The sequence below is a fragment of the Corvus kubaryi genome, unplaced genomic scaffold (assembly GCF_017639235.1).
Source record: "Corvus kubaryi isolate FWS band 111438036 unplaced genomic scaffold, C.kubaryi_AGA036_p1.0 138, whole genome shotgun sequence".
NCBI lineage: Eukaryota > Metazoa > Chordata > Aves > Passeriformes > Corvidae > Corvus > Corvus kubaryi.
The window spans coordinates 16,958,396-17,013,967 of record NW_024580672.1 but is presented as its reverse complement, the minus strand read 5'-3'; the positions used below and the strand labels follow the sequence as shown (position 1 = coordinate 17,013,967).

At 41.2% G+C, this 55,572-nt stretch overlaps 1 protein-coding gene across 2 annotated transcripts; it reads left to right on the top strand.

Annotated features, from left to right (window-relative positions):
* Positions 1–1,728: 1,728 nt before the first annotated feature.
* Positions 1,729–54,846, top strand: HSPA12A (heat shock protein family A (Hsp70) member 12A). Of its 2 annotated transcripts, none has more exons than XM_042019413.1 (12): positions 1,729–1,847; positions 15,594–15,679; positions 17,581–17,708; positions 24,016–24,202; positions 25,056–25,160; positions 26,986–27,102; positions 42,102–42,273; positions 45,267–45,353; positions 45,873–45,977; positions 46,396–46,654; positions 48,297–48,400; positions 49,672–54,846. In XM_042019413.1, the coding sequence occupies exons 1-12, from the start codon at positions 1,820–1,822 to the stop codon at positions 50,304–50,306; spliced, it is 2,013 nt and encodes a 670-aa protein (XP_041875347.1). In that variant the 5' UTR covers positions 1,729–1,819; the 3' UTR covers positions 50,307–54,846. The 2 variants fall into 2 exon arrangements, with proteins under 2 accessions (XP_041875347.1, XP_041875348.1); XM_042019414.1 differs by lacking the exon at positions 1,729–1,847 and adding an exon at positions 13,670–13,784.
* The last annotated feature ends 726 nt before the right edge of the window (positions 54,847–55,572 follow it).

Genomic DNA, 55,572 nt, shown 5'->3' with positions numbered 1-55,572 from the left:
TCTTGCTTGCTTCTTTTCTTTTCCTCTGCCTTTGTTAATTACCTCAATACATGTTTAAAGCCTACCATTAATTGCTATTGAAGTGCATTTAATCTGAAGCAAAAGTTTCTGCTATTTAAGTCTCGTCAGGAAACCAAGTATTAGAGTTGTTTGGTTTCTTATTTCTGAGGCTGTTTAATGACAGCATAAATATTCAGCCTGACTCTGAATAGGTAATTAAAGCTGACTCTTGGCCAGATGTTCCCCTTTGTTGCCTGGTGTGGAGCTGAGGGAAGAGCAGGAAGTGGCAATTCCAGTGCCCGTTGTCACACTGCACGCTGTCCTTGGCTTTGGAAATTGTATGAGGGTTCCCCATGTCACTGCGTGTCCCCAAGAACAGAAGGTTACACTGATGTCAGTATTGGAATGAGCTGCTCTCCCACCATGCCAGCGTGCTCCTTCCCTCTCTCCTCCTCAACAGTTTAGAAAATCCCTTTGTGCAGCTGATTTTGGGAGGCAGGACAAATGAGTTCTGCATTTTCCCTGAATGAGACAGTGGATTTCACGATGAGATAGTCTTTAAGTGTGTACAGGGTGGGTGAAGGCTTTTTAGATGAGTCAGGTGTGCAGATGTGAAGATATTTACTGCTTTAACTTTTGTGCCACACCTCCTGTCCTCAGAGGCAATAAAGCTTACAGGGAACAGAGCAAATGCCGTGAGGGCAAGGAACCAGGGAAAAAATAGAGGGAGGGGCTGAGTAAGCACCTGCAGTGCCGGGGGCTTTGCTTCAAAATTCCCTGTTCCTCAGGGGTTTCACAGGGATCCCACCTTGTGGGAGCAACAGCTTTGGTGAGGGGACTTGGGAGAACTTTGGGTGGATTTTACACTGTCAGTGACCTCCTGAGCCCAGGAGTCAGCAAGGAACCAAGGCTGTGCTTGGTGAATGCCCGTATTTATTTCACGTGAAATGCTGGCACTGCTTTCAAAATGTGAATTGCTGCTGAGGCTGGCAAGTAAGGGAGAATTACACCATGAAGTATGGGTGGACAAAAGGAAAAGCCTTTTCTGGCTCCAGGATTGTTCATGGGAGGATAGCAGCCTTATTTTTATTATCTTGTGGTTGTAGTAGCTTCTTACTTCGTTTGGAAAACTCTCAAACTTCATCCTTAATCAAGTGACAGTAGGGGTTTCTCTCTCCCAGGTCCTGGAGACAAGTAGCTAAAAATAATTGGAAATGAGAAGTTCCGGCCTGATAGCACTGCAGAACCATGTGAGAGAGTTCACTCCGAACACAATTAAAAAGAATCCCATGCCGTACAAGTCACCCTGTAACACATCGTGTCGGGAGACCCGTTCATGATTTCTGACTGACTGTCCGGGTTAGCTGTACCTACACTCCCCTGACAAGCTGGGGAACAGCCTTCCCACGACTCCGTCTCCCGCAAGACTCCAGCACCCCTTCGGGGCGCACGGGGCTGAGGCGGGGTGTCACAGAGGGGTCTCTTTCCACGGCTGTCACCGCGCAGGGGTTTCCGCTTCAGCGGCCGTGAAATCCGCATCTGGGGCCGGGCCGCCCCTCGCAGGCGGCCCCCCCCGCCGCGCCCGCCGGTGCCTTGTGCGGCTGCGGGAGCGGGCGGGGAGGGGCGGCGCAGCCCCGCAGCCGGCGCGGGAAGCCCGTCAGCGCCGGCCCGGGCGCGCAGCCTCTTCCCCTCGGCTCCGCACCGGCCGCAGGAAGGCGCAGCGGGGCGGGGACGAGAGGAAGCAGCGGAGCCTCCCCCGGGGTGGGCAGCGCAGCTCCGCCGCCGGCCCGTGCCCCGGCGAGCGCGGCGGGACCGGGCCATGTCGGAGGCGGAGAGCGGTGCCGCAGGTGAGGGGGGCCCCGCCGCAATGCAGGAGGAGCGCGGCGGGCGCGGCACGGCCCGGCGGGGCGGCCGCGGCTTATGGGGGGAAACGGAGGGAGCCCCGTCTGGAGCAGGGGGAGGCGGGAGGCGGCAGACAGTGTCCCGGCTGTGGGCACGCAGGCGGGGCAGGGCACGGCCGCCGGCCCCGCCGTGCCCCGGCTCGGGGGATGCCCCGCGGGCAGGGCCAGCTGCGGCGGCGGGAGGCGGCGGCTCGGTGCGGAGCGCACCCCGCGGATCCGCCGCACCGAGCCGCGGCTCCTCCACCACGTGCGGTCCCCGGGGAGCCGGTGCCGCACCGCGGGGGGACCCAGGTGACAAAACAATGCGGCGGCACCGCCGGGCGGGGGCGAGGCGGGGCGGGCGCCCTGCCCGGAGCCGGGGCGCTGCGGCGGGCGCGGCATCCCGGCCGGACGGGCCTTTGTGGCTCCGTCCTCCCCGCGGGTCGGGGTCTCTCCCTTTCCCAGCAGCGGCCAGAAGGAGGAGGGGGAGGGCTCGGACTGAAGCTCAGACGCTGGTGCTGACATAGAGGCAGCACCCCTGTATAGCGAGAAGCCTGGTGCACTGGAAAAGAAAGACCTGACAGCCGGGTGGGAGCGCCTGAGCATCCTGGCACAGCCTCAGGGACCAGGGAGCTCCCAGCGAGGTGTAGGGGTGGGGGAAACCCCCAGCGGTGCCGTTTTACCAAGTTAACGGGGCCGCATGTCTCCGATTTTACAAACTTGACTCGAGCTGAGCTGAATCTTGTTTTGCCTGAAACAAGGATGCTGTGGGTTTGATCCGTTTGGGGTTACACTGTGCCTGATAAGAATAACACAGCCTTTGCAGGTCGGGGTGGTCTCTCCTTGTGTGGGAACGGAGCTGGGGGAGGGAACAGGGTTCCTAGGATACAAATGATATGGGTGAATAACCCTAAGGGAAATGCAGACTCAGCCTGATTTCATTCGATCTCTCCATGCCTTCTTCCTCACTGTATGCTGCAAAGGCTTTGAGGAAACTGTAATGTTGAACCAGAGGTGCTGGCAGAAATGCATGGGCAAACCTAAAAGGTTAAGTTTGATTATAGTAGGATTTGGGGAACATTTTGAGTGAGATAGCTTAATTTCAGTGTAAGTGGAATAAAAGAGTCATAAAATATCCATTTAAAAAACCCAAACCAGAAAATAATACTTAGAAACTAGTTGAATCTTCAAGATGCTCTACTGGGTTCTTCTCCCTCCCCATCATCTAAATGTTCCCTCAGTGCTTCCTAAATGAAGTCTCTAATGTCTGTTTTGTTTGAAGTAACCTGTAACAATTTTCTAGCATGCAGCTGACAAAGGGAAGAATAGATCGACAGATTAATTTGTCTTTCAGATGACAGGGTATCACGTTTTGTTTTCTGCCAAGTTGCAAGGTTGGTGCAATGCAATACTGAAATGAAGTAACTTGTGACTAGGAGAATCTGTGCTGGAGGGATTTGGTTAGAAGACAGAAGACCAGGTAGTAAAGCAGTGATTTGTGATGCCAGAAATCTTCATGTTCTTTCCATGCACTGGAATGCTGAGGCTGTCAGAGAAAAAAAAGGCTTCAGGGATAAACTGTGATTTAGTGTGTGTTGTATTGACAATATTGAAGCTGCAGCCACTTCTTGCAGCGCAGTACAATGCGTAAAAGAAATGTCTGTATGTAAAATAGCTGAGTGCTGTATGCAGTGCCTGCCCATCATCTTTATGGCTTCACTTAGCACAGCACTGCGGTATATGCAGCTTGGTTAGTGAAATTGTTCATACCCAGGAGCTATTGCATGTAAAGCTTCTAATTATACTGGTTTTTGGCATTTTTAAAACCATTGGCTCATAATTGGGTAATGCTGGTTGAGCTGACAAGTTTTCCTTCATGATACTGTCACCCTGCAAGCTTTCAGTCTGAGTGTTCAGTTCATTCCCATGGGGACAGCAGTTGGTGTTCAACAGAGCTCTGTACCTGCAAAGTCTCCCCAAAGCTTCAGTCAGCTGTAGAGAGGCCCCCAGAGGTCTGTCAAGTCCAGAGACATTTTTAGCTGATGCATTTGTGGTGTAAAAGGGGATTTATCCTGGTCCACAGGGTGTGACCAGGGTTTCTCTCCAATGCAGCTGTCACCAGGAGCTGGAAGAGGATGCTGCAGCCTGGATGTCAGCTCAAGTTAAAGCAGCCTCTGGGAGTCCAGTTCTGTGCAGCAAGACCAGAATGCTGCCTCAGCTATAAAAGACCTGATCCCTTCATGAACATGTCAGGGTTTAGGGCATGTTTTGCTTTTTAACTGTGTCACTGGTGGTTGGGGTTATATGGGACTTGACTGGTGTCTCATCTTGTGCTCTTTTCTGATGAATGCTTCTTTGTTGGTTGAGTTGATGTGACCTGCCATGCCAAACTTCTCCCACTTTAGTGGCAATGCTGTTGAAATTTTTTAGGCCCCTTCTGGACATCATATCTGCTGTTGCAATTAAGTCTGGATTTCTTTTCTTTTTTTCCTTTTAAAGTTACAGATCTGGTCAAATATTTAAAAATTTCCAGTTACTTATTCTTCTAAGCTGTTCCAGGGGATGTATTCCTTTTTTCTCTCCTCTACTATGATTTCACTAATTCTCTCTATAAATGCACAAAGCAACTATCCCTTTCTTAAAAAAATCTAAAGAATATACTTTTTACTTTAAAACACCAATATTAAAAGATCCCATTGTGTCAGTTTTCTGTACCTGAATTGGTTCTGCCTTTTGACGATGTGTCAGATGGGATTTCACAAGTATTTGACTTCAAAGAACACACCATTTATGGTTTAGAAACTTCTCCCTGTGGCTGTTTTAGTCTGTAGATATTGTGGAGAAGGAAATTGGCTTTTTGGATATTTAATAAAGCTGTACTGGCTCCCAATAAAGGATAATGGAAGATATAAAAGGAATAAAAAACAATGCACGCAAACAATGCTACTTTCGATTAGGAGAATGAGAACAGTCATGACCTTAATTTGGTATGAAGCCACATGACTTTTTTGGGGAGTTTGCATCTGTTTGTTTTTTTTTTTTTTTATTTTCCCTAAGTGAACTAGTTGTTGATATTTTCCATATGCAGCTTTAGCGGAATCTTTGTCTATCCATAGATGACTTTGGTTCTTACATAATTACTCAGCTTCTGTATGGCACTTGTCATGTTTCTATTAAACAGCCTAGCTGCGTGGCAGCAGGGATGGGTGAAGCTCCAGGTTGCATCAGGCTTGTGTTTCTGCAGTGGTGAGAGAGGTGCCAGGAGGACTTGGAGTCTGTTTCAGGGATGAGCTCTGAAGTCCATCAGCCGTGGCTGTAAATGGTACACTTGCTTCACAGATGTTCCACTGCAGAGTGTGCAGCTGTTTGGAGCTGTAAGGTCACTGATGTTGGTGTTGTGCTGAGGAATGCTGCAGCCAAGGCTGAGCCTCGGTGCTCAGAAAGGCCTGTGACAGACCTGCAGGCTTCATCTTCCTCACCCTGACACGTGTCCTGGCTCCCGGCTCATTACATCGAATCTGCCTTTTCTCAGTGACCAGGCACATTTTTGATATTGAAAGAACATTCCATTGCTCTCATTATTAAAAATGTGTCAGCTCTGGCCCATGTGCTGTGCTATTGAGAATCAGAGTGATAAGCATTTAAAATAAACAAATGCAAGTTTAAAATTTTGCCATAACTGCGATTAAAAGAGTGACTTTGCAGTGTTTTAAAATTAGGATGGCAGTGGTGATCTGTGTCAGTAATCATTATTAAAACAGGAAATTCCTTCAAAGGCTGTCTCAGAGGGATCTGAGAAACATTTTCATGTAAATGAAGAGGAAAATGCAGTTGATTCTAAGAAGTAAGCAAATAAATAAACAAAACTACTCAGAATATGAAGGCCAGAAAGACTAGAAAGCCTTTGTTCTTCACTCAGGACCGCACCAGAGTGTGTCAAGGACATCAGAGAAAGCTTTGTGAGCTGTGTTGGTGCTCCCCGGCCCCGGCTCCCTGCTCTCCACTCCCACGTGAGTCACTGGGTGCTCCCTGGCCCAAATCGGGAGCTCTGTTGTTAGAGATTTGCAGGCTCTGGGCACATGGATCAGTTCTAAAGGCACCTAAATTTGCAAGAATGGGAGACCTGGAGAGGATTTTGCTTTTAACTGTTTCTTCTGTCAGTAGTGTCTCAGTCAGCGCTCTCAGACTGTGCTCTGCAGATGCAGTTTCGGAGGAATACTGAGATAGATTTCTAGTAATCATTACCATTTGGAGTCCAGAAAAGCGTGGATCTGGATGTAGTTCAATAATAGCAATTCCATGTCATCTGAGGGAGTTAATGCACATCCTCTCTGTGAAGGATATCAGTTCCTTTTCCAGGAGCCTGCCCAACCTGTACTAGTTTTCTTGGGGAAGGAAGCAGAGAGAAATTATTTTCCCTATGCTACTTCCTTCTCTCAGAGGGAATAATCTGGGAACACTGCTTCAGTTTATCCATTTCTGAATACATCCTTAGTTCTCAGTGCTGTTCAGGACCAGTCTTTAGGATTGAAGCAGTTTCTCTCAAAGGGAATTTTACAGTCCTGAGTACTCCACGTCCACCTGTCCCTACGAGATTCTGTGCATTTGTATCCATGCTTTCTTTTTTTCCTGTTCCCTGGGAGGTTGGAAGAGTGAATATTTAGGTGTCTCTTTCCTCATTACAGGGATTGGGATAATTTTCTCTCTCAAATAACAGCATTAAAATAACCATTCTTCAGTGCATCCTTGCCTCCTCCTTTTGTCATTGTTTGGGAAACGTGATCATTTGGTGGATTTCATCATTATTTGAGGGCTTTTGATGCCTTCTCCATGGTTAAAGATCAAAATACCTGTGGTTAGACTGGGCTGACTGGCAGCTAGTCCCATTCCCTGCTGCCAAACACATCCAACAAATTTAACATCTATTTCTCAAGTTTCCATGGATACCTGAGTAGAGCACTCGCAGTAATCAGAATGGCAGGGCATGCCATTTACAAAAGCTTTCAGTATTGTCACTATGGAAGTGCTGCATTCAAAAATCAACCTTTTGTAGGAGCTCTCTTGCTTACTCAGCTACGCTCCTGTTATGATTTTAGCCACAGGAACTCCTCTGAAGGTTGTGCCAGGGGCTTGTCACCGTGACGGTGTAACTTTGCAGTTGGTTTTCTGGCTGGTCACTGGTCTCTGTGGATGCACAGTCATGGCACTTGAGCATAACCCTAGTGGGTGTTAGTATAAAAACCTCTGGAAATGGATTTTGGTTGGTGACTGCATGATTTTGTGATCTACTCTACAAATACTAATCAGATACTTTATTCTTCTCTCATAAGGTATTTTTTCTTTGAGCTATCCTTTAAGCCTGATAACTTAGTGTTTTCAAGACCATCAAATAAAAAGAAATAAAAAACTGGCTTTTGATATAGCAGTGAAATGTTGCTCAGAAGATAAATCAATAGCCATAGACTATGGATTCATAGATAACTTTGCTAATGACTTGTCAAACATGACCAATTTTTTCAGTTTTGTCAGTTACCATTCTTTTATTCTTCCATTTCTGAACAAAATTGGGTTTAACAGCCTTGAAGAATATGCAGGGATTTATATACAGCATCCCTCATGCTGACTACTGTAAGTAATGGCTATTTGAGTTTGGCTTTTCTTTTTGGCCTGCCCCCTGCTCATCCTTTTTTTTTTTTTCCTGTGAATTGATGAGAGTGGTTGCTTTTCTCTTGTCAAGACTCTGTAAATGTGTGAATCATGTTAAGCCTTCCAGAAGATTGTCAAAATGAAGACAAATAAATTCAATTTTTTTTTCCAATTCATGTTTTAAGAAAAAGGTGTCACTACATTCATCCAGCTTGATGCATTGCAAGGTATTGTTTGAATCTAGGAATGCTTGAAAACTAAATTACCTTTTTTTTGCTTTAAAAGTAAACAAATGCTCCCCAAAATATTCTTACTCCTGTGTGCTGGATGCACAGTCTGAAAAGCTGAACAGTGATTCTTGTTCAGTTCTTGACTAATATTCCTTTGAAAGGTAAATCAAGGATTGCATTCTTTTCAGGATACAATGGCATTTTGAGATGGTTCTTAAATAGAAACTCATAGACAACAAGGTGTTTATAATTGTAATATTTTGATCCTGCTTTATAAAGAGAAAAAAAAAGAACCAGTCCAGTTTGAGCTGGGAAATGGTGTTTTTCTCAGAGAAAGTGATTAACATCACAGATGTTCTGTTTTATGAGTATGGTCCTGGGAATTAGAGCATGACTCTTACTAGTGCCATTCCTGACAACCTTGCAGTGAGCCAAGCATACTGAGGAGGTAGATGAGGACGGACATGATGATGAAGGAGAAGCAGCAGGAAGCCTTTTCTAGGAAGGTGTGTTTTCACAGAACCTAAGTTCTGTACATCTTGTGTTTTGTTTTCTGTTCCTTACGTGTTCCTGGAAGCAGCAAGGGAGGAAATGAGAGATACAGGAAGACAGTGCTTGCTCAGAGGCAAATAGTGCCAGGAAGCCTGAAGGAAGCAAGTTCAAAGAAGAGCTTGTTGAAGGAAGAGAAGTTTAGTTAGTGTGCAGTGAAGGTGTCTGTCACAGAACTGTATCTGTGGAAATTTTAGGAAGATCACAGAGCATTGCCTTTTGCTGCTCTGAGCTGCCAAACCTTTATCACAGCTTGCAAGCCTGCCTTTTGCAACAGGTAAACCAGGGTCAGTGTTGTCTCTCCTGGCAGTGGTGCGTGGCTATGGAAGAGCTGGAACCTGGGAAGAGAGGCATAACTGCAAAGCAGTGCTGGTGAGTTCCCCTAACCCCAGGCTCTGGGGTGTGAGCTGGTTTTGAGCATGTTGGAATCGCATCAGGACTGGGGGAGATTAGGGAGCTGACCATTCACAGAGACTGGAAAACTCTCAGGTCATTCAAGGTGGAGCTGGATTTGGGACCTTACCATGTAGAAAGGGTTTGAGTTTAAAGCAGCTTAAAGGCAGACTTAGCTGTTGGTGAGGAGCTGCTGGGGCATTACAGACCCAGTGTGCAGGGAAGTGTGATCACTCTGCTTTAGTCCATCTTACCAAGCATTAGTGAGGTCACATCAAATGTAGATAAAGTAGTTTAGCCTATCTCCTGTCAAATAGAGGAGAAGTGAACACAACCCATGTGGCATTTTCAGGAGGTTATTGCGAGTTCTTGCGTGTTTCTTTCATCTCAAATTTAGCTCACAGTAAATAGGTGGTGTCTTCTGGTCTCCCGTCGCTGGTAAGGTGCAGGAAAATGAATATTGTCCACAGAGTGAGTGATGGGATGAAACTGGGGGTTTTTTTTGATACTCTTAACAGTAATGGTAAAATATTGAAATGAACTTAGAAAGCACTGATAGTATAGTGAAAATGTAATTCCTCTAGTCAAAATATCATCATGATAGGAGACTGTAAAAGCATAAATGGAAAAGGTCAAAGTTGTAATGAAAAAGCATGTCTTATTTTTAGAATTCTATCCAAAGTATTGGGAGATTTTTTTTTTTTTTCCTTACGAAATCACTGTGCTCTAATTGGTGTCGGTGCAATGAATACCAGATCTTTGGGGGACCAGATATTATGAAAGGGTATCAGGAAACTTGGATTTGTATCAGAGATCAGCTATGGCTGTATTCATGGAGGAGAACTGTATTGCAGTCTTCAGCAAACCAGCTGGATGCCTACTGGCATTTTAAAACAAAGAACTCTAATTCCATTGACGGTCATAACAGTGGTGCCATTGGTTTCAGTAGAAACAGAAGGCTCTTACTTCTGATATGAAATATGGGATCTTTTTATTATGCATAAGAATATTTTAAGTGGATGATTTTTTTTTGGTATTTGCTTCTCTCCATCTTTTTTTGTTGTTCTGTAATTATTTTGAAAGGCCATCTTTGTATTTACAGTAAAATGCTCTAGGTTGTCGTGTTTCGTTTGGAAGCTCTGACGTTTTGTGCTTAGTGCAAAGGCAAATCTCAGCAACTGGAAAAGCTGAATAAGGTTTTTTTCATCAGTGCAGCAGTTGCCAGCTAATAGCAATATGGTAAACCCTTCTTTTCCTGCTGTGCAAACATCATTACCAAGGTTTGCTTGTGTCAAAGTTATTTTGATGCTCAAAAAGTTATAACATTTTTTGAATGAAAAATAATGGGTTTAATTCCATTCTTTTTTTGCCTGATGGCTACTCTGTACCCATGTCTGATTCAGAGCATCCTTTTTTTTCTTTTTCTTTTCCTAAATTTTGAATCCAGAGGTAGTGCCTGAATAGGAAATAAAGAATTTGGCTAAGGTTTTGGTATTACCAGCAACCTGACCAAGAGCAGAGCAGTGTATACGCACATAGCAGCAGTCACCTTTACCACATGCTGGATGGCTGGAAATTCTAGAAAAATGGCCATCAGATATGTGCAAGTGTTTGATTTGTGAAGTGTTCAGTGTGTTCATGGTGAATTCCGTTAACATGGATTTATTGAAGCCACAAAGATCAGCTGCAATAGTGACATTTGTAGTAGGTCTAATGCATCCCAGCTTCCCCTGTGCACCTGGTTCGTCAGCCTACAAAGAGCTGAGAGCTTGGATGATTTGGCATTTGGAACAGTGAATATGCATTATACAAATCAAAAGGAGTTATTGCAGCTTTCCTTTTGAGCCGGGGTGGTGTCCTGCAGCCATTCTCAGGTGAGTTTGGGAGAGCCTGGAAAAGGCTGTGCTGGGACCCATTGGGGTCTTTATTGTGAAAGCACTTATTGAAATACTGGAACTGTGATCTGAAATGGGGAATAGTATTGATCCTGTTGTTGATTCAGAAAATTGTGGGAAGAGTTTGTGTTGGGTTTGTGGCCACTCTGTCAGGATAGAGATAGAAATTAACTTGTGTTGATTGGGATATAATATATGCACTGGTGTTCGGGCATGTTCTTACAGAGAGGTGATATCATGGTGATGCTGCTTTGCTTATTGTTTGGTTTGTGAAAAATTCTAGGAGATCCAGTCACATGGGAGTGAGGTCTGAGAAGGTTCAGAAAGTACAACTTCTCTGGCCAAGCCTTTGTTTTTGTAGGCATCACTCTAAAGCCGTGCAGAATGTGCCTGAAAAGGTTTCTGATGGCAGACTTGGGGCTTGAATCCTTATTTCTTTTTTTTTAAAAGTTGTTTCTTTTCCATACACTGAACTGGTGACATGAGGCACATTCAGAATTGTTCCCCTTTCCGTAGTGCGACAGCATTTCTGGGCTTTATGCTGCAGAGCCCCATACCCTGATTCCCAGGTTCCTGCTTTTACTTGTCCAGTTAAATTCTACCTGGAGACAAAGCCCACTTCAGGTTATCCATTGTTCATGGCACTTGGGTTGCAGGGGACATTCTGTTAGCCAGAATCCACTGCTCTGGCACCTGCTTCGCTGGGGAAATGAACAAGTTCCGTAATATGTGAAGCAGAAAATTTTGCTGATGCCTTGTGTAGCTGAATTATATATAGTTGAAATATTTAATAGAAAAGATTTTGTGGGGCTGCTGAATTTTTTTGTTGAGTACCACCTTAGTGACTTGTGCATGGGAGGTTCAGCAGTCACCCTTCTTTAAGGTGCTGGTTTGAAACGGATTATCTGGAACTGTAGTGGTCCATGTCTGGCTTTTCTAGTAGTTCCCTAAAGTTCATTTATCCAGTCCTGAGTAGGAATATGTGGCAGGGGCTCTCAAATATTCAGAACATACTGATAGCCTTCCAGCTGCCATTAACTGATCTTTCTAATTAAATAATGAGCTTGGTCCTGCTCTCCAGATCTATCAGAAAATCAGATTCAGCTGAACACGCAATCAGTGAAATACTCACTCTGCATCAGCAAAGTTTTTATAAATGTTCTGGACTTTGCTTTTAGTCTGCATTCTGTGACACTTAAAGGTTAACTTCATTGCATTTTGTTCAATTCTACAACGTGGCTGATCATTTACTGAAAAACAGAAAAAGCTAAACGGATTAGGCATTGCCAGAAACCACAGAAAATAAACCCTTGCATCTGTTTAGATGAAAAGAAGGAATAATTTAAATTAAATCTGCTAAACCAGCAATTGGAGCTAATGTGATAATGGACATGATTTCATTATTAATACAATATCTTCTGATCTCATAATTTCACCAATTCTGTAATTGTTTGGGAATCTGCAAATTGGGGCCCTTTGAATTGTTAAAACAACCTTTCAAAGTCTGAAAATGGGAGCCTTCTGTGTTTTCCCTTCAGCTTGTGATCACCTTAAAAATGTACAAGGTGTTCAATTGCTTAGGTTAGGACTAAAGTCAGAAATTGTAACGTGTTCAAATTTAGTCTATACACATTTATTGAAATTACCCAAGCTGTATTCCAGGTTAATATGAATATCATAAGTAAATGTAATAAATTTTATTCAAGAAGTTTGTATCATATTTAGGAAAAGATTACTTTAAATACTGGTTTGTTTGAGGACTTATTTTAATTTGGATTCTAAATCAGATTCCTCCATTTAATTTGATGTATAAATTGGCAAGAGTTAAATGTTTATTTAATGCATACTGTTTAGCTGTGTTTGTGTCATAGCATGCAGTTTTACAGAGATAGAGATCCTTAGTAATCATGGAGATAAAGTTGGAACTTGAGCTATGTGGAACATTAGTTGATTATGGTTTTTTGTTACAGAAGCCACAATAAGTCATTCTAAGTCATTCTGCTTTTAAAAACTGTTCCAAATGCCCTGATCCTATCCAGGACAGTCCAGGCATCCTTTTTCATTTTCATGATTGCAAATCAGGTTCTTTGCAATCCTTTTCCCATTCTCTGGCTCAGAACAGATGCTTTTATTTCTGTCAGATCAACCAATCATGGTGCTTTAGAGATAAGGGATTTTTAAATATCCTGGAATATCTATGCATTTACTGCTCTTCAGAACACAGCTGTAAAAATTGTGACACATGCACATTTTTTTCACCAAGGAAGCACTAACTCAACAAAATATGAAAGCTTCCACATGGGCAAATATATTTTAACACCTTGCAGTTCAAATGGGGTGGGCAGTACAAGTATCCTAACTTCATTTGCTTTTGACAATCATTTCACTGCCTGTTGAGAAGTCTTGGCATTAGATCCAGGCAGGATGCACTGTAGAATTATTTTATTTAGCTGGGTATTTGCAGGAACAGCAGTGAATACAAGGCAGCATGGTCATGGGTTTGGAAGGGTCCTTTTTATTAATTAATTTGGATCAATTCTTGGTAGGACACCACCCAAGTTAGTGGTTTCATTGGGTGGATATGAATATTGCACTGGATATTAAATCACTGCTCTCTGAAATATAAAAACGTGTATCCTGTCACACAGGATTTTCTGAGTTGCACATAGAGATATAAATAACTTCTCAAGGCTGATAGCTGAAGATGGGTTGGAAAATGCATCTTAGAAACACAGAATAGTTTGGGGGATTGGAAAGGACCTTAAAGATCATCTCATTCCAACCCCCTGCCATGGGCAGGGACACCTTCCTCTAGACCAGGTTGCTCCAAGCCCCGTCCAGCCTGGCTGTGAGCACTTGCAGGGATGGGGCAGCCACAGTTTCTCTGGACAGCCTGTGCTGGTGCATCTCCACTGTGACAGTAAAGAATTTCTTCCTGATGTCTAATGGAAATCTACCCTTTTTCATTTTAAAGCCCTTACCCTTTGTTCTGTCATTACATGCCCTTGTAAAATGTCCCTCTCTGACTCTTTTGTAGGCCCCTTTTAGGTACTGGAAGGTGCTCTAAGGTCTCTCTGGAGCCTTCTCTCCCAGCCTGTTTCCATAGCAGAGGTGCTCCAGCCCTCTGATCATCTCTGTGGCCTCCTCTGGATCTGCTCCAGCACAACTCTGAAACATGAGTGCCGAAACAGGTAACCAAAAGAATTAGTGGCAAAGTGAAACACTGAAAACACACAGACAGTGATTTGATGTCTACATTTTTGTGCTTCAAGTCAGCATCCTAAGTGGTGGTAAAGTGCCAGTTTCCAAAGATGCTGAGTCAGTGTTGCAATGCCCTGGTCTGCTCAGGAAGTACTGGTTTGGGTCCAGCCAGGAATGATAGCAGGATGCAAGGAATATATTTTGTTAGTAATTCTCTGGTTTTCTTTCTGTGTCGAAATACTGTTCTTCAATTCTAAAATAAATAGCATGTTGCTGGTGCAAAAATTAAGAGGCAAAAATTGCACAAAGGGGGCTGATAACAGCATCTGTTCCAAAGATATCTTAATGAACCGAGCAGATTCTGTGCTTGTCGCATTTGGCCTGTGACTTTTTGTACTTCACTGCAAGAGGAGTGACTTAATATATTCCTGGAGAACTTGTGTAGAAAATGCAAATGCTGTGCTTCTGCAAATGCTTCTGAAAATCAGGCTGAGCATGCGTGTTATAACTTAAAGAAATAAATGATGTTACAAGAGCAATATTAAGATTTGGAGGAAGATTTTTTTTTTCTTGTGGGAGCATTATCTCCTACTTGCCCACTGCATGGTTTTTGAATCTTCCCTGGGAAACAACACATACTTGATTACCAAGAACAACAGGATTCTTCACTAAGTAATTCTAAGGTCTTGGAGAGCAGCTCTGGTGTCATCTTGGAGTAATGCTGTGAATTGTCAGTCATGTCTAGGAATTACATGCTATGAATAAACGTGTGATGCATCCAAGTAGGTGATAAAAATACATTGAAATGTGTTATTTAGTATTTATTATTATTATTAATCTTCAGAGGCCTATTAGATCATTCTGCTTTACATCTACTTATAGCTTCTATGCTGTAGAAGAGAATTCAGTAAGCTCAGGGCTTAAATTTGGGAGCAGAGGAGTTTGAGCATGGGCAGGGTGTGTGGTACCTTTTGTACATTCCATTGTGATAAACTATTGCATTCTTCATAAGAGTACATGGTATATATGAATCCATCTAAGCCATCAGTGCTTAACTGTTTTAATAAGCCATTTCCTTTTCTATCATCAGCAGTGTAAATAACAGAATGAAAAATAAAAGTAGTGCATTACAGTATTTGTCACTCCTTTGGTCTGTTCCTTTAAATGAAGTTTTAGTATTGTATGCTGGGTAGAAATATTTCTTTGATGACTTGTTAATAATGCTTTCCTTTTTCCCAGCTGGATTCTGTCCTGCAGTAGTATTAACAGCTGCAAGATGTTTCAGTGCAGAGTGTAGTGAAGGATAAAAACAGAGACAGTATTGGGAAAGTTTCAGAATAAAGGCTCAGGATGGACAAATTGCAACTTCTTCTTCCTACTTTGTCCCATTGCTCTCAACTCCTCTTTTTCTTGAAAATGAGTCTGTCTTTTTGGATCTCACAGCTTGTGTTTAGTTTCTACATTCATACATTTAAATCTTAGGCAGTGTGTGGTGCTCAAGCTGCTTGTACCAACTATGATTTTTTAATATATTTAGGAAGACTTTTAAGATGCACATGACAATGTTATAAAATAATGGTAGTTTGTCATGAAGGTCAGACAAACATTTGAAACCGAAACTGCAGTTGTGTCTTAGGATGTTTTAAGGGCAAAACATGTATTTTAGATGGCAGCTGTGGAATTTGCTTCCTGTTTTAGCAGATTTTTTACAACTGGAAAACAGTTTAGCAGTATGCAAAGTAACTGTTGTATCTACTCATTCTGCTTACTGACACTGATGAGTATTTGTTTCTTTTTAGATGCAGTTTCCACATCTGCTTACTCATCACCAGCCAAAAGTTTGGGAGACCCTGGAATAACTCCACTGTCTCCATCACACATTGTGGTAAGAAGTGCACTCTTAACATATTCTGTATGCTGACATTACATTCTTGTGCCTGTTTAGTGGGACATAATTTATTTGGAAAGTTGTCATTTCCTCCATACTGATTACCTTTATGCTATCCATAGTATGAAGTGAGATTTTGGTCACACTGGGGTTGTTGACAGAGCTCTCATTCCTTTTCATTGGGCTCCTAGTTTTGCTGTTTTTCATTGGCTATACTCATAGACTTGCTCCTGCATATTTTTATATCAAACACAGGGACTTGATCCTCAGGGTTCCCAAAATCTGTACTTGTCTTTATCACTGATTTGTTTAGGCAGCCCCTGATAAGTCGTCTTCCTTTCAGAGAAAAAGAAGGATATATATGGTACTCAAAAGTAAAACACAAATTCCTGGAGAAAAAAATCTGCTCTGAGAGAGAGGTAGAAGCTCAAAATAGAACTAACTGGTTTTATTTCTTAAGGAAAATAGCCACTTCTGTGAGCTTTAAGAAGCAAGACAATGTCCCATAGGTAGTGTGTTTTAGTCTCTTGTACATCATGCTGATTTTGTTGATAAACTCCTGTTAAAATTTAACTCCCACCCGTTTTTAAGATCACCAGTATGATATACGTACTGTAACACAGTACATGCAGTGTATTTCATGCTATTGCAAAGCATCGTGTTCAGAACACATTTTTATCCTTGTCAGCCTTCTGCCTTAGCTTTCTGATTCAAGTTCAGAGTTGTGCAGAAACCCATGTTCAGGGTTTCCAGTGCTGTCTCTCATGGTTTTTGCCTTTTATTCCCTTCTTTCTCATATTCTCTTGAAATTCCCTTTTCACTTCTGTCATATCAATGAATCATGTCCTATTTCAATTAGATTTGCTGGTTAAACTCTTTGAGGAAGACATTGTCCTAGTTGATAAAGCTTTATTAGGAGAATCCAAACAAATCTTTCATATTTAAGACCAAAACTTACTGCTCTTGTTTTTCCATTTCAAGTAGCAGGTGTATGGAGTGATCTTGGAAAATGTAGGGATACAACAGAAATGTGCAGGAAGTGGGAGATATGGAATTAACAGAGATGTGTGTGGAATATGGTGGAACACTGCTCATAGAGTGAGACATTTGGCAGTTCCTCTGTGGAAGATAACAACAGTTGCTTCAAAGTGTTTCTGAGAGTACAGGCTGAGCAGCCCTGGTGGATTTAGGGCAACAAGGCTGGTGAAGGGTCTGGAGCATATTGCCCTTGACTGTGCTTTTCAGGGATTGCAGGAATACAGGTAAAAGGCAGGGAGAAGGATTCAAATTCATCATAAGCAGCCAAAAAGCTTCCCACATTCTAGCAGAGGCAGGAGGAAAGAATGCATGTAGTGCTGGCTAAATAGGTGTTACATAAATTCTTCTCTATATCATGGGATACAAAGCTTATTGCTGTATTTTGGGTGGATGGGTTTGTCTCCGTTATTTTTGAATGGCAATAGTATTTCATGTTCAAGGTTATGACATAGTTAAGTTGTAAAATCAGCAAGTAAGTCCCAAATATACCACATTAATAGGCATAAACATATTCTTCAGTTGATCAGTTTAGGAAGAAAAAAAAATAAAAAAACCCCCCACCCCTAAACCCGTAAGTTTTAATAATACAGGATAAGAAGTACTCCAAAAATTAGTATGAAGGAAGCTTTGATTAGAAAATTATGTATAAAAAGCTCTAGCATATATGTTGAGTCATGTATTGAATTTCCAATTCCATTGGAATGTGCAGCTTTCTGGTATCAACTTTGGTCACAAAGGCAAGTTTAAGTCAGTCCTGATTTTCACTGCAGAGATGTGCAGGTCTTGCAGAGCAAAACTTCTGACAGGTTTCAATGATTCTGATCAGTGACCCTGTCTATTTTGCTTGTGCTGTTTAACAGAAGGACTCTGATGCAGACGATGCTGTAGAACAGTTATTTCTTGTTGTTGTGGCTATTGATTTTGGCACAACATCCAGTGGCTACGCCTACAGCTTCACCAAGGAGCCAGAATGTATTCATGTAATGAGGTAAGGTCTGCAATGCAGCATTTAGTTTGTGACTGTGATAACATGGGTTGCCTGCAGTAGCCATCAATATTTTCTACAGGAGCCTGAAGTGTCTGGTTTTGTCTGGCAATACCACAGTGTGCAGATTTCTCGGGGTTGTGACTTTTTGTTGCATCTTACTGTATTCTGATTTGCTTTAGTAGTCAATGGGAGCACATCCCCTCTCACTTTGCTGAGTTTACAAAATGACAGAGTAAAAGGAGGGTTCAGTGAATATCGAGAATTGTTCAGGGAGCAGATTTAATAATTAAGTCAGGATGCCCTTATCTCAGAGACTGATTTTCTAAGGGTCATGGCATCCAGGAGCTGCCCATCCTGTGGAGTCACACCCTATATGGTTGGGTGTACAACACCTAGGTACTTCCACTGGGAGTTCCTTTGGCTGATTCAAGCTTTGTGGCATTAAATTTGAATCAAATCTATGATATTGATCCATTGATACTGCGAAATAAACAATCAAAAGTCATGAATGTGAAAATGAAATTTTGATGTGAAATCTGTCTGTGTTATATGTATGTAAAGGACAGGATTTAGATGCTGTGATGTAGGGGGTTTATTTTTAGATTTCTAGATTAAATCAGCACAATACAAGTCTATGCAATCACAAATGCAAAAACTGTTATGGCAGCTACCTGAAAGGTTTGCCCTACAAACCATTGTTATAGTATGTTATAGTCTTTTTTAAAAAGTTATTTATAACTTAAAACATACACAGTTCTTATTAAAGTATGTTTAAAATTACTATGTTGTAACAAGAGCAAGATATAGATAATTTTAGATATAAACTATGTACATATGAAAAGCTCAGCCATAGAGGTTCAAGGCTGCTGTTACAGAAGTAGGTACTGTGCTGTAATGCTGAGAACAAAAGGTCAAAAAGCCTAATTTGCTGCAGTCCAGTGTGACATCATACTGCATTTTTTCTAAGCAAAGGTGGTAGCTGAATGCAGCTCCCTAAATCTCAGCAGACACTATTGATTGTGCAGTCGGTCTGCATAGCTGGTTTGTGCATGGCTGCAAAGTATTTCAAAGATGTACTGCAGCTGAGGGATTTGAAATACTGTCTAAAGGAGAGTGAATTAGGAATGGTGTTATGCCATCCAGTTGCAAAGATATCTATCATTTGCAGGATGGACAAGTAATGCTTTCGAGGTCTTTTCTGCATTTCAGCCATCTCTTGTTCTCTCAGCAGTACAGGAAGGTGCCCGAGGTTGGAAGTCAAAGGACAGGCTCTGTGTTGCTGTCTCAGACAGCTCTCAGGGTGGGCAAGTTGGAACCCACTTTTATCAATTCCTGTTCTCTTCTGGCAGCAAGCAATTAATTAAAGTTCTTAAAGAAGTTGGATGTAATGAGAGAAAACATCTCTGAAGCTGTATCTGAGCAAGCCTAAATTGTATTTAGAACAACTCTGTGTTGTTCTTTAAACTCTGTGGAGATTTTACTGTGTGAAATCACTGCTGTTTCTAGGGAAGTCCCTGAAGTGCCTTGGACTCAAGTTTTACCTTAGGACCTGGTTTTGCTCTTGGATTCACGTTATAGATTAGATTCTCCTTCCCTGGAGAAATCCCTTCTCCTTACCAGGCTTCCTGCTGTCAGTCACTGGGACATTGAAATCCAGGTGCTTGCAGTATATTCCAAATCTTAATTGAAATTTTGCTGCTTGTGGTTGAAAACACAACGTTTTCTTCCTTGTGCAGTAATGGCAGCATGACTGTGATTTCGGACCTGTGTAGCTATTTTATGAGATCCTGATGTTGAAAGAAATTAAATAAATTACTTCATGTGTTTCCAACAAGAAGGGGGGAACATTTTTATTTTTTGGGTGAGGGGGAGATACATTCATATTTCCAACAGGTATTTCTAACAATGGAATATATCTTAATACCAAGAATTATTTTAATTTTTTTTAAAAGAGGTATTTCTGTCCAGGAGGGATTTTGGCAAGATATAACTGAAATTGACTTACCAAATAATACATGTAATATCTTTAAATATATTTATATATACATACTCATGAAATAAAGAAATTCAATTAAAAGAAGGGTATATTTATTAAGATAAGTCTTCAGTAGTTCAGAAGGTATTAAGGGGCTCAAACTCTGTGTATAATAAGGCTTACATGTAGGATAACTTACAAATATTTCAGCAGAGTAAATGTAGCTTCCCAGCGGCAATCGAGAATGTTTACTTTAAAATAAAGCATACCAGTGATGCATGGTCCTCTCTACTTCCTAACATTTTTTCCACCTTCCCTCCTTAGTGTTGATCCTTTCCAGATACTTAGATTTCTGCCTGCCTTTAACAAAGCTGCTTTTCTCTAAAAGGGTAAGATGGGTTTGTTTAGAAGGTTCTGCTTTGGAAAAGTGAACACATGGGGCTTTAGCACCAGGTTTGAGTGTAGTGCCAGCAGTGCCGTGGTTCTTGTTGTGTAATTAGTAGGCAAACAAAGTCATGTTTTTGACTGTGTGTTTCTTTGCTGTGATGTCCAGTGCTAAAAAAAATGAGTTTATAAGCATTGACTTAACAAAGTTCTTTAAGCATCTATTTATATTTTAATGTATGAGTAGCCTCACTGATCTCAGCATGTTTGGAGTTGGGTGTGGGTTTGTAAATGTTCAGTGAATGACTTCACTTCTATTGCAAAACCTTGGTTACTGTTTTATCAGTTTTAAGTAGTACTGACAACGCTTGATAGGTGCTCCCAGCTTCTGTTAAAGGTAGCTGTGGTTCAGACTCTTTTCTGCAGAGTGAACGTGTTACGAGTGCTGTTTGCACCATAACTTGAGACTGGAGTAAAGGCATCTGAACAGCCTGGCCATGAGCTCAGCACTTCAGTGAGCAGGGCAGTGCCAGAGCCATAAGGCATATTTGCTGCTGTAGAACAAGTGAATGTGTCTCATTTGGAAGAAATATATGAGATATTACACAGTTTTGAAAAACTTCTCTTGATTTATATGCACTTACATGAAGTTACAGATGTTTTGGCTACTGGCTAAATAGCATCCAACTGAATGGGAGTATTTCACAAATGGAGAAGAATAAATGAAAAAATGCATGTGGCTATGAAACAAATTGCAGTCTGTCTTTGGAAGGAGGGAGAATGTTGTCTCTTTTCAGTGCAACTTCAACCTTCAGGTTTTTTCCTTTTCCCTCTCTTCCCTGTCTGATTGTAATTATTGGGAGACACACACTTGCCTTTTTTCTGCATACACACTGCTGGTGGCACTCAGCTGCATTTTGATGACCCCAGTGTTTCATTTCCTTGAATGTGGAGCTGCAGCTCTGGATCAAATTCTCATCACTCTGCACAAGTCACTCTTTGGTCTGTCTTAGCCAGATTGAAGTGCGAGTAAGGGCGTTTCTTTAACCTTTATATAACCTCATGCTCCTTTTCTGACTCTCTTGTCTCTATTTTCACTTCTAGTATACAGTTAGATGCTCTGTGGCTATAAACAGGTCTATGTTGTTTATATCTCTGTTGAGATACTCCACTTTATATCAACCTAGGAACTCATATGTTTTCATTTGAAAGAAGTCTACTTTGGTTCTGTTTGAATAGTTTTTTAACTGTGGTTCTGCTCTGCAAAAATATCCCCTACATTGCATTTCAGAGCAATTCTGGCTTGTATAGGTTTATGCTTTTGGTAGGCATTTCCTTTTTATTTTTATTTTTCCTAACAGCATTATTACCATTATTTTGCCTGTATTGGTACCATGAAAGAAATCTGCAAACGAAGGTGACGCAGTCCTAGCCCTACTGACTAAAATCCTCTCCTAACTGGAGCGAGGCCAGGCTCCACCTGGGAAGCGTGTTGCAGCCAGGAGTTACCATTCCCCTGCTTTTGCATCTGCTTCTCTCTAGAAAAACATCACACGGGAATATTTTTATATCTCTGATTGCAAATGCTAAAGTCATGCTTCCCCTTCTCTTTCCGTACTGTCCTTTCTGTGACTGAACAGTAATGCAAGACGAGGGCTTTAGAACATGCTGAGCAATTACCGTGTCCAGTTTCCATCAGAAACTCATCAGGAAGCGAATATCCAATTCTCCAGGTGGCTTTGAAAATTTCATCCTGTAGCACTGAACATAAATTTGTCTTCATTTAAACTGCACCTTAAGCGTGCTTATTCCAGAAAGAGAAAATGTGCCTGGCCGTAATGAGAAACAAAGAAGCATTGTTATTAGCCACAGCCTATTTATGGCATTTCCCACCAGTGACTCAGAATGAATCATTAATGATTCCAAGCAAAAACGATATCAGTCTGTCTCCTCTCTGCTTGCAGCGGGTGTGTGGGATTTAACAATCTGGTGCAATAGCAGTGTTTTCTGTTCATGAGCTGTGAGATCCCAGCTTCTTCACATTGGAACCATATGTTTGCTGTAACACCTACTCAAAGGTTTTGGAGTTGACCAAGTGCATTTCTAGCAGCAGGTTAGAAGAAATGACCTGGAGCAGAGCCCTTGCCAGCTGATTATAGCTCAGGGGCTGAGCAGCGGAACTAGGCAGGTTTAGGGAAGTTTTTTCAAGTGGATGAATGTGGAAATCATTCCACTCCTCATCATGCTGTTTCTGCTTTCAGGGCAATGGAATTCTCTTCTGCACTGAAGGAAGTTCACACATGTTATTCTCTGCTGCTTGTGCAAAAAAAGAGATTTTGCTCTGTCTGATCCAGTTGAATGCTCTGAGGGGCTCCCAGCACTTCAGAAGATCCCATTCCTTGTTGTTTTGCCAAGTACAAACGCCTTAGATTGCAGTTTTCCATGTCACTTTTCTGCCTTGGTCTGGAGGTCAATTAATTTTCAATGGATTCAACTGTTTCTGAGAGTAAAATGGGAATTATTTTTTCTGCATGCTCTTCCTATGTCCATAAACAGCTACCACAGAGGAAGGCAGCCTTTTTATGCTTCAGAATGAGGGCTTTGGCAGGAGTATATTCTGAAAGTGTGTTTTGCTATCTTTAGAAAAAGCAATCGACATGTAGTTTAATAATGAATGCAGTTGCCTGTGTGATCTTAACTTGGCTCCTGTTTGAGCTATGTTATGATTATGTCTGAGAGCATAAACAGATTTTCCACTGATGCCTTTTTAAGAAAATATTTTCTGGTAAATGTTTGTTTCTCATACAGAAAGTACTTGTATATGGTGGGGGGAGGAACAGTAAAGTCAGTTTCTTCCATTCTGCATTTTTTTTGTGATGGAGAAATGAGGAGACAGGAATGCTCCCAGCTGTTTCTACAACCTTCTACTGTCTGACCTTTTTGTCCTGCCATGCCCCCCTTCTGTTCCTACTGCTGGGTGTTCCCATATTCAATGTTCTTATTTATTTCCTTATTTATTTCCTTATCCGTTCTGTGAAAGCAGCGTTGGGTTACTTTTGCCTTAATACTTGCATGAGTAACCCCCCAAAGATACCTTCACAATCTTGATGAGATAGGATAGTTTTATTCACTATTAGTGACAAATATTTTGGTGCCTTTGATATCCTTTGAGGTCGGGGAAGTCTGCTTCATTTTTGACAGATTAAAACTTGTGTAGAGCATTTTGGGCATTTGAAACACAAAATCCATCAACTTAATATGAGTAGAAAGTGCAATGCAGAGAGCTCAACATCTGCAGGCATGTATGCCTTCAGAGTTTCAGGTTCTAGGAAATGAGGCACATGATCAGATGTGGGTTGAACTGGCTTGTCTTGTTTCAGAGAGTATTCTGGGACAGAAATGGGGATTTAATCAACTTCCCCGTGGTGATGTGCAGATGACTTAAGCAGGTCCCTAATTCAGAATGGGAAAAATATCTCTTGCCAAGTAACCATTCATGAAGCCTGAATCACAATTGGAAAGGCCGTATTTAGAGTTTTATTAGTAGTTTTCTTGGATAATTACTTGATTTGGTTTTTTTTCTCTACAATATTTATTACGTGTGTTGGCTTAGGTAGAAATTTTAAGTACAAAACTGTTTCCTTAATTGTGTATGGCTTACTTCAGGGAATCTGTGTTCTTATCTGAGTGGGATATATCCTTAAGAATTACAAACTAACTGCAAAAATGTACTGAATTACCTGAAATGAAAATTGCAGTCTTTTTTTCTTAGGTGGGAATAAAACCCCTTGATTTTGGTATTATATGGTTTGAAATTACTATCTTTGGAGGGGAAAGCAATCTGTACAATTTGCCAGCACACTTGTTTTTTCTCATGATACACTTGGTTTTTTTCTGCTGCTCTAAAACTGAGCATCACTAACTGGAGCTGTTTCACTCTTTGGCTAGACGATGGGAAGGTGGAGATCCAGGTGTTTCCAATCAGAAGACACCAACCACTATCCTCCTAACACCAGAGAGAAAGTTCCATAGCTTTGGCTATGCAGCAAGAGACTACTACCATGACTTGGATCCCTCTGAATCAAAGCACTGGTTGTATTTTGAAAAGTTCAAGATGAAGCTACATACCAGTGGTGTAAGTAATATCCAAACTGTGTTTGCTGCTCAGGTTGTTTTCCTCTGAACAGTACTAGATTTTTGCCTGAAAATTGTCAACTAGAAGTGAAGCATTTCTAAGTTTAGAGAGTAGATGGAATAAATTGAACTCTTCAGTTAGCATTATGATTCATATTGTTTCTCACTGCATTTGGCAACTGTATCTTGCCAGCCTTCCTTGTAGATCTGAAAAGTTCAGTATCTGCTTTGCTTAGATCTTCATGTCCTGTCTGGCGAGTCTGCATGAGGTTGGTTTGGTCAACAAATCTGGTAGCAGAAATGGGATGTAAGAGCTATACTGAGCTCGAGAGCAGCAGAGCAAATTCACCCAGAATTTCGTTGCCAGAACTGCAAGTGCCAATCAGGCTGTTAATTTGACATTATTCCTACTGATTGTATTTTTGTCTTTAGTCCATTCTAGAATTTTGGGAATAGGCCAGTACTTTCTGTTTTGAGGTGTTTTCTGGTTTCATGTGTTGGTGGGAAAACAAAATTCTGTTCTTTTAACTCTTAACTTGGATTAAATATCTTGCATCGGCAGCTTCGTTGCAATTATTTACAGATACATGTACTGCAATTATTTAGTCCATATTTCTCTCTCTGCCTGCAGTTATCTGTAGGCATGGAAAGTGTTTAAAAACAAAGTCTAAAATAAGCAGCAAAATGTCATGCTCCAGGAAATTCAAGTGATGAGTTAAATCCTCTTCAGAATAGTTTTGTCAGTTTTTCCTAACCGGGTGAATAATGAAGAGTTCCCTGTCCTCAAGCAGTGGGAATTAATTTGATGTTTGCCTTTTTCTTTCAATAACTTCTAGTTATTTTCTTTCATGTAGAATCTTACCATGGAGACAGACCTGACAGCTGCAAATGGCAAAAAAGTCAAAGCACTTGAGATATTTGCTTATGCTCTGCAGTTCTTTAAGGAACAGGCATTAAAGGTGGGGTAATGCTTCCTTATCAAGATTTGCTGTATTTATAACTAGTATAAATATGAGCTTAATATTTTCAACCTTGCCAAGCTTTGACCTAAGTAGTATTTGATGTAAACAAAGCAAGGCAGGTGTAGAAACTCCAGGCAGGCTGTGGACTCTGGAGAGCTCACAATACCCTGAAGTAATTTCCCCTTGCACAGGTCAAGCTTGATCACTGATAGCATCACTGTGATGCAGAGTTCTGAATAGCTTTTTACTGGCTTAGATATTTTCTGCCGTATTTTTAATGGAAAAAAAGGTTGATTTGACAAGAAAATTAAAAAGCTTACAATTTTCCATTTCTGATTTGAAATGTTGCAGTGCTCATTTCTTGCAGTGTTCTTGGATCACAAGACTGTTTTTCTTATTCTCCAATGGAATACATGTCCCCAGTAAACAGGTTTTGAGATTTTTAAATCCTGTGTAAACAGTCAATTGTGAGTTAAGTAAACATTGGCTTCCAACATGCCACTATAATGTCAGTGTAAGCAGAGCAATTCCTGGGTCAAATCAGAGTATTCATCCAAGCAAGTGTTGTTTAAAATAGCCTTATGGTTAAAAGCTAACCTGCTTTTTTGAATAGGTTTAATTTACTTTCTCTGAGATGCCAGTCTGTTCTTATGGCTGCAGAGAAACAATCCTGCCACTACAACTCAAATTCCCTGTCTTGTCAAAGACATCTTGAACTATATTTTTTTGGGCTTGATTGTAAAGTCACAGACTTGGACCTGTGCATGGTCTGGGGATAGTCTTAGCAAATATGAATGTTGGATAAAATCCCATATATTTGCTGTGCTGCCTGTTCGGGGCTACATCCTTTTCCTGATGTTAATAACTAAATCCCTGGCATTTGTGGGTGAATCCTGGAACTAAGTAGACAAGCCATGTGAGTGGGCTGTTACTTTGGACTGTAATGTGTCTGTGGTGCCCTGCGCAGTATAATGGTACTACTTTTCCAGCATGGATTTTTGAAGTGCAGCATAGCTAAACAAACACAACACCTTGGCTCAGCACATGCAGAAACATTTTTTTCTATTCTAAAGGCCTGTTGTCCACCTTTCTGAACCTTTCTCTGTTTGGATGGAGATTTAGATAGGACATATGGTAATGACATTTTACTTGGAACCTTGCCCAAAACATGTCAGTATATCACCTAATTTGCAAATGCAGTACAGACTTTCCTCTTTTTTAAGGGGGAAAAAAAGGACAATAAAAGTACTAAACTAGTCTTGAATGTTTGCTTAAAGCAAAATTTTGAAGGACCAATCAGTCATTTTTTTAAAGGGGTTAACTATAACTTCCCCTTGTTAACTGCATTATAAAAAATTGATTTAAAGGTAAGTGGTGTATAAAGAAGTCATTGAAAAATCCAGATTGTAAAACATAAATGTTCATCAGTGATACCCCAAATATTTTTCTCTCTATTAATCAAAATGTAAGTGTGAATTCTTCAGGCTACAGCAAATCCCATACCATGGCTAAGAATGTACATAAATGTGCGGTAATGTTCTGTAAATTGCTGCTTTTGCAAAAGCCAAATTTTCTGTATGTTGAGCAGTAAACTTTTCTATAGGCCTCCTTGAGAAAGCTTCAACCTTAATCCCACCTTTTGGCATAGTAAAGCATTCTTGGCAGGTTGGAAGTAATTCTGATTTGTAGCATGGATGTAACAGAAGAAAAATTGAAAAGAGGATTACTGTTACCAGAGCCAACAGAAAATAATGTTCTCCTGTAAAGTAGAGACCCATCATTTTGCATTCACCTCTATTTTCCTTTTTTTTTTTTTTTTTAGGAACTCAGTGACCAAGGAGGCTCGGACTTTGAAAACACTGAAGTAAGATGGGTCATTACAGTGCCTGCTATTTGGAAGCAGCCTGCAAAGCAGTTTATGAGACAAGCTGCCTACAAGGTAATATTACAGGCTGAATGTAGAAATGCCCCTTTAAAGCCCTAGTTTATAGGCTAAATGATAAGCTGTATTTGGGGCAATTTACTCTAGTATAAACTGTATAAATACAGTCTAGAAACATTGAAAGAGGAGTTAAATCTACCAAGCAGTAGGTGTAGGTTATATGTATTCACCTCTTAAGTGCCTTTTTCTTACTATTTATTTTCATATATTGGTGTCCCTCACTGACTGATTGTCATCTTGGACAATGTATTCCTGCTGAACTCAGTGCACATGGAACAGATGCAGTTTTGAGACCCTAGGGAAAGCTGAGTTTAAAATACTGGACACAGATTTGTTTTGTTACTTTCTTTAGGTCATCACAGACTTTTAAAGTTTTTTTAAAAAAAGGAAAAAGGAGGGAAAGAAAAGAGCCTCCTTGGTGGGACTTTTCTTCCAGTTCCCGTTTTCCCACAGTAGGAATGAAAGGACTGTGAACCGGATAGTCTGGATATAAAATTAAATTCAAACGTTATTTTCGCCAGTAAGAGGTTTATCTGCGTTTAACTCTTTCCCTCCAACCGCCCCTCAAATATGTGCACTTCCCATATGCATGTCCTTTATTTCAAATTCAGTTTGTGTCTCTAATACATGAGATGTACACATTCTTTTTTTCATCAGGATATTCACTTTTAGTTTGTTTGTTTGGTTTTTTTTAATTTTCGCTCAGAGACTTGCGTAAGCCATTGGCAGCAGCCATGCAGTGCGCAGTTTGTAAAGTATCTTCTAGTTCATGAGTAATTTGCAGAGCGCTCCTGGGAAGCACCCAGATTTTTCTAACTCTGTTTCTAACTATCTCTAATGTTGAGCAACATTTTTCTTAACAGTCTGTATTGTGGGATTGCTAATGCTAGTGCCAGAAGCAAAACACTCTTAAAGTTCTGATGGAAGGACACGGTTGTAGGTAAATCTGAAACACTAGAGACCCATTCATTATATCTGTATATTGTTGTCTGCCTGCTGTCTGTGTGCATGTGTGCTCGTGAAGTGGGAGCTGTGGAAGGAGCAGGGCAGGGATCAGGTAGATCTCTTGGCATTTCTCATTTGTGGCACAATGGAATGTTGTTAATTAGTGTCTGTGTCTGTGGTTGTGTCTGTGATTGTGTACTTCTATGGGCAAGCTTGATAAACAGCAAGGACTGACAAGGCTTTTAACTCGGGGTGTGTGATCCACTGCAGGAAAACATGAGTTTAGGGAAATAATTCATGTTAACTTGACACATGGCTGATTTTTTTCAAAGCAGTGGGAATGAAGAAACAGGTGCAGAAAACAGAATTCTGAATTTCCATTCAGTCTTTCAGATTCCTATTGCTGGATCCAAATGTTCCTCAGGGATGGATCAGAGCTTGCAGCTCTTGTTGCTAGCTATTGGAATATGGAAGCATCTTGAAAATGAGGGGCATCATGTAGAGAAAAGTGTGAAAAGGCAGTGGTAGAAACCTTGCAACAGGAGACACACTGAAGTACAGCCACCAGTCTGAGCTGGGAGTTAACTTGCAGAAAATATTAATGAGCTGTGGAATTCTGCTGAGCAGTCGGTGTCAAGTGAGGTAGCTCCAAGAGAACTAAAGTACTAAAGCAGCTTCAGTCACTGGTTCACAGTGTAAAGCCCAGCCTTTTTGGAATGGTTAAGGAGTTGTCTAGGCAAAGCTAATGGAATTAATAAAGTAGAGTACGAAGTCTTGGAAATCTGCTTCTGTGTTCAACATCCATCAGCTTTTGACTAGCCTGCGATCTCAGTGCAGCTCTGACACCCTTCATCTCTGCTTTGCCTTAAACAAAACATTGCTAACCTGGAACTCTTCATCTGCCCAAGGGCTCCTGCATTGTCCCCTTCCAGCTGCTCTGCTGCTTTCTCATTGAATTTGTAATCTGGGTGTTCCCTTCAGCTCACAGTTCTTCCTCTCTCTTTCCATCCAGCCTATCAAAATCCTGCTAATTCTGTCTGCATGACAGCTTTTCTTGTCTTTGTACACTGCTGAGCTTTCATCCAAGCTGTCAGGGATTCTGCATCTTGGTTACTGCAACATCATTTCCTTGGCTTCAGCAGCTGTAGTCTGGCCTGGTTTGTATCTCTTTGGAATATTGCCCCTAAAGAGTTTCGTAGCCTCACATTTGACAGGAAATCAGCCCACATTTGACTCCATCTGTGTCATCTCAGACATGAGCTGCATGTCCTGGACATGAACATCTGTATTGCTCACTCATTTTCCTCTTCTGAAACCCTTTTTAAAATTCTGGGTTTTTTCATGCCTACAAAAACTTGACTGATTAACCTACTTTTATGGGAGATCTACTCCTCATTGCTTCTTGCTGTTACTCTGCCTGCCCTATCTGTATTCATCTGTTGTGCTTTTTGTATCCTTAACAATTTTTATAGCTGAGTTATTACCTCTTTGAAGCAGGTATTTGTTTATTCTCATTTATCTTGCTCTCTGGGGCCTTCCAAGGGACTAAGTCTGGCAGGTTGTAGAGAGTTGCATGTCTTTACAGATTATTTTGCTGAATCAAAATTACTTTATTCCTGAATAACAGTTCACAGGTGCTTTTTGCTGTCCCTCATGCTTAATTCCTGTGTGCCCAGAGATGGTTCTACAGCTCTGTGACACTTGTTGAGATGTGGTCAGAGCTGGAGAGAGCTCTGTGGCAAGAGCAGAGTGTCAGCTCTGTAGGACTCACTTAGTTTTAAGTTTTCTTTCCCAAAACATGTCTGCTGGGATTAGTGTGCATTGCATCAGTCTTCACTACATCCTTAGTAATGACTTTTAGGATTTATAGCCATATTTGCCATTCTCCCCACCAGTAAAAGATAAGGCATCATAAATAGCATCAACTTTTCTTGTTTCTGTGTCCCAGTTGTTCTGCTTTGCATTCTTTGGGCACAGTAAGTGCAGAGCAGAATCTGCAGGCTGGAATTCCTTGAACATGCTAATAGGAATAACGTTTTAAGGAAGATTTTGGAGTGTGACAGGAATATCTGAATGCAGAAGCTGTAAGATAAGAAAGTAAAACATGGCATAACAAATGCACTCAGGGCAGAGCGAAGGAAATGGAAGGCTGGTGCATTTTCATAAGCTTGCCTGAAATACTCTGTGGGCTTTCAAACATCAGTCAGTTGGTCTAGTCTGAGATACTGAAGGTTCTTTTCTTTTTAATATGAACTGTTGAGTTTTGAAATTGAGTTCTAGAGCTCTGAAGTAGATTTATTTTTCAATTACCTACAATTTTTCAAATACCTACAATTACATACAAATAAAATCATTTGCATGATAAGCTCGTATAAACAAAAAGAGAGGCAGTCTAGGTTATAGGATTAAGCACGTGAGCCTAAAATTCCAGAGGCTTTATTTAACCAGCTCCTATACTCAACATTTATTATTGTTTTCACATCAGTTTTGTAATGGAATGTGCACAGTGAGGATTATTTAACACGTTGCATTCCAGGGTCAATGACATTACATTGATCAATACTGCTTTGCTCTGGAGAAACCTTCGGAGAAAAATAAACAAACTGGGTGAAAGAATAATGAGACAGCACAAGAAACTCCTTCCTAATAAAAACGTGACATGAAGTATGTTTGATTTTTAAAAAGATGGCTTGGGGGGCTTAACCAGATTGAAATTTGTGAAGCTGAGCTACTCTTATTCCCTCATAAGTCTGTTCTTCTATTCATAAAACACACACAACTGAAATTTATTTGTGTAGGGACAGTGTGACCGGCTTCTGCTCTAAACTGCATAAGAAGGTGCAAGCAGCACTGGGAAGCTGGTTATTTTTCTGAAACAGGACTTTTTAATGAGAGAGATGAGGCAGAAATGTGTTAATGCATCAACCATCCTGATTATTTGTAGCTTGTGGGGGTCTCTTGAGTCTATGGTTTCACTTTTGTGATATTAAGATCTTTTTAATCATGAGGATGATAATGTTTATTGAGTGATGTGTTGGGGAGGATTCTGCATCTTGTAGCTATGTTTAATTAGTAAAGGATAACTAATTGAGAGGTGAAGATTACAGAGTGGAAAATGTATGCTAATTGATCTCTGCTCACACATGTGAGTTCCTCAGCCAGGTTCACATGAAGGCAGAGGCATCTGCTAATCCAATTCTCTATATTTCTGTTTGTCCACTTTGTGGCACAAGTTGAAGTATCTGGAGTTTTTTCTTTTGCTAAAACAAGTAAAACAAGAGGTTTCCATAGCATTTTGTGTAAGAGTGAATCTGTGCCTGTCTTACAAAGTTTAGAAACGCATTTCTCATGTTCTTAGAAATTGCCTGAAAGAAGAGAAATAGTCAAAAAATAGAATTTTCATTCTGCCTGGTGGAAACACTGTGCTAGATGGGGTTTACCAGCCAAAAAAGGAAAAGGATGGTCTGAAAGGCTGTAAACTACAGTCATTAGGGAGTGATAGAAATCCAAAAATGTAACTCAGTGTGGACAGCGTCTAAAACAAGTGGGTTTGATTGTAATAAGTTCATAGAAAGGACAATAGATTGGTCTAAAAGACATCTTAGATGGCAATATTCAGTTACAGAGAAAAGAAATATGAGCTGAAATTGGAACTGTAATGAATAATATTAAGGCAAAATCAGAAAGCCCAAGGTGCAGAATAAACTGGAACTTACAGAAAATAGCAAGCAAGTAGTTTTCTCAGTGCAAGTCCTCCTCAGTCAGGGCCACTTGTGTTGTTTTAGTAAAATCATCCTGAGCCATAAGAGCCCACAATGAGGATGTTTCTAAATAGAGGGAAGGAGAGAGCCTGAGACATGAGGAAGAGACTTAAATAGGAGGAGTTGGGTTTTGCTGTTGTGGTAACTGGTGCATGCCCCGGGTACAAAAAGCATTTCTAGAGTATTGCAACATGAAAAATTGAAAAGCTTATGAGAATTTAATGGCTTCATTTTTCTAATGCACACTACTCATAAAACTTGCAAGTAATGTTCTCCTGCACCTTGGGGGATATAATATAATGCAGCAAAAAATTCCTGGTAATGCCACTTGGAGCTAAGCTTTCAGTTACTGCCCAAATGTGATCTGTGACAACAATCCCTTGGGAAGGAGCTGCAGCAACATCACCCTGGAGAATTATGAACCAGATGCCACTGTGGTCCCATTTATCTTCAACTTGTCAAAAAACATAACTTCTACTTTACCATGTTATCATTCAGCAATATGTGACTCAGCTTCAGTAATGCTAATTTGGATTTATTTGTGGTCCCAATACCTGAGAAACTTTTTGAGGAGTGAAAGGGCAGAGGCACAACAAAACAAGCAATATGGAGATTTTTTTGTGCAAAGAAACATGGGTGATTTCAGAGTCTCATGATTTGTTCCCTGCCTAATAAATGATCCAAGATTCTTCTCCTTGGAATATTGTGTCTGTATTACTTCTGAGACCAAAATGTGATAGACTGAATCTAATGTCCTAAGTAAGGTCTGCTGCAATTACTGGTTTTCTTTCATGTCTCACAAATATAAGAAATCCTTTTCTCTCCCACGATGACCCAGAAATCATCTGCCTCGCCTGTGTGTAGCAAGAAATTATCTTGCTTATGAGCAGTTAATAAAAGGTTTTTGTGAAATAAACACAGGTAAACTGCAGAACCTTCTCCATGAATTGTAAACAAAAGTGCTGCTTCATGATTGGTAGCCGGTGGTCATAATTCAAGTATTTCCTGCCTTCTGTTCCATCTCCCTTCCTAAAGGAGAAAAAATGGTTTTATAAATTAAAAAGGGGAAATTGTAATACAAAATCCAAAAGACCCGGTAAGTATAAATTTTATTAATAGAATCAAACAGTCTATGCAGTCCTAAAGAATTCCAAGCTCAGGTTGAAAGTAAAAGAACAGATAATAAAAGTAATGTGTAAAATATGAAGTATAGAAATGCTTAGGTAAAGCAATTTGTACTCTTAGCTGCGTAATAGCAACACCAGAAAAATAAATTGAGGCAGTCTGACTGTGCTTAGCAAAGGCATTTATCTCAATCAGCCAGCCTAGCTGTCTATAACAAACTGGTTTATCTAATCAGTGGCCACACAAATGCAGCAGTTCTGGCTGTAGCCAGTGCAGCTCCACACATTCATTATTTTAAGTGTGCTGAAAATAAAAGTCACACTTCATTATGGTTCCAGGTGCCCCATTTATTCTCATTCTTTTCAGAATGAGATAATACCATTTTTTCTAGACAGCCATTAAGAGGGAGAAATGTTGCATTTTTTACCACAGCAATAGCTTTACTGACAGGTTAGTAAACAGAAGTGAAATATCAAATGGATTCTGCTTTGGCCCAAAGCAACTTGCTAAGTAGCATGATCAGGTATGTGCATGCACAGACAACCAAGGTGATTACTCAGAGTCCAAACACCCCTCATTCCAACAAACTCCAGCAACAGCTCCACTGAAAACCTTAGTATTTATTTGGATACTCAGAAATTGATGTTTTTTTCATTAGTGGGTGGTTCCACAAAATTTGTTCTTGGTGTTTTGCAAAATTTATATAGGAAGCTTGTGGCAGAGCTGAATGCAAAAGCTGGGTTTCAAGTCCATGTCTGCTATTTGTATCCTCATATTTTTAAGCATAAAGACCATATTTTCCTCTACAGCCCATGAATTAATTAATTAGGAACTGAATTTCCCTCTCTGACAAGACACTGGTCTGAGACACTTTTTTTTTTTTGAGTGCTGATTGCATTGGTGTTGTAAACTCAACTTGTGCATCCCTGTTGCATTGAACTGATTGCTTTCCATATGTTGCATCACTTTTTAACATGACTCATGGCTGATGTTTAGGATCACAGGACTGCTTGAGGCTGTTGTGCTCTGTATATTTCTCGCTTTTAAAAACAAAAAGTGTGCTGTGACAAATGTTTCCTTTGATTCCCAGACAAACGTTCTAATTACAATCTGTACAGAAACCTGTGAGGACCTGAATAACTGCAGGCTTGCAGCAGTGAGTCTGGTACTGCTGTCACCCTGTCAGACATGATGGGCTCCCTCTCACTGATACATGCAAGGATTTGACACAAGAGTCACAAAGACAAGGAGAGAGAAAGTGTGTGGGTCCGTAGCCTTTAGGAAGGATTCCATCCTGCAGTTCTGGCCTTTCTCAGTGTAGAATACCTGCACCATTTTCGAGTCATGGAAGCATAAAGTGGGAATGTTGGTTGGAGATCATCTAGCTTGACCTTCCAGTTGAAGCAGGGTTATTGCCAACACTGGGTCAGCAGTGGCTTTATTTAATGTCCAAGGACAGAGATGCCTTTCTGAGCAGCTGTTCAGGTGCTGTATCACCTTCTTAGTAAAAAGGGGGTCCCAATTTGGACTCCACAAGCTGCGGTATGTGGCTGTCGTCCCTCATTGCAGCTCCTGGCAAGACTGAGAAAAACTGTGTTCTGCTGTCTTTGGAAGTGCCCTTCAGAGAGCTGCAGGCAGGTGTTCTGCTGCTCCTTGGCCTACAAGAGGTTCTTCCACCATAAAACTAATTTTGATTGTAAATGAAATGCTAATCTAAACCTCGTGGTCCTTCAGCATACATGGTCAGCACAACTGCTAAATGGGGAGTAGCGTAACCATCAACTGGAATTAATTTCTATGTTGTCTAGTGATGTTCACCAAACCAGCTGTACAGGTGCAAATGTGAGGTACCTTATTATCATCTATCCTGACTGGCTGCAGCTTCGAGGATTTCACCCAAAAGCCCCCTTCACAGGGCCTGTGAGTTCCCTGTTTGAAGTGGGAGCAGCAGTAGGTTCGGCCCAGGTGAAAACTCTGGGAAGGTTGTGAATTTTCTGTGGCTTAAGTTACTTTGTACAGAGTTCTGGTATGGGCAAGCCCTGGGAATTCAGAAAGCACTGCCAAGCCTATTTGGTGTTTTAAAAGCAGGGAAATAGTATATAAATACATAGTGATGGTATCTACTTCCTCATGGCAGGTGGGAAAATGTCTGAGGCCCCAAAAGAGACCTCTCAGGATAAACCCAAAATCCTAAGGACAGTGTAAAGGCTGGTTTTTACATTGGATTTCATGCCTTTATGCTTTTCGTGTTATTTCATCCGTTATGTTTGTGCAAAGTGAATAAATGAAAATTATTACAGGGGTCTTTCAGCTTCCAGTTTTGTGCCCCTCCAGTAGTGGCTTTTTCATCTTCCGTAGCTTGTATTCCTCTTGTCTGAAAAATGAAGTTACTACTATTTTAGCATAGCCTGAGGTGTCCTTTATGCTTTCTCAAGTAGTGTTCTCACAGAGAGATGAACATCTTTGTCCTGTCCCTGATCTGTACAGATAGGGAAGCTGACACTGAAAGAATTCTGCAGCTGTGATAATTATCCACAATGTTCTCACTTGGGAAATGCAGAGCATCAGTGACACCTGATCAGACTAGGACCAAGGACAGCCTGTGCCACAAACCTAATTTTAGTTCAACCAGCAGTAATAGTGTGAAAATGTATGCATTCACATACATTTGTTAGGTATGTGCATGTATGGGTAGCAAATGTTAAGAGAAAGCAAAATGCTCATGGTTCTGTAAAGCAAAAAGTGCTTCTATGACACTGTAGATGTCAGATCTTTGCAGGATCAACTACCACCCAAACATTGTGTTGATTGGATTTTTAGTAAAAAGTCAATATTCAGTTTTCATCTAGGCTCTTATATGCAGAGTGAATATTTTTGAAAGGAGGGGAGCACCCAGCAGCTCTTCCTTCTGCCTTTGGCAAACCCATCTTTGAAAATCCTGTTTATTTTGTGGCTGTTGAGTAATTTTAAGAATCTGTCTTTGAAGAGGTAAGTGGGCAGAGCTAACTGGGCTGTCTGACCTCACTATTCTGTTTACCCACAGTATTTCTTGTACTGCAGCACTCTTCATTACTCCAAAGTCTAAGGGCAAAGCATCAGGGTATGTGAGGGTATGTGTAGTGATTTTCAAACACTTTTTATGAAGCCTTCTCCAGGCTGAAGATCCATCAAAACTGCATGCACGCTGCTTTTCCTGCAGCTTTGTGGTACCCACTCTCCCCACTCTCTGCCAACCCTGCTTCCCCTTGTGTGCCTCTTTGGGATAGTGCTGGGAGCCTTTTCCCATGTTGCTCATCTTCTTTCCTGGCACGCTCTGCCTCTGTAATTAGATCTCAGTGGTTTATTTGTGACATCCCAGTCTGATGCCATAGGACTGGAGAAAGTGCTAGCTAGTGAAAAAGGAGGAGGATTAGAGGAGCTCACTTACCAAGGCACTAAGTGGATGGTGTTATCATGAATCCCTTAACAATGAACTGATTAGTTTAAACAGTGGAAGTTTCACAAGGCACTTAATTTCCAGCCGCTGTTTTGTCTTGCCTTGATTCAGCCTCACAATACTTTCTTCATGCAGTCTGCACAGTGCTTAACTTGCAATCATGCCTTTCCTATTGTTACTAATTCTAATAAGTATCTTGGAAAATAGAAAAATGTTGATGTTAATCCTCAGCTTCTGTTGTTTTGACTGAATGATGTGGTCCTGCAGAGCTTCATTTCCTAATAAACCACATCATCTTTACAGAGCCGTTTCATAGAATCCAACTTCTAAATTTTATCTCTGTTGCCTACAAATGGGGCTTTGGTGGTAAAACAGGTTTGAAAGGTTTTTCCTACCAACCAGAAGAACAGATCATTGCACTTGTCTGGTCTGCAGTGTTGCTTCAGAAGTGATTAAAGTAGTGCAGTTGGTGAAGGTGACAAACTGGGAGAGAAGAATGGGCACCCAAGGCTGTGGTGGAGCTGTTCCTGCAGCTTCTGCATGTGCTCCATGTCACAGGCAGAAATGGAACCTTGCTGGTTGGGGAAGAGTAGCATTTGGCTGTGACACTGAACTGGAGTTATCCAGGGAATTTCCACCTTGTTTTGGCTTCCTGTGCAACATTAAGGAAAGCCTTTTAGTCTTTGTGCCTTGTTTTTCCAACCATGTAATGAGGGGGGCTCTTCCACATGCGTTTATCTGTTTATTTTATTGATGGTACATTTTTGTATCCAGAAATGCCTTATCAATTGTGAATGCAGTGCCTACAGCCCTGCAGCCGTACTGAATTAGGTCTTTAATGACTACAAAATATATCAAAGCACTAAAGTAGAATTCATCCAGTCAATTCTTTTAATCAGTTTTATAACTCAAAAGAACAAGTGCACTGTATGTAAGGCATGTTCCTTGTGTTACAAATCAGTGATCAGGCTTTTTTTTTCCACTTTTAGAAATATATCTGGTGTATCTCTCTGAAAAACCAGAAAAAGAAACTCTGACTGTTGCTTTCAATAATTTTCAAGGATAGGAATAGGAAACAGGTACCTTGTTAATGATGGTGTATTTCCTAACATTCTACTTCTTTTGAGATCACTGTGGTATGATAAATAAAGCCAGATAGAACACCAGTGTTCTGCCTGGCTGTGGAGAACTGCAGCTAAATGCTAATGCTTCTAACTACAGCAGTGTTCAGACATTTTCATCTAGGCCTACCTTAAAAAGATTCAGACTGCATGGAATATTCTACTATAGTACTCTCTTTAAGGTCATATACATTACAATATTAAATAAAAGTGCATTGCTTTTTTTTTTTTTTCCCTGAGTGTTGTGGTGTGTGAGGCTGGGTTTTAAAAGCAGCATCTTTTAATTTGTAGAAATGGTGATTTTGCCTGTGGTGTGAGTGAAAACAGTTCTCTGCAAGTGCTCAGACTGCTGTGCTGTACTGAGCTGCAGTCCAGACCCTCAGTATTTTCTAGTGGTGAATTAGTCTAACAGTTGGCAGCAGATGCTGTTTGGGGAATCAGGAATGTGGTCTTGTGGTCAGCTGTGGCTCTCTCCTGGTGACACATCTCTGGCTATAAAAACAGAGCTGGTGGCGAGGGTGAGAATTCACCTGCATCTGGATGGTAAAGTTATTTGTGCTCCAGTACGTGAGATTTTGAAGTTTGCTGTCGATGATGCATCTTGGAACATGAACAGCAGTGCGCTGGCACCAGCACACAGACCTGTGCTACTGGAGTGAGTGAGGTCTGGGAGTTCTCTTGTCAAAAAATGAAATCCTAGTCTTCAGGCATGTGAGCAAAGTTGAATTTTAGAGCAGTTCTTCTCATAGTGTTCTTTGCTTCTTCCAGGTATGTAAATGCAGCAATATCTTGCAAATTAATTTCCAAGAAATTTTTTGTGCTCAAAAGAATTTTTGTAATCCCGTGATGAGTTTTCCACTTCTGTGTTCTTGGGGAAGCTGCTGTCTGCTTCGTTCATGTTTCATAAGTGATGGCTGGGTTTATGCTGCTAGTGAGCGTTACGGGAGAAAGAAGATTTAGCAGGCTGGAGTCAAGACACTGCTCTGTTCTAAAGTCTGCTGTAAGCTGCCCTGGGCAAAAGCAAATTGGTGTGTCTGTCCCACTGCCAGAATGATCTATAGAAGGTTGAATATTGAGACATTGTTTAGATCTGTCCTGCTCAGGCCTGTTAACTTGTGAATCCCTGGTCTTTATTTCAGTAGTACTTGGGCAGCAGTGGGCAAGAACACGGAGTGAGGCAGACAGAAAGCAGAAAGTGTAAAATACAGCAAATTCCCAAATGCCTGCAATTAATAATTTTAACAAATGCATCACTGTTTCTTCATGTTGACTGCCTGCTGTTTCCACTCCTCTTTCTCTGCATGCTCAATATTTTTCTCCCATCTGTCCCTTGGCCGTAATGATGGGACAGATGTACTGCCTAAGTCTTCATCTTGGAGCTTGTATTAAAACAACCTCATTGCTCCATTCCTCCCCAGCAGTATTTATGTGTTCATGTTTCTTTATCATCTCCCCTTCCCCCATTTTCTCTGTGCTGTGTATAGATGTATAGATATATATGTAATGTGTTCTCTCTCATGGTCTAAGTAGAAATACTATATACACGAGGTATGAAATACTGATTGCTACATATACATATATATATTTATATATAAATATGTATGTGTGTATATATGTACATGTATATGTGTGTCTACATATAAAAATATGTGTTGGATGCCTGGTACCTTTTGCTGTTAAAGATTCTCTGTATGGTCTTTTTATGATGTGAAACAACCCGTTCTTCATTGTAACTGGCCCTTCAAACTCTCTGAGAAAAGCTTTTAAACAAAAAACCTCAGCATTTTCTTCATGAGGTTCTGTTAGGATCAGCTGTGCTTTGAACCGTTGAAAACTGTCATTTCTGTTGGATGTTTTCCTCAGGAGATACTTTGGGTATGTTAAAATCATAGCTAGAGAGAAAAAGGAGCAAGAATAGCATCTGCTGTGCATGGAGGGTCTGAGAACACAGATCCGAGTCCATCCGCTGCAGGTCACTGCCTTCCTCTTCTGACTGCAGTGTGAAAAGTTCATGGTACGGGCTGCTGCTGGAGGAGGGGAGGAAGCAAATGTTATTGTTAATGGTTTACTGTTTGCTTTGAGCAGAACCAGCCTTGGGAGTTTGTACTAAAATTCCCCCTAGAACAGATGATTTGTCAATTAATACAATCTTCCCCCCACCGCCACCTCCAGTTAGGAAATACCAGTGCATTCCATGTGTGTGCAACTCAGTTCTTGTCACCCCTGCAAAGCCTTTGGATTTTAATATCCTTAGCAACAAACTATTTTTTCACTAAAATACAATTTTGTCTTTAGTGCATAGGTTAGACTGAGACTAGAATTGTCTGTGCTGCTGACACATGCCAGTACAAGGAGCAGACTGAGCACTCTTGGGCTCATCCCCATTGCTAGATATTGGAAAAAACCCACTTGCTGCTCAGATTCAGAGCTCTCACACAACACGGTAATGGATTTAATACAAGTGAAAACTGCAGCAGGGTAGTTGGGAGCTATTTGTTCTCCAAGCCCTTAGAATTGCAGCAAGATCCAGATTAAGCTTTTAGCAAAACTCTCCAAAGGCAAAGACAGTTTGTGTGCAGAGACCGTACATTTTTGGAATTCTTAAGCAAATTAGACTAATGTCTGTCACAGAGTATTGATTCATATCTGGGATGTTGCTCTTTCCAGTGCAGCAAACTGAAGCTTCCTGTGTGGAAAAGCTCAGCTGGAGATAAGTGATGTTGAAGTGAGCTGGCATGAAACCAGCCCTGCCTGTGCTTACTACATCCAGATGGGTCACAGGAGGGATTGGGTTTATACTAAGGCACGTCTTCATCCCCAGTACAGCTCCAGGGCCTTATCTAAACCTGTATAGATAATCTGCCAACATGCTCACATACAAGTGCTGTGATGGCAGGAGAGTCTGTGCTTAATTGATACTCTTCTTAGACGTTTTAGGGTTAGTCTGGCTGCTGTAAATCTGTGTGCCCCAAAGTTTGAAAGTTTGGTTGCAAACATTCTCTTCAATATAATATTTTTTTCAGTATGTGTTGCCACACAGCTGGCACGGTTTGATATTCTGTAGTATTTGCACAGTATTTTCCTTCCCACACAATTCTGCTAATTTCAGATCATGCTCTTTAGCCCAGTGGATGTAACTGAAGCTGCAAGTTTTGCCCAAAGGCAATAAAGGATGTTAAGTGACAGTAATCCTAGTCATGGTGTGCTTTTAAAATAATGAGCAACCTTGATTAGTTTAACTCTTAACTCTTTCTTATTTTAGAACTTTGTTCTTGTTGTTTTGCCTTTTTTGTTACCAACAGCGAGGAAGATGCTTTCTGTAAGAATCTGTTTATCTTACTTACTAGCATGGAGAGGGTAAAATGAATCAGTAAATATGAAGGACAGTTTTGTCCTTCGTCTTACCTGGTATTACTTTTTAATCCAACTTCACTTTGAGTTTCTGGCGGCAGGTGTCAATTAGCCAGCAATTCCCACAGCCCACAAAGTAGCTTTATTGAAACCAATCTGCAGACTTTCCATGTGAGTCTGCCTTTGTTGGAGATGCTCTGTAGGGACCACAGTGTATGTGTATGGGTTGAAGGCTGGAAGACTGACTGTGGGAGCAGAAAAATGTTCATTTTGTTTTATTTGTTGGTTGGCAAGCTTTAATGCTCAGGCACTTAACTGAAAAGTAACAGCAAGTAACCCAAAAGTTGATAGGAAGAGTTGAAAGTTGCCTATTTTAACAGAATTATCATTCAGTAGGCAGAAGTACCAGGGAAAAGAAATTAAAACACAGTTTTGTGAACTGTTCTTTGAATATTTTTCTTTAAGCCCAGTTCTGAGAGTGATGTAGTTACATAAGAACTTGTGGCTTTTTGAAAATATCTGTGTCTGAAGGCTGAAAATCCAGAAAGAAAATAGAAAAAATGGCAAATGCTGATTTTATAATGTGGTATTATTTTCAGGCTTGTTCTCATTACATTTTAGGGAACCTTCCCTGTTGTATTTTGTCTCCTTGAGTATACTGAGCATTTTGAAGATGTTATAAAAGCAAATGTACTTTAAAGCAATGGATTTTGAAATAGAAAATGTTGGTTGTAAGACAGAAGATACCGGCAAAGTGTATTGTATATTCCTATACAGTTAAACAGTGCAGGAACCTCATTTTGGCAAGGACTGTGAATATCTGGGACATAAAGAATGACATACCTAAAATATTGTTGTGGCAAAGAGAGGCCAAAGGAGGCTGCAAGGAGGCTGAGGCCCCTCTTAGCTGGCAGATTCACAGGTTAATTAGGAGTTCAGGTTTTAGGCCAATTATTACAGGTTTCAAAGCGATTTTCTTCGTTTCTCCACCTGTCATGTACACAAGTGCTCGGTTAGACACTTAGCATGGTAAGTGCATGCAAACCTCCCTGTTACAGCCTGTGGAGTTGTGCTATGCAGTGTGGGCAGGACAATTCCCAGATGCAGACCTTTAGCCCCTGGCAGCAGCTCCTTTGTGGGTTGAACTCTGAGGGGTGACCCAGCGAAGCCCATGAGCTGGGGAGAGCCTTGTGCTGAGAGGGTCTGCTGGGCTGCGGGATCCCCCACCCCACTTCTCTGATCCATTCTCTCTCGCAGGCAGGAATGGCATCTCCTGAAAATCCCGAGCAGTTGATCATTGCCCTGGAACCCGAGGCTGCCTCTATCTACTGCCGAAAGCTGCGCCTGCACCAGATGATAGACCTGAGTAGTAGGGCACCTGTCAATGGCTACAGCCCGAGTGACACTATTGGAACTGGATTTACACAGGGTACTTCTGTTCATTCACTTTTTAGATTCTCATGCCTAAGTTTGCTTTGTCCCTGAGGGCTGGTTTCTGACCATTTCTTGTTATCCTTGTTCTCTTGAAATGTTTCAGGCTGGCATCAGTTTGCTTTTATGAACCGTTTTGCTGCTTACCATAGTTAGACTTGCTTAGAAGTTGACTCAGCAGACATCACAGAATGATTTGGATTGGAAAGAAGCTAAAAAATCATCTTGTTCTAACCATCTGCCATCAGCAGGGACACCTTCCACTAGAGCAATTTGCTCCAAGCCCTGTCCAACCTGACCTTGAACACTTCCAGGGATGGGGCAGCCACAGCTTCTCTGGGCAGCCTGTGCCAGGGCCTCACCACCCTCACAGGGAAGAATTTCTTCCTAATATTTTAGCATGCAGGTAGTTTCCCTGTCTTACCTTTATTTGGATGTTGTGGGAGTCTTTTAGTACTTTCACAATGGTATTTTTCTGCCTTAAGTTAGTACTTCATGTTGGATCATTTTTTTCATTTAATTTGTTGGAAGCAATTATGTGTTTGATTATCTGCATTATTGAGGCAGCACTAAATAACTGGATCTGCGATGAAACTATCAGTCTGAGGTGTTCCAAAGTATTGGCAGATGCTTTTTGATGTCATCTTTATGAAATAGCATTAATGACTTTCAACACTCAGTGGAACACATGGCATTGGAATGTAGCAGTGAATTTGTCTGCTTGTTGAAGACCAACTGGATAATGCACTTCTGATTTATTGACCTGGGATCTGTTGCTACTGTCAGTGTTTGAAGGGGAGGGACAGAGATTGGACCACTGTAAGTCACTTGCCAAAAGATCCTTCACCATCAGAGTTTTTTGAGCTTAGTAGCCTACTGAAACTGGAGGGAAATAGAGGAGGGAAAAAAGGAAAGTGGCCTGCAGCAGTAAGATTTGATTGCTGCATAATGTGCATATTTCCCCTGTATGTCTAAATTGTAGCAGTTGCCCTCATACTGATGGTAGTGTGGCAGTCTATCCTAGAAGGAATTTTTCAGAAGAATCTGTATGTTACCACATTTGCTAGGTCACAACAGTAGAGGCAGGTGGGAGGTTGAGCTAGTAGAGCTATTCCTGCACTTAGCAGAGCGGGTTTTTTTTTAGTTAGGCAGAGTCACTACATCATTCACTCAAATCCTTGCCTCTCCTAGCCAGCACTTGTCAGATGTGTTCAGTGTTTGGAAGCCCACACAGAGTACAGGACACAATCTATTTTCAGGATTCAGTCCCTTCAGGGCCCCTTGGCTGCTGTCCCCCTCATTTGTGCCATGAACTATTCCAGTTCCATGTGATCTTACGTGAACTCACTTTCAGACAACACAGGGATTTGCTTCTGGGAAAATAATAATGGAGTTTATCTGGTTACAGTTTTGAAGCTGGGCAGAATCTGGCAGATCATGGATTTCTGCTAATGGGCTTTTTCTTGGGTGGGGGTACCACTCTCGTTCTTGACTTTGTATGGTCAAAAGCTATTGGGGATGAGAAAGGTTTCATGTCAAAATTAATGCAAACAAAGTTTGGAGTGAATTAATTTGGGGTTGGAATTAAAATTTCATAGAGGCATGGCAGGCACCCAAGACAAGCTGAGAACAGATTAAGGAGAAAAACCCTTTAAATATAAACAGAGAGAAGCACTCCAAGGGCCATATTATTGCTGTGAAGTCAAAACAAAAATTTCAGTGTTCGTAGTAGCAAGGATAAGCTTGCTTCAGTTGTAGTTGAAGACTGGCTCTTGTGTTCACTTCCAGCCCACAGGAGGGAATGAAAGGATTGCCATTGATTTCTGTGGGCTTGACAGGCCCTTGCTTGGGCCTAGTTCTTGTTCTGTCATGGAATGCTTCATCTGAGCTCTCCCTGTGCTGCCCAGTCAGTGTACTGAGGCTGGGGCAGCTTCTCTGCATCGTGGGGTCTTTTTGGGGAGGGTGCAGGAGCAAGTGGAGCTGATGCTCTGTTTCCTGATGACAGGCACTATAGAAAGAGGAAGCAAAGTGCATTCTGTGATTTGCGTGCTGATATTTCCACAAAGAATTTTCACTCATGGCAGGCTGCCTCTCTTGTAGTGTTTTATGAAGTGCCTTTGAAGGTGAGTGAAGATAACACAAGGAATGCAGGTTTTTTTGATCATTGAGTTATAGAGGTTGATTTAGAAGCATAAGTAGCAGAGGTTCTCACTACTCTGCTTTCTCTTGACAGATTGTTTTGCATCTTTTAAATGTCTAAGTAGAAGTTAAATCTTGTAAGTTAACTGATTGTTACAATAGTCTTGCAAGATGACTCCTAGTTTTTAATTGGTGTATATTTTAAATATCATGAGGGTCAGCCCTGGTGGTCACTGTGTCCTTAAGAAGTTACTAATCTGAGCAGCAGTGCTTCTGGCTGCTTGTTTTGAGGTAGACTGACATCCTAAGAGGTTGGGGAGGTGTATTTGCCTGAGCACTCAAAATGAGCAGCAATTTTTGTAAGTGTGGGAATGTTCCCATCCCGGGTGGTGTCGGCGTTGTCTGGGAGCGGGCTGGGACTGCCACCTCCTGATAGAGGCTGCTGTGAGCACAGCTGGCTGCCAGCCCCCCACCCTGCTGCCAGCACACGCTTTGCAAGCCAGAGTGTATTAAAAAACACAAGTCAGAGATGTTTATAGCTTTCTTACTAGGTTATTACTGTATATGATTAATTTGCATTATTTGTATTAGGTAATTAGTATATATTAAAATACATAGAAGTATATATAACAATATCAGGGAAGATCAGGGTGGCTATAAACCATTTTTCCTTCTTTCTAGGAATGACATTCTAACATTCCTGGTTCCAATGCAATAATTTTTGTACATTTGTTTTGTTACGAAGTGACACATACAGCTCTGTCAGCCTGCTTGACACTTGTTTCCTGCAGTTTATGATTTTATTTCTTCTTGCTTTTTTATACTCAGTAACTTCTTTCTGTCACTCACTAGGGAAGGAACACGTGCGCCGGAACCGGCAGAGCCGGACCTTCATGGTGGAAAATGTCATAGGAGAGATTTGGTCTGAGCTGGAGGAAGGTACTGTCCTTTCCTGAACAAACTTTGCTCTCACTGGTTTTGTATTGCAGGCAAATACTGTGTTTCCCACAAAGGTGCTGTGCACTGCATTGTTCTCACAGTGGTTATAAAGGGGAAAAGGAAAAAACCCACAAGTTTAAATTCTGGACTGCAATTCTGTATGCTCTAGCAAAGTATGATTTATTAAAAAGATGCTGGAAAGCCATTGCAGCCAGAGTATTTTACTCAGAACAGGCATAACATTAATTTGGTAGCCCACTAGGATGTACACCAGCAGCATGAGCAGTCCCACTGATCTGCTTTTCAGCTGTGCTGCCTCAATAGCTTTTGACATCTGACTTTGATATCTGTTATCAATCATTGTGTTATAATTACTAGCAAAGATCAAGTCTCCAGCACAGCCATTCCTGGCTGTCTGTAGGCCATTATCTCCCCTGGTGCCTCAGGAGCTCTCATTGCAGTGAGCTGGTGTGCTCACAGTGGTGTAAATGCCCCTGGCCTCTCCCCTTGGCATTCCAGGTGATCGGTACATCGTGGTTGACAGCGGAGGAGGCACAGTGGATATGACTGTCCATCAGATCAGGCTCCCTGAAGGACATCTGAAGGAGCTCTACAAAGCAACAGGTAACGTCACTTCCACTGCTTGCTTTATGTAATTAGATTGTGTATTACACATTTGTGTAATGTTTTGGCTTGTCAGGGCAGGAAATGTATGCCTTTATTGCATTTTACAGACAGTTCTTCCTGAAATGAGACCAGCACTCAAAATTAGTATAACCCAGCTGCTGGATGGCTGAATCACTCATTTATAAGTGGTAGTGTTACAGTGGCTATGATGATACAGGAGTAACAGTGAGGCAAAGGTGAGAGCATGTTGTCTATCAGACCAGCTGTTACCTATAGAAAAGAACCTCTTTTTGTGGACCTTCTCCCATGACAGCCCTGAGAGTGTTTTTCTGATGTGTACGTGGTCAACTCGAAATGTCGTAAGAATATTAAAGAATATCCAGAATATTAAAGCTGTGTTGTGTCTGTGGTACAGGTGGACCATATGGTTCTCTAGGTGTGGACTACGAGTTTGAAAAGCTCCTGTGTAAAATATTTGGAGAGGATTTCATTGAGCAGTTTAAAATCAAGCGTCCTGCAGCCTGGGTGGATTTGATGATCGCGTTCGAGTCCCGTAAGCGGGCGGCAGCTCCCGACAGGACCAACCCCCTGAACATCACCCTGCCTTTCTCCTTCATTGACTACTACAAGAAGTTCCGAGGTCACAGCGTAGAACATGCCTTGAGGAAAAGCAAGTGAGTAGACAATTGAAACCACATGGATGCAGAATTAACTACTGGTAGCAAAGACAAATAATTAAAATATCCTAATTATATTAGGGCTGAAAGGTAACGGTGTAAAAGTGTAATGCAAGGAGGAGAAAATGGGACTGCCTCTAGTGCAGTTTCCAGAATGAAAAGTTCTGATCGATGTCTTGCAAAAGCTTTTCTGTACAAGACTTGCACTTTTCAGGTATTGCTTTCTACGACTTCTGCTAGGCCACCACTGCATCACTTCTTTGTATATTCGAGTCCCTTGCATGTTAATTAGGAATGTCAGATCAAACACAGGATTTGTTGCCTAGAACCTTAATTTTTAGCGGCCTGGATCCTGGAAAAAATCCAAGATTGTGAGATGTGTAAATATGTTCATGGTTTGAAGGAAGTTATTAACAGTATCAGATCACTGGAGAAAACATATGCTGCTACATAAAGCTCTGCAAGGGGAAAGTGTTCAGCTTTTGAAGTGATGGCAGGCTTTTGTTTCTTATAGAATTTTACAAGTTTGATAATTTTCCTGATAGGCAGGGAGACATAATCCCCTCCAGAGATTTTAATTTCATGATTTTCAGTATCGAGAAGTCACTCTAAATGATAAGATTATGGACTGCTGTAGAAAAGGAGGTGAGAAGAAAGTAGAAATGGGCATTTTGCATCTTTTGAAGTTATATACTACAGAAAACTTGGAGTTTAATGGTGTAAAAGAGAATGAACAAGAGAACCTGTGAATCTGGAGCAGGAGGCTTGGGACCTGAGAGGGGAAGATTTGGTATTTAGTACCTGTACCTTAATTTTTTAAACTAGCCAGTGTTGAATGTAGTATGCAGGGTGGAACTCCTGCATCTCTTTCAGAAGTTATTGGCAAATGTACAGTAAGCTTAAATGACTTTGAACCCAGCTAAAAGTTGCTTTCTAAATGAGACTGAGGTTCTGAAATCATTAAAAATTTCTGGAAATAATCCCCCACACAAGGCCATCTCCTTTTTATTAATAACCTTAATGGTGAATCTTGGGATGCTAAATGCTCCCTTCAAATGAAATGAAATGAATTGGCTAACAGGGTAGAAAGAGTGTAAAGGTTGACATATAATGTGCATGAATGAAAGGGAGATTACTGAGCTATACAGATGTGTATCAGTGATAGAATAGCATAATGCCTGTATTCACTTAATAAATGTTATGCCTCATTAAAAAGGCTGTTCTCTCTTTTGCCTCCTGAGGCTTCCCAACTTGCTTGTTTTCCTTGTGTGTTTCCAGTGGCTTTGGCCTGCTACTGCTGTAATCTAAATGTTGCCCTTCTGGGGATGAATCAGTGCTGTTTCAGATGAGCGAGCACTGCATTGACTGCCAGCTGTTTCAGAGAGCAGTTGAGCCTTGCTAATGCTGTGGAAGGCAATCAGGCAAAGAAAACAACAATTAGACAAGCAAAAATAATAATTCTCCCTTCAAGTTTTACATAACTGCAGTTGGTATGGGACTAGGGTGAGCTGGGGCACTTTGTACTAAGGAAAAGGCATGCAGATTCTGTAAACTTATTAATTCATTTATTTAATACCTGGTGGTTGTTTTGCAGCTCAGCTGCAATGCTTTAATGTTCTTTCTCACTGTTCTTTTGCAGTGTGGACTTTGTGAAGTGGTCCTCCCAGGGAATGCTGAGGATGAGCCCAGATGCAATGAATGCTCTTTTCAAACCTACGATTGACCAGATCATTCAGCACCTGAGTACGTATCTGTGTGTGATTCCATTTCTGGCTGAGCTGAAACTGGAGCTTTGCTCACCCAGTTCAACCCAGTAACAGCCCTCCTGCTATGCACCAGTTGTGGACAAGGAATTCAGTTCTGAAACTTGCAGCTCTCTACAGATCAGCTAGGCAGATAATAAAAGTAAGGGATGTGTCCTGAGCACATACTCCTACTAGCTATGAACTGTTTACTGGGTGTGATCCAGTCCTGTTCCTGCCTAAGCTTCAATTACTCTGTGCTTCCAGGGCTGCAAGCATTCAGAAGGCTGACATGCACTGAGAAACCCAGATCCTGCCTTTCTTTTTTTCAGTTTCAGGCAACCACTAAATAATGCCAGAAGTGTAATTCATTTCTCATTATTCCTGGTATTAAGACCTCTGGTTCCTTCCTTCCCACTGGAAGGTCACATTTGTTCATGACCATCCAAATCACTGACATCTCTAAAACACAAATGGTAAATGATGCATCATGGTAAAAGTACTTCCAGGCATGGCTTAAACAGCAATGAGTTTATTTGTCCAGTAATGGAAAGTGACATGTGCTTATTAGGAAAGTTACTATTTAAGGTCTTTTCTGGTGGAAGATGAAATTTGTATCAAGTAGAGTACAATGCATGTGGTGAGAAAAGTGTTGCTTTCTACAGATTACAAAGCACTGTTTGCAATGGAATATCCAGCTTTGCTCATCACATGTGAGGGATTATTAGCTAAATTTCAGAACTTAGTCAGACAACAATTATAGAGCAGCTTATATGTGAGCAGGGAGGGAGGCACCTAGGATTGCAACAGTTGTGGTAAGTAACTCAGTTGTTTGAACTACAAGTGAGCTGACAACTGAACTGCATGATTTTCTGGAAAGTAGGAGATGCAGGCTTAAGTTAAGAATGAACATGCGTAAAAATGTAAAGAGGTGTTATTTTGCAGGTGGTATTTGTTGTGGTTAAGATGTTTGGGTCAGAAATAATAAGTGAATTTGAAATGGGGTGATTTATCTGGAATTCAGTAAAGGGTCTGTTTTAAATGCCACTTCAGAAATGTTGTATGCTTTGAGGTAAGTGAATTCATAGTGAAATGTTGTAGAGACTACAGACATGGGACTGGTGCATGCTGAGGGTGGCAGTGTGGGCACAGATGTGTCAATTTCAGATCATGTGCAGGAAACACTCAGTGCACTCAGACATGGGGATTTTCGCTGACTCTGCCTCATCACAGTGGATTTTTCCTTATTGAATGGTCTCTGCTTCTGTTCAGGTGAAGTGTTTGATAAGCCGGAGGTGACCAATGTGAAGTTTCTGTTCCTGGTGGGCGGCTTCGCTGAATCCCCCTTGCTCCAACAAGCCGTCCAGAGCGCTTTTGGCTCAAGGTGCCGGGTCATCATTCCCCAGGATGTGGGTCTGACCATCCTCAAAGGAGCTGTTCTCTTTGGCCTCGACCCTGCTGTCATCAAGGTGCGGCGTTCCCCTCTCACCTACGGTGTCGGGGTGCTCAACCGCTTTGTGGAGGGGAAGCATCCCCCGGAGAAGCTGCTGGTCAAAGACGGCACGCGCTGGTGCACTGATGTCTTTGACAAATTCATCTCAGCCGACCAGTCTGTAGCCCTGGGAGAGACTGTGACACGCAGTTACACACCTGCCAAGCCTTCTCAGTTAGTAATAGTGATCAATATCTACAGCTCAGAGCAAGACAACGTCAGCTTCATCACCGAGCCTGGCGTGAAGAAGTGCGGCACCCTGCGCTTGGATCTCACGGGAACTGACGCTTCTGTGCCCAGCCGGCGGGAGATCAAAACACTGATGCAGTTTGGGGACACTGAAATCAAAGCCATGGCTGTTGATGTTGCAACCTCTAAAAGTGTCAAAGTTGGTATTGATTTCTTAAATTACTAACAGCCCTTTCCCCCACCACAGCCTGTTTGTGAGACTGATCTTCCACTGTTGCATTTTTTGACTTCCGTCTGTCATGTCATCACCTTGAATTTCAGCAGGCTACATGAGAACAGCTAGTAAGGTGGGGTATGTCGTGTTTGTGCCCTTTGGTGACCAAAGGCTGGATTTTTGAAAGACCCTTAAAAGGTTTTGGGAGCAAAAGTTCCAGAGGTAGTAAAAGTTACCAAGTTACTCAAGCATGCTTAAAGATCTACCTTTATTTAGTAAACACTGATTATTGTTGGGTCCTGAAGGTTAGTTAAAAATATACCAAGTTGTAATCTCTTCGCCTTCTTCTTCTTCCTCCTGAGAAAAACTCACTAACCCACGTGGCTGTTGTAGGGCGTGTATCTGTGTGGGATATCTGTTTAAACAGCACCATCCTCTGGCAATGGGAACAAATTAGTAGTTCATAGTATTCTTTTGAATTTGCCCAGTGCTTTCAGAATTTAAAGTGCTGAAAATCAATGACTCAAAGAAATAGGAACTAAATTATTTAAATTCTGAGTAAAGAAAATCCCCAGAAATCCTTGGAATTATATTTAGGAAATAGATACGTGTTTTGGGAGCCTAATATTGATTGCTCCAGTTTGAAAACAGGGCCTTTGTTGTCAAAGCTCTCAGAACAAGCTGTCAGATTAATTAGCTAGCATTACCTTCATTATAATTCAGAAAATAATATTAAGAACAAACCTATTTCTCTTCGGGTCTTCTAAACTTATTTTTATTAGTCTCCATCTGAAACCATAGAATCACAGAGTAGCTGAACTTGAAGGGGACATCCATTGACTGACTGATAAAACCTCTCAGTTCTAAGCAGTATCAATCAGAACAAGTTGCTTTTTCTAATTTTTATTATCTCCAAAATGAAGATCCCTAAACTCCAGGTGACTTACTTGACAACCCTCACTGCAAAAGTTTCTTCTTACCTTTGAAAGGAATTTCTTGAGTTTAAATTCATGTGTGTTGCTTCTTCCTTGCTCCTTCACTAGATACCTCTGAGAAGTCTGGCTGCATCCTCTTTCCTGTCTGCTCTCAGGCACTTGTACACATTCCTAGCATCCCCTGAGCCTCCTTGAGTCCAACAGCCCCAGCTCTCTCAGTCTCACCTCACATGAAAGATCCCCCAATCCCTTCATTGCCTTCATGACCCTTTGTTGGTCTCAGTGCCATTTGTCCGTGTCTCTCTTGTCCTGGGAAGCACAGAACTGGACCTGGCACTCTGGACATGGTCTCACCAGGGCTGAATCAGGGGAATAATCACTTTCCTAGACCTGCTGACAGTGCTGTTCCCAGTGCAGCCCAGGAGGCTGCTGGCATTCCTTGTTGCAAGGGCACGTTGCTGGCTCACGCTCAGCCTTGTGTCTGCCACGATGTCAAGGTGCTGTTCTGCTGCCAGGCTGCTTCCCAGACACTTGGTCCACAGCTTCTCCTGGTGCATGGGGTTATTCCTGCCCAGGTTTAGGACTTTGTACTTGCCTTTGCTGAACTTTTTGAGGTTCCTGTCTGCACATTTCTCCAGCCTGCCAACGTCCCTCTGACCCATCTGCTTTGTCATGCACTTCCCCAAGTGATTATATTTGTTTTCTTGTTCATTCCTATGTTAAGATTTGGAAGCACAGCTAGATGATGGCTGAAACATCTAAACAATTCAGAAGAGACAAAACATTCAGATCAAAGGTACCATAACGTGTTCTTTGTAGCAAACATTTTAGTTGAGTAAAATGTATTGCTGGGTTGAGTTGAATGGCCAATGAAGTGGAAGGTAGAAGCCAATAGAATGAAAGTACAAATAGCACTAAATAAAGCATTCCTTACTGGCAGTGAGCACAGAGCTCTTGACACAGGGGAAATGCACTGATGGCCACTATAGCATCTTGTTTTCCAAATAATAACTTTCTGGAAACGTTTCCTTGAGCGTGCTCACCTGGAAAATTTCTTTTACACCTAGAATAGTTTTTATTTTGCAAAATGCTACTGGAGGAAAACTTCTGAAACATACATTCTGTATCTGCCATGAACTGGCAACTTCAGATTCAAATCCTAGTCCCACTCCAAATTATCAGACTGGTACCAACCTGCAGAATCACCCTAAAATGCTGACACTTTCCAGAGCATTTATACAGAGCTGCCTGATTACCTGCTGGAATTCATTACATTTCCAAAACTTTGCAATGTTAATTATTAATCTAAACCTTCCTTTTTAAAAAGTTGAGCATGAGTTAAATCCATTACTGACACTTTTGGGAAATTAAAGCTTTATCAGTTATTTCATTAATTTATGTTCCAATCCTGCACTTAAACTTTCTGTGTTTATCCTGGAGTTTTGCCACAGTAGAGAGCTGCAGAACTGATCCACTGCATTTTGTCATTGAGTTTTCCGTGTCTCCTGCAGAATTCCCTGGTTGAGTGGGAAATGTGTTCTGCATTCAGCTTTAAAATAAATAAATAAATACAGGACTATGGAGAATGCTAGTCACAGTATCCTGCTGGATACTTTCTATAATTACAAAGTGTGCTTGCTAGCAGTCGATTTCCTGCTAAATTAGCTGCCTGCTAAATGCTTTAAAAGCTAAATACTGGAATTTTTTGTGTGTGTTGCTTTCCATGGTTTACAAACAAGAGAAACTTTAAGATGAGTTATGAACAATATAATTTTATGTATATACAATATTTAAATATTGTACAGAATCTTTCTTTCTACAGTGCTATTTTCTTGTATAAAAATGCACTTTGCCTCTGTTGATTTCATTCAGCTGTTAATTTTAAATAACATAGTTTCTCAATCAGCTTCTGTAATTATAGGCTTTTAAAGATGGTAAGATATGAAATGTGAAAGGCCGATCTTATAATAATAGGAAAGAAATGTTGGTGTGTCAGAGAATAAAACATTCTTCCTGCAATGCAAGTCATACCAGCTAAGCACATCACACAAATGCAATAGTCTGTTGCTGGGGTTTTCGTTTCTTTGTTTCAGATGGTGACCATTCCATCTCCAGCAGTTCTTCATAATAATGGATGAATCCTCCTGTAAAACCAAAAATCAGATTGTAAAATCTGGGTATACAGCTTCTTCACTAGGTTTTGGGTTTTTAAAAAGGATCTTCTCTAGTTTAAAAAACAACAACAACAAATGAAAAACTACCTTCCAAAGCCAGGCAACACTCTTGTATTGTAGCTGCAGGTAAGATCCAGTCTCTGTCTACCGTGTCCACCTACCAAAAAACAAAAGTTCTTACAGAAAAATAAGCTTTGCTGTCTTTGCATGCTTTGTTAAGCTGAATCTGTCCAGTTCTGCACAGGTTTGTTTTCAGTGGCCTTAACACAGGATTTGATCTAATAAATGGCTGCCACCCCCTGTCTCCCCTGTGAAGAGGAGGTGACCTGCAAGGTCAGGTGGCCCATGATTTTTGTGCTGTTTCCAGCCTGTCTGCAGGGAAAGCTACAGGTGGTTTCTGCAGCTCTTCTGAAGCACAGTTCCCTACACAGCAGCGATTCTCTGCCCTCTCTGATTCACCTTTTGTGAGATCCCATCTGGATCCAAGCAGGGCCTTGTTGCTGAGATCCCTGTAACTGTAAAATGTGGTTTACATATTTTTGCACTTCCTCCTTCAGTCTGGTGAGAACACTATCAAGCTTATCTTTGCAGAGCACCGAACTACTGAAGAAACTCCCAGCTGTCCTTGTTGCCCTCTTTCAGAATGGAAAATTAGCTTGTCTCTCTAAGGAATTAGAATTGTTGAGTAGAATATTATGCTGTGGTCTATAGACTATAACCCAATTAAACAACTTTACATTGTAAGAGGCATGTGGATGCCCATTTTGATAAAGGATGCTAGGCTGTAAAAGTAATATGAAATTTACTAGGAAATGAGGCGTTCTTAGAACTGTAGTTGTGATACTTTTGCAGGAGATTCCCTGCAGAGCATTTTTTTAGTAGGGGTTTCGGATGACATTGTGCAACTTAATGTTGAAAAGACAACAAGGCCTGCTATCCATTGGGAAAGCAGAAGGTCTTGGCAGGAGTTTTGCTCTAAGCAGACTTGCAAGTTTGGGTCCAAGTTACTGAACTCTCGGCTGAAGTTTAGCAGCTAATTGTGATGGAATGATTAATTGTGCTAGAATATGATAAATGTGCAGTGGTGGTTAGGACAGCTTGCATTGGTATGAGTATACCAATATTAATATACAGGAGTTTTAATGCATTATTATGAGAAGGCTAATTATATATTGCAGAGATTTAATAGCCAAGATAAGCTGCATATTTATGATACGAAGTGGCTTAAGCGGATGAACAGTATAAAAGTTGTTGGGCATAATGTCACACCTGCTTGAAATAGTCTTAAACTATATTATAAAACCAACCATTGTGGTCTTGTTCACCTCTGTGCAAGATAAATTCAGATTTCACTGATACTTGGAGCTGTTCACAACTTGTCTGGATTGTATCTTGAGTGTTCTTGTGTCTTCAGTCATGTCAAATAAAATACCTTAAAACTAATTTCTCTTTTTTGGTGCTACTATTCTTATGAAAATGGATATAAAAAGAAACCTAATTTATTATGAAAGTGAGACAGGCCAAGTGGTTATGCATGAATTTGGGTGCTCTCCTTCATGTGTGTAACTGAGCAGAAGTGACACCAACCATCTGTACTGCTTTAGTTGTGTCCTCCGAGTGTGCCCAAGGTGGAACTTCACTGCTGCTCATGACTCAACTTCCAGCAAAATTGGTGTAGCTGTCCAAGTAAGGTTTTGTTGGAGTTCAGACAGAAAGACTTTGAGCAATACCCAAAGCAGATCAATTATTTTCTGTAATGATGCTCTCAGAGAGCCATGAAATCAAATACAAATTTTGATAAAGAGAACTGTAATCTCTTAGGTCTTGCATTATTAAAAGCTGTTTTATTGTTAAAAATGCGTTATCAGGCCAATAAGCTGGCCAATAACCAGGTACATTAGCATGAGAATGCTTCTCTTTATAGATCTAGGGATGTTTAGTAAGGTCCAGCTGCACTGAAAAAACCCTTGCATAACAATTTGTGCAGCATTACATTCTTCTGCTAACAGCTGTAGGTCATGTCCCTCTGAAATTCAGCAGTGTTGGCACAAGCTCTGGAGGTGATTCAGTGGCACAGGTGACCTTGGTCCACGAGGCTGCAAAGATGCAGAGAGTGACCTGAGATGCTTTAGCAGCCACTACAGCCAGCTTCCACCTATTTGCTGCAAT

Excerpts from the sequence above, each read along its gene's own strand:
- HSPA12A (XM_042019413.1), top strand. The coding sequence starts at position 1,820 with ATGTCGGAGGCGGAGAGCGGTGCCGCAG. Across the intron at positions 1,848-15,593 it reads GGCGGAGAGCGGTGCCGCAG|ATGCAGTTTCCACATCTGCT; the intron begins GTGAGGGGGGCC and ends GTTTCTTTTTAG. Across the intron at positions 25,161-26,985 it reads TTAAGGAACAGGCATTAAAG|GAACTCAGTGACCAAGGAGG; the intron begins GTGGGGTAATGC and ends TTTTTTTTTTAG.